The 72,089-nt window shown below is 43.5% G+C and overlaps 4 protein-coding genes across 5 annotated transcripts; 3 read left to right on the forward strand and 1 right to left on the reverse strand.

Annotated features, from left to right (window-relative positions):
• Positions 1-3,478: 3,478 nt before the first annotated feature.
• Positions 3,479-12,885, forward strand: rlim (ring finger protein, LIM domain interacting). Its single transcript, XM_084331698.1, has 4 exons — positions 3,479-3,618; positions 4,735-4,956; positions 8,768-8,881; positions 9,032-12,885. Exons 2-4 carry the CDS (start codon positions 4,788-4,790, stop codon positions 10,729-10,731), a joined length of 1,983 nt encoding a protein of 660 aa, XP_084187824.1. The 5' UTR covers positions 3,479-3,618; positions 4,735-4,787; the 3' UTR covers positions 10,732-12,885.
• A 346-nt stretch (positions 12,886-13,231) lies between these two features.
• Positions 13,232-18,036, forward strand: glod5 (glyoxalase domain containing 5). Its single transcript, XM_084331699.1, has 4 exons — positions 13,232-13,339; positions 13,822-13,977; positions 15,712-15,867; positions 17,758-18,036. The coding sequence occupies exons 1-4, from the start codon at positions 13,286-13,288 to the stop codon at positions 17,899-17,901; spliced, it is 510 nt and encodes a 169-aa protein (XP_084187825.1). The 5' UTR covers positions 13,232-13,285; the 3' UTR covers positions 17,902-18,036.
• A 12,355-nt stretch (positions 18,037-30,391) lies between these two features.
• On the reverse strand, positions 30,392-42,571 carry irg1l (immunoresponsive gene 1, like; the record flags this gene model as incomplete). The annotated part of the gene is made up of 6 exons (XM_084331789.1): positions 42,521-42,571; positions 40,468-40,522; positions 39,830-40,017; positions 35,576-35,668; positions 32,624-32,829; positions 30,392-31,319 (listed from the first exon to the last, which is right to left on the reverse strand). Exons 1-6 carry the CDS (start codon positions 42,536-42,538, stop codon positions 30,392-30,394), a joined length of 1,488 nt encoding a protein of 495 aa, XP_084187915.1. The 5' UTR covers positions 42,539-42,571.
• Positions 42,572-42,926: 355 nt separating this feature from the next.
• Positions 42,927-56,027, forward strand: LOC311243252 (uncharacterized protein). 2 transcript variants are annotated; one of them, XM_084332402.1, is made up of 11 exons: positions 42,927-43,047; positions 46,991-47,176; positions 47,488-48,990; positions 49,502-49,594; positions 49,690-49,794; positions 50,308-50,417; positions 50,582-50,773; positions 51,179-51,341; positions 52,407-52,572; positions 53,081-53,175; positions 54,077-56,027. In XM_084332402.1, the coding sequence occupies exons 2-11, from the start codon at positions 47,020-47,022 to the stop codon at positions 54,160-54,162; spliced, it is 2,670 nt and encodes an 889-aa protein (XP_084188528.1). In that variant the 5' UTR covers positions 42,927-43,047; positions 46,991-47,019; the 3' UTR covers positions 54,163-56,027. The 2 variants fall into 2 exon arrangements, with proteins under 2 accessions (XP_084188528.1, XP_084188529.1); XM_084332403.1 differs by lacking the exon at positions 46,991-47,176 and having other exon boundaries at positions 42,945-43,047.
• Positions 56,028-72,089: the final 16,062 nt, after the last annotated feature.

Here is a 72,089-nt window from a genome sequence, read left to right on the forward strand (position 1 = left end):
GGAATTCGATAGCGTACTCGCTCACACTACGGTGTCCTTGGTGGATGGTAAACAAGGCGGCCGTTCTATCCGAACCACCAGGAGGATGGTCGAAGACCTTTTGCATGTCGGCGATGTACCCGGAGTACGAATTGCAGAGGGGGGAATTACTGAAGTGGAGGGCTGTCGCCCATTCTAACGCGGGCCCCGTCAGCAAACCAGACAGGTAGGATATTTTGGATTTGTCGCTCTGGAATGTTAGAGGTTGTTGCCCAAACACCAAAGAGCATTGGAAGAGGAAGGCACGACATTTGGCAACGTTTCCGTCGTAACGCTCTGGCGAGGGTACGTGAGGTTCCCGGGACTGGGATACTACAGGTGGGGATACCACGAGTGGAGAGACAGTAGGCGGAATTGGCTGGGCTGTTAAATATGCTTCGAAACGCTCGAATCGTTTGTCTCGCTCCGCGGCGCTGAGAGTGAGAGCGCTGAGTTGGGCAATAGTCTCATCCAGTATCTGTGAGTGTTGATTTACCAGACTGGCGTGTCCGTTGACGGCGGCCTGGATGCTGGTGCTCCATTCACCGGCCTCCTGTGCTGCTGAGTCCGACATCATGGTTGCAGTGTTCTGTGAGGATGGGGGGGTTCTTGCGGAGCCCAATAGCAAAACACAGGAGGAGAGAATGGAGCGGTTTAGGGTTCTTTAATTATTCTTCCCAACCAAGCAGAGTATAACAGGAATGTGAAACAGGAATGTGAACAACACGGAGGTTATAATGTTCTTGGGGGGGAGAAGAATGAAAGCAGGTGCACTCCAGTGCAGCTGTCGGCAGCGAGAGAGAGGGGACACAGGTCTTGCGCTTGAGAGCGAGCAGGAGTCCTCTTAGCGGGGCTCGAGACGTCAGAGTGGAAGGACGCTGGAGCTCGAGACGTCAGGGTGGAAGGACGCTGGAGCTCGAGACGTCAGGGTGGAAGGACGCTGGAGCGAAGTCCTGGGGCACAAGAAACAGAAGGTTAGGGCAAGCATAAACAGGGGTAGTTACAGCTGGTCTTCAGGTAGCGTCGTCGAACCTCGGTAGGCAGTTTAACACTGCGACGTTGGATGACGGGTTTTGCCAGTTGAAGTAGGGAACGCTTGATGAGGTGATCTCTCGCAGCCGCGCTGATTGCTCCTCATCTGGCAGACACGAGCTCTGATCGTGACAGATTAACTTTACATTTGCTCTTCATTACTTTACAAAAGGTATACTGGCACATGGGTCTAATACAGCAATGGATTATGGGTAAATGCAACGTTAAAGCAGTGCCAATGTAAGACTGACTTTACATTAAACGAATGATATAGTATAAAGTAGGGTATTATTTGGACTAAAGAATTGTGTTGTATCACCCTACTCGCATGTTGAGGGAGAGCACCATACATTTACACTGAGAAACCACGGCCGAGAGTGAGCTCTCCGGGAACAACCCCACTTTGCCGGTATTGCTTCTCTGACTTTGGTAGGTAGTTATCTGGTTGCTTGTCTTCTTTTTTGCGTCGCAACCGTCTTCCGGTCTGACTTCCGGTGCTAACGGTCTAATCTACACTGCTGCCACCTGTCGTCACGAAGGGGAATTGCAGCCATTTTGTAAACATTTTATATAAAAAAAAAACTGGAAAAATACGGGAAAATATTTTAAAGGGATGACGGCACGAAGGAAGGTTGAAATACGGGATAATCCCGGGATGGTTGACAGCAGAGCCATATAATAATCTTTTAGAAGGCTATGGTTGACAGGTATGTTTGGAACACGTGACGATACTACAAAAACCTAGGGGTCCGCAAAGACGACTTCAAACTGGAAATGGTAACAACAGATGAGGTACTCAAAAAAACTGCACCCTCCAACCTAACAAGGCCACTGCCCATGACAACATCCCCTCCAAATTCCGTTGGTCATGCTGGACCTACAAAAGGCCTTCGACACTGTCAATCACTCCATTCTGATTGACATGCTAAAAGCAATTGGTTTTGATAGTTTTATCAGTGAGCTGGATGCAATCCTACCTTGAGGGGAGAGAACAGATGGTGGAGGTAAACGGTACTCTATCCCCCCCCCCTCACAGTGAGCTGTGGTGTTCCACAAGGAAGCATACTAGGACCGCTACTGTTCCTAATTTATGCAAATGACATGTCGTCAGCTTGTGACTGCAACTTGTTCTTGTTCGCGGACGACTCAGCCCTGCTGGTCTGACAAGAACAAGTTACAGGTTGAAAAAACCCTCAGCTCAGAACTCGGCAGAATCTGCAACTGGCTCGCTGATAACAAACTATCATTACACCTGGGGAAAACAGTCCATTCTCTTCTGATCAAATAACAAACTCAGCAAGACCGACGGCTTCTCAGTTACAGTGGGTGACAATATTGTCACAAGAAAAGACAAAATTACATACCTAGGTTCCATCCTAGAGGCAAATCTTTCCTGTGACAAAATGGCATCCAAGAATAGACAGTCTCCTCCCCACCGTATGTATATTCTCTCCCCACCCTATGTATATTTCTCTCCCACCCACCCACCCCCTCCTAATGTACACTCCTCCCCACCGTATGTAAATATTCTCTGCCCACCCTATGTATATTTCTCTCCCACCCACCCACCCCCTCCTAATGTACAGTCTCCCCATCATATGTATATACTCTGTCAGGATCTATGGGTAACAGTACTGTATATTTGCATATCATATATGTCACAAATGTAACAGTACTATATACCTGTATGTCATGTATGTCCCTATGCCATAAATGTCATGATGTATGTTGTGTATGTCATAAATGTCACTATGAATTGAAAATGGGGGACCCTGATGTAAACAAGACAAACGTTTTTCTCTGGTCTGCATCCCCTTAAAGATTGTGTATTGAGCCGTACTGTATTGTACCCATTCTGCAATCTGTTAAATAAAGTTTTCATTCATTCATTCATTCATTCATTCATTCATTCATTCTGAAGGACCTCTGAGGGTCCCCGGCCGGATCCCAAGTTGAGCACCACTGAGTTATTGGTTTTGCCTAGATCTATGCATTTTCACGGTTGGAAATGGATAAAGGTGTGAATGAATGAATGAATGAATGAATGAATGAATGAATGAATGAATGAATGAATGAATGAAAACTTTATTTAACAGATTGCAGAATGGGTACAATACAGTACGGCTTCAATACACACATGCAGACCAGAGAAAGACGTTTGTCTTGTTTACATCGGGGTCCCCCATTTTCAATTCATAGTGAAATTCGTACATCTAATGATGAAGGAATGAAGGAATGAAGCCCAAAGAAATGTCTTTTCTTTTTTTTGCCTTCAATGTTAAGGTTGCATCAGCGAGCTCTCTGGTAATTCCACACATCACCACATCGTGACGCTACAGCCCACACAGAAGCCAGAGAACAGAACGAACCACCCAAAACAAACATCCTCTCCCCCCCACGCATGCGCTCCCCCAGCTTCCGGGAAATTGTTGCTAAGCTAGCTAGCCTCGAAGATAATAAGGAAAATGGAATCCTGAGGTCGCACCAACTATTCAGTCGAATTTTGGAGGATTTTGCTAAAACAATTTGAGAGAGTACATACAGCTAAACACCCACAAACCCCGACAGGTAAAGCCACATGTTAAGTTGACTGTGTATTTGTGTATTTTTGTCGGCTTATTTGTGGCTAGCTACCTACTAGCGGTCATCAACGTCATTAGTTGACGTCGCTAGCTTTGGGCTAACGTTAGCTAACATTAATATCTCGACTTCAACGTTTAGTGTAAGAAGCCCGTGTGGGTGTATTTAGAAACATGTGTGTTATACTAATATTATGAAGGTGAATGTTATTATTTAAACGCTGGGTTACGATCTAACCTACCTACGGTAACTATCTTGAGGATGGCACTTGTCAAGTAACGTTAATAAACTTGGCGTTTAAAACCAACAACGTAAAGCTAGCTAGTTGTGTTGGCTAACATTATAGCTTTATTTAGCTGGTAAAACCCCAATAGAAGCTAATGGCTAATGTGCTTTACTTTAGCAACAAGCCGGTATCTACGCGACGTGTAGATTGTTTACGTTCCTCTTGTGGAGCTAATAACATCATTAAAGCTCAGCTAACTTTTAATAACCAAACGGTTGTTAAGGTTAGCTGTTACCTAGCATGCTAACGTGCAGCTAATACCTGGTCAGATGATGCCATTTTGTTTTTTTCTCGACTTTATGGCCAAGTCCATATTTTCATAACCGGACTAGGCGTTATCAAAATTCATAAAACGGGATATTCTTCGACGGATCGTGTAGGTTATTATTATGGCTGGGTGTAGAGATGGTAGGGTGAGTAGAATAGGATGTCTGAATGAAACGATCCATGTATCCTCCCCATTGTATGGCTCAAGGCCTAGTGTTACATTTACACTTGGGGCATATTAACGTTACTGGTATTCACACGTCTTAATGTATGATCATGTACGCACATCAGCCATCCTTAGCTAATTTAAAAATATATAATTTGTCATGGCTAGCTTTCTCGTGGGACTTTTCTTCGGAAAATCTCGAAACGTTGCGTTAGATCAGTCAACTTTTTCGTTTAATCTGACAATATTTGAAGTGTTGGATGCATGATTACAAACGAAAATCAGTCAGCAAATAACCTTAGTTAGTGACTGACAGGGGACTGTGATTCGTGAGTGATGCAGCAGCGTGGCTCGCCTCATCACATTGTTGATTTTGTATTTGCAGCAGCTGGATCCTGGTGGAGTTTAGACACTTGAACCTCTCTCCCTTCAACATCAATGGAGGGGTCTGACAGCTCAGAGCAGGGCAGCAGTGATCAGTCAGAGTCTCAGCGCAGGAGGCAGTTGGACCGGCTGGAGAGAGAGGAGGCCTTCTACCAGTTTGTCAACAATCTTAGCGATGAGGACTACCGTCTGATGAGAGACAACAACCTTCTGGGCACCCCAGGTAATAAAGACAACTATCTTATATTGGCTCCAGTCTGTGGCAGAAAACGTGTAGACGTGATTGCGATTTTACTCTAAAAGCTATAATTTTCATTTAAAAGGAGACTCATAGGGACATTTTAGAGAGCTGGCTGTTTTTTTTTTTTTTTTTAATTTTTTTAAATTTTTGTATCCATAATCCTGAGTTGTTGATGATGATTTGAGTTTGATAATGATTCGTTGATCATTTTTTGTCTATCCTTATGTGTGATATTGCTTATTCAATGATTTCTTTTTTTTCCTCTTTTATTACACCTGGATACGTTTCCTGCTTGGATATTTTTTACTGAGTGAGCAGTCTAACTTACACATTTAGTAAAGATAGTTACTTCTAGCCTCTGAGTTTTGTTACTGTGCCGGAAGACCGAAGCCCATGGACGACTGAAGACACGTAATCTGTTTCTGTCCCAGGACAGTGGGGGGTGATAGTAAGTTTGGAGCATCCTTTAACAGAGCACCCTGCCAGGACAGGGCATTGAATGGACAGTGGCATGTCCTGGCAAGTCTGGTGGTTTTCAGTACTGTCCTCTTGCTGTGTTCAAAAGAAGACCAACCAGCTCTATGAGCCAATACTGTACCAAAAACAAGACTGTCTTGTTTTCTTATTTGTGCATAATCACTTGTTTTCTTTGGTCAAAGGTACAGTATTTTGTTTTGGGGAAATTGTTGTTGTTGTTGTTGAGTATTTTTCACAAATTCCTTACCTCTCGGATGGCTACTGGAGGACATGTCACCCCCCCCCCCTCAATAAATCAAATCGACCATTGTCTTGACTCTTGACCTATCTCAAACCCACACTTTTTTTCTTGATTCTCCAATCACAATTGTTGCTTCCCTCGGACAGACTGAAAGCAAAACAGTTGATCAAGAAAAGAGGACGGGTTCGAGATGTGTCAATCACTAGGATTAGAAAGCAAGGAGAAGTCAAGGAATCATCCTAATAGAGATTGCACGTTGTTATAATTTTGCCAACTCCCCCCCCGCACTTATGGTGAAAATGAGCAGTGTTTTCCTTTCACGTCTCCCAGTAATTTTGTCTATTGAACTGCATGTGCGGCGAGCAGTAACATGACGCTTTACGTTTTAACTAACCTGATTTTAAACAGCCACATTGCTGACACTAAATTACTGGATGTCATTCACTCTATCTGCAATGCGTTTCCAGGCTATTTTTCGGTTAGCGAGAATGCACAGGAAACGCTTGAGAGGTCCATAGCAAAATCTTTCCAATGTAAATATTCATGGGACCAGCATGACTGCTAGTGGAGATTAATATTGGCAATGCATGCTAGCAGGTGGTGAATCAAGTGTTGTAGTGGCTGTAGGTGTTTTTGGACGACTAAAGTTAATCGAATTTAGCAAAGTAATTTCTTTGTCTACCAACCAGCTGATATCCATTACGGATGTTGTGATTTACATGTGTTTTCTGGGACAGGCTAATTTACTCTCATTCATTCCAGTTGTGACACTGGTCCAGTTGTGGTGAAATGATTAGGGCTGACCTTCAAATTTTTTTTGGAATTTGAAGCTTCTGGGCCGAGATTCTTTTTTAAATCTTAGACAAACAAAACACTGCTTTCATGAAATATTGTAAGACGTCATTTGAAGCTTTATAAAAGCAGCACAATGAACACAAATCTGTCAGTGCCGAGTCCAACCTCATCTTAACACTTTCAGAGCCGGCCGTGTTTTCCTTTTTACCCCCTTGAATGCCCATCAACCACTTCAATGTTAGCGTTAATATCGCCTAATCTATGTTTTAAATTATGGCTATGTGTCTAATCTGCCCGTCGCTTATCAATGACTCATTTTCCAGTCAACATTGTCGAAGCGGATTGTTTTTTTATCGGTTAATTTCCGTTTGATAGCATTTTGAAAAGCCCTCGTTTTCACGGAAAATAAAAAGATTCCGTGATAAACGCCATGTACTGGAATATTCTAGAACGTTGTCATTTTTCGGCCTATTTATGAATCGTTTTCAAATAAACGCTAGATTATCGATAGTATATGTGTACGTATGCACGCTGGTGCCGCAAGCTGAAAATCGATTCTCTTAGTTCCTGATCGCTCGCACAGCCAAACAGCCATATCACACATAGGGGAAAAGCTTATATCCGTGAAAACAGGTCTGATTATCCTAAGACTGGTAAAATAGATTCCTTGCCTGAGATCAGATGGTAGCCAAAAAGATTATTCCAATTCCTGATCGCCATTCCAAAAATCTATCCTTTTATTGATCCAATGCTACGTACTGTAAAGACATATTACACGCTGTTCTGATGGTCCACAATGACTCCGAGCGGCTCGGGGTACATGCGTGAGAAGTCAAATGTGGATTCCGGAGTTTTTTTTTCTCATCCATTTTCATTTAGTCCATTCCAAAAGGGTGCATTACCATCTGGGAGAGGATAGGGGGCGCCTTTTTCACATCTGAGCGCCTGGTGGGGCTGGTTTCCCAACGGTAGACTCGGTTGAAATATGAATTCAGATCGCTAATAAAAGAAAATTCATGCTAATTATCATGCTGGGCATTCAGGGGGTGGGCTGCTAACACGTGTTATGTCGTGGCTGGCATTCAAAGTGTTAAACAACAAACAGCATTGCTTGTTGTAGTTAACAAAGAGAGGCAGAGTTGATTTAGCAAAAAATATATTAAAAAAATAAAAAAATTTTAATCACTTTTTTTTTCATATTCGAATCCCATGCCCATCGAACGAAGCTTCGAAGTATTTAAGACAGCCCTAGAAATGATAGTATTGTATGGCCTAGTTGTGCACAATTCTGACATAATGAATGATGACCTCCACATATGAACTGAAATTTCTCTCAAAATGAGATCTTGAGGGCATGTTATTTGACAATTTGGTTTGATGTCGCTCTTTACATTGTCACACAGTTCAATGTGATGAACAGCTCTCTTAGCTTGACAAGGAAACGGCTGCCCAAGCTGCAATGCCGCAACTCATCATAATCTTCACCTAAAAGTTGCGTATATGAACCTTAACCTCAGTGGACACCTCACATCCATGACATTTTGTTTTAGTGTGATCATACATGTTCAGAGATATAGCGATTTTCTGCTTTGCAGCTTGGCCATTTAGTGACCACCCTGTGATGGGATGGTCAAGAAAAAAGGGCAGAGCTTGGTATTGGTCAATTGGATTATTTATCTTATGACTTTGCATACGTCAACGGATGTCGTTATATACCTGTATCTTGATATAGGAAAGAAATCCAGATAATTATTGTGATGTGATTTTCTTTCTTATCGCTCAGCCCTAGTTGACGATGCCTTCCTATTTAGATAAAAATGTGTTATTATACAGCACAAGTACAGTAGAACGGAAAGATGTTTGGCATCCAACCAGAGTGCCAATGCAGCAGCAAAGTGCAATAACAATATACACAGTGTACAGGTGATTAAACTGGTTAACTTATAACATATATAAATTAGTACTAATGAGTATGGTGCTAATCGGATGTATATACAGATTTGTAGTATTAATATGCACAGTAGGTATAAAGACACTGTGGTAGTAGTCATACTGGCCAGCAGTGTAACTAGTAATCGTTACCATAGTGACCGTACCTTAGTTACCTTATCTAATTGCAGGAAGTTCTATCTCGTCAGTTGCTCCTTGCTACCTCTCATTTCTTTGAGGAAGTGAATGAAGCCACTTGATCCTCAGGGAGGGAGAACGCAGGCCGCCAAAGACTACATTTCCTTTGTAATAACATTTCATTTTAGATTATTTTTTATTATCATCTCTTAGGTGAGATAACGGAAGAGGAGCTGTCAAGTCGGCTTCAACAAATCAAAGATGGTCCTCCGGAGCAGAGGAGTAACACCGTCAGTAATGTTTCTGAAAGTGCAGAAGGCACAGGTGGTAAGTTAGTCCGTCTACCGTTTTTAGTTTAATTGGATATTATTTAGTGATACGTTTTACAAGGAGATTGCTATTTTCTTCCAATGGCGTTTCTTGATTTAAATTCTTTGGTATCGGTCTCCTAAAATGCTGTGTCACTTCTCGACTTAGACCCACCGGAAGGCTCCGAGGATTCTTCCAACGGGGACACTCTCCTGGACTGGCTGAACACGGTGAGGCGCACAGGCAACACGACCAGGTCCGGTCACCGTGGCAACCAGTCATGGCGGGCGGTGAGCCAGACCAACCCGAACAGCGGCGACTTCCGCTTCAGCCTAGAGATCAACGTGAACCGCAACCTGGCTGAACAGCAGGCCATCGCCGAGGGGGAGCAGGAGACCCCGGAGGGACCAGCGGCGGCAGTGGTGACGACGGCGGCGGCGGCAGTGCCGCCAAATGCAGAGTCGCAGGCCCCCGTGGAGACGGGGGAGGTGGTGGAGGAGCCGGTCGTAGAGGAGTTGGCGGTAATAGTGGAACCGGAGCCCGAGTTGGAGGAGGCTGTTCCAATGGAGGTGGTATCGGAACCTCCCAGCCCACCCGCAGCCCTGGTGGTCCAAGCCCCGGTTTCCCCCTTTCCCCCCGAAGAACCCCCGCGTAGAGGCCAGAGGAGAGCCCGCAGTCGCAGTCCGGAACCCCGCAGGACCAGGGCCCGCACAGCCAGGAGTCGCTCCCCTCACGTTTTGGCTCGAATTCCCGCTCCCCACATACACGGCCCCAACTCTGCCCCCGTGGCTCCCGTGGAGGGCAGCTCCAGGACTCGACAACATGTACTTTCTAGGCAGAGCACTGCAGAGTTCGACGTACAGCCCGCTCAGGCCGTAGCGGGATCAGCCCCCGAGGCCCCCAACACGACACCCCAAGATGGAGAGGCTGCAGGTGGGGAAGGGGGAGCGGCCGGTCGGCGTGCCCCCACCATCATGCTTGATCTCCAGGTGCGGCGAGTGCGTCCCGGCGAGTATCGCCAAAGGGACAGCATCGCCAGTCGCACCCGCTCCCGCTCCCAGAACTCAAACAACACTTTACTTTACGAGACCGAGCGCGGCGGGCTGCGCAGGACCTTCTCGCGCTCCGAGCGTGCCGGAGTGAGGACCTACGTCAGCACCATCCGCATCCCCATCCGCAGGATCTCCGACGCGGCCCTCGGGGAGGCCACCTCCATGGCACTCCAGTCCATGATCCGACAGATCATGACGGGCTTCGGCGAGCTCAGCTACCTCATGGACTCCGACTCCGACTCCTCCGACTCGAACCGCGGAGCCAGCACACCCGCCGACCTGGCCGACGCCCTGAACAACCCGGACGCCGCCGTGGCGGCCGCCGCCGCGGCCGCCGCCGCCGTGGTGGCCGAGCCGTCCGCGGGCGACGGAGGCCGAGCCGAGGCCAGGACGGTAGAGAGGGAATCGGAGGAGGGCCTGGCCTCTGGTCCCTCCCCCAGGGAAGGCGGTGGCGGCGGCGGCGTCAGAGCTCGAGCTCGGCCCCGGGTCCCCATCAGCCTGGAGGAGCCCAGCTCGCTGCCGTTCCTCCGGCTCGCCCACTTCTTCCTCCTCAACGACGACGACGAGGACCAGCCCCAGGGGTTGACCAAAGAGCAGATTGACAACCTCGCCATGCGCAACTTTGGTGAGAATGACGCGTTGAAGACCTGCAGCGTCTGCATAACGGAGTACGCGGAGGGCAACAAGCTGCGGAAGCTGCCCTGTTCTCACGAGTACCACGTGCACTGCATCGACCGCTGGCTCTCCGAGAATTCCACCTGCCCCATCTGCCGCAGGGCTGTCCTGGTGTCTGCCAATCGGGAGAGTGTGGTGTAGCGCACAGAGGCGGGAGGGTTCTCTACACCCCCTGGCTACAGCACTCGAAGCATTTAGCAGGCCTTTCTGTTAGTTTAACTATGGTATCTGATACCTCAAGTCCTCGAGAGGTGGTTTGGACATCTATTTCTACTGTCGTTCCCCCCCCTCCCCTCATACTATCTTATGAGTTTTATCCATTAGTTAGTTATGGGTTTGATTAGGGATGCTCCAATTGATCACACACACACATTGGTAATAGTAGATATTCACTAAACCAGGAGATACTAGTCGCAGTACTATATTTCAATCCAGTTTTGTAGCATCAAAAAATGCTACTAATGCAAATCTTGGGTGATCGAGCAGATTGTTTCCTTGCATTCCATCTGTTACCGGTCACAAACACGGCATCCCGTCATCTGTCAATGAATCTCAATTGTCTGTTTGCAAGGAGGGATGCCACTGCGCTCTGACAACCTGTTGTGTTTATCCTAGATGCATGTCTCGATGCATCGTTATATGAAGGGAGGGTCGCGTTCCGTCTGAACTATTCATTCACTTGAATTAATTGACCTGTTGTCAAGCCCCGCCCTCTTTTCCTTGATGCTCCAATCACAAGCCGTTCCTTCCCTCTGACAAACTGGTTTGAGATGGGTCAATTGTTCATATGTCACAGAGTGTTGTCGGCCATCCGGCCTTCATCACTCGAGCAAGAGTAAATCTTTTCTAGTGCGACCCTCTCTTCATATAAAGAATGTCAATTGTCCACAACACATCGACGTATTCACTTGTTTTTATATTTAAACTTGTCTACAACTTGCCTAGAAAACACATTTGCCAAAGGTTTCTAAAAAAAATAATAATAATACGATTTATGACCTGTATGTTAATAAATGGGTATGGCTGACCTTTAGTAGAAAATCTTTGATTGTACTGGTTTAAAAAGAAAGAAGAAATCCAATTGGAGCATCCCTAGGTTTGGTATTAGAACAGGCCTGAAGGACGTAGGGAGGTTTATTTGGAGACGGTGGTGCTAAACAGGACTTTAAGACTTGAGTTGGATGCCATAATACCACCATACCTTCTTCACAGCAAAGAAATGAACTATCAACATTTTTGCGTGGCGCCGCGGACACGGACTGTCAAAAATGTCGCCGCTTGTTGAATTGTTTAAAGTAATAAAAAAAAAATGTAGAATGTTGTACAGACTTTTAGGGAAAACATGAGGCGCAACTAGGATTGCTTTTTGGAATGCTTAAGTTTATTTTGAAATCATAATTGCATCTTTGTTTTTCATTGGGATCATTCGATGGGATGATTGAATTGTGTTCATACCTGGGAGCGCCGACGTGGGGAACGGAATCCACCCCCCGAGTGTTGGATTTCAGGCCCCGACCGGAGCGTGCCAGCCGCTGTTCCATTATTACCCCTCAAGATAATGACTACACGGGTGCATCTCAACACGGCCCTGACGAAGAATATTTGGGCTTTCGGAGGTTGAAGATGAACAAAAAAGTTGTACGGTTTACAGGTTTATGTTTTATCAGGCGTTTACTTTTATCTGAAAGAAATGTCTTTTTGTCACCATGTCTCAAGTGAGCGAGTCACCAGTCGACGGGCGTAATAATCCACTGCCCCCCCCCCCCCCCCCCAGAACGCTTCATATCTGGAATATCCGTGTGCAATACATGACAAAGTGAAACCTGAAAGAGAAATACAAACCATGATATAAATGTGTATATTATACCTGAACTATTGTAGACTGTTAAAGATTTCTCTTAAATGAAGACTTACTCCCTATTAAAATGTGTTTAAGCTTTTCCTCCCCCCCCCCATTTATTCAGAAGTACTGTGCATTTTAATAGCACTTGTTAAAAGAGAACAAGGGCATTGGTTATATGCCCTCTTGTCACATTGTTGCTTTCATTGTTTGCCACAGTCCTTCACTTTGTGGAATATAACGGTTTGGGTGGTTCAAGATGTTTTGTTTTGTTGGATACCATACCAGTTGTAAGCAACAACAAAAAAAAAAGCATTTTTATCATTTTGGCCGTGCTTCCCCCCCCTCACCCTGGTCTTGTCCCATGCAGTATGTTCACTTGAGTATTATTTCCATTTCAAACTAACCGCTTTTCTGAATTAAACAGGTTATTATACTACAAAATGCATGCATCATATAGTCTCACTGTGTGTTATTTCTTGACCCAGAGGACTGTTATATTCACACAGTTTAAGTCCCACCCTCTTATTTTTATTTTTTTTAACCAGCCTAGTTTAAAAGAACTCGTCACCATCCAGTATTACTTCACGTATGCTTCATATTGTTTCTGTTTATATCGGCACAGCTTCTGATGCATTTATTATGTTAAAATTGATCATTGGTTTGGTTTAGGCCATTCACTCCCCTGCGTCCAAATTAAATGTTAACATTACAAAATCGACAATGGGTGATCTGGCTGTTTTAAGACAATGGACGTGGCGTCTAGTCTGTGTATTACGGTAAGGTTCTTGTCCACACGGGGGGGGGGGATAAGGAAGTCGTACTGTCTGTAGGTTTAATTACATTTCTGCACTCATGGCATTACGGACGTTTGGGAGTCGTTTGTTGCACTTGGAACAGATTTTCAAGGTAGGCTACTTCATCTCGGCTCATGTTCCATGGAAAGGGTTCCGTTGTTAGTCTCCAAGGCTGGTCTTGCGGATGTGAATAAATTATTCAAGGGAAGAATGCAATGGCAATCATTGGGAGTGTAGCCTACTACTAGTACTACGAATATTATCTGCAACCACACGGATTTATAAGCTCGAGACGATGCGCCTAGCTATATATATTCGAACCTCTTTCGCTATGTGCCCAAAAAGTGCAGTCATAGGAAACTTTTCTTTTATGACGTCGGGACGGACTCGAATGCTGAATAGTGAATACCGTAATTACCAGAGAACGAGATGTTTCCAGGCATTCGAGGATATAGAACTGTCCACGTGGTGTCGCTGTTTACTCGAAAATCATGCTGCAAAGTAATAAAACACCTTGTAATGTTTTCTTCCACCGAGAGTGGGGTTGGTATCTGTTGTACCCCGTGACTTTTCTGCATCCCTTACCACCTGTAGACGCTGCCCAGTCAAACGCTGTGGGTGTTCAGAACCAAATGCTCATGTCCAGTTCAAGTGAGCCGCCTGGACCATTTGGTCCTAACAGTGAACAGTGTGTCCAACACCATCAACTTCTACTCGTCAGTACTTGGCATGGAGACGATCACTTTCAAGGTAGTATGGTATATGTATACACAGGTAGTTCTGTTTTTAGGTTACCAGAGGCTCTAGTCTAGAGTTACTCTAGAGTAGAGTCCCTCCCAGTGAGCTGTGGTGTTCCACAAGGAAGCATACTAGGACCTCTACTGTTCCTAATTTATGCAAATTACATGTCGTCAGCTTGTGACTGCAACTTGTTCCTGTTTGCGGACGACTCAGCCCTGCTGGTCTCTGACAAGAACAAGTTACATGTTGAAAAAACCCTCAGCTCGGAACTAGGCAAAATCTGCATATGGCTCGCCGACAACAAACTATCATTACACAGAGTCCATTCTCTTCGGTTCAAATAACAAACTCAGCAAGACAGACGGCTTCTCAGTTAAAGTGGGTGACAATATTGTCACAAGGAAAGATGAAATTACCTACCTGGGTTCCATCCTAGAGGCTAATCTTTCCTGTGACAAAATGGCATCCAATGTAATAAAAAAAGTCAACCAACAAACTCGATTCTTGTACCGGATCTCCTCTCTGGTAAACAAGAATACCCTGAAGACTGGCAGGAGCACTCATTCAAGGGTACTACGACTATGCTTGCACCTCATGGTACCAAAGCACCTCAAAGGCACTAAAAACCAAATTACAAACATCTCAAAACAAACTAGTCAGACTACTGCTTGACCTGACTCCGAGAACCCACCTCACCCCTGCCCACCTTGACAACCTAGGATGGCTTAGAGTAGACAACAGAGTACAGCAACTTGCAATGGGCCTGGTCTACAAGATACACTACACGACCAAGGTACCCATGTACATGTCAAAATACTTCCCAAAGGTCAGTGAATACCACGATCACAATACCAGAGGGAGCTCCACAAATCATGTTAAACCCAGATTCGGCTCAAACAAGGGACTAAACACGTTTCGCAATTATGCCACATCAATGTCGAACGCCCTACCCAAAGCTGTAAAGGAATGTGAATCACTACCCACTTTCAAAAACACTCTCAAAGAACACCTACGGGAGACTGCAATTCGAAACTGGCCCCTACAAATGTCCTAACCCAGTTGTACAGTAAATTACCAAGTATGGCTTTGTCAGTATTCCTATGTACAGTGTACTGTCCCCCTACCCAACCGCCCCCCCCCCCCCCCCCCCCCCACCTCCAATGTACAGCCCCCCCCACCCCACCCAACCCCACCCCACCTACCCAACCTCCTCCAATGTACAGTTTCTATGTCAAATGTATATACACTCTTTTTCTGGACACTTTTTGTATCACAAACAGTACTGTATTTGCAAATCTGGTATGTCATAAATGTATAGATGTAGCAGTACTGTCTATCTGTATGTCGTGTGTGTCGTATATGTTATGATGAATTGAAAATGGGGGACCCTGATGTAAACAAGATGAACGTCTCTCTGGTCTGCATCCCCCTAACAATTGTATGTATTGAGCTGTACTGTACTGTACCCATTCTGCAATCTGTTAATAAACTTTTCAATCAATCAATCAATCAATCAATCAATCAATCAATCAATCAATCAATCTCTAGACCATTTGACTGCATATCTTACCAGTTTTCACAATGGCCACTAGATGGCAGGCTTTGATCATTAACGAATCACAATGTCTGTCACAGAAATGGCACTTGTGTGATACGTGTCGTGAAGCCTCCTTTAAACCACCACTAAACAACCCTTACTGCACACACGTAGCAATGTTGTTTACACAGCCTCTCTGCCCTCAGGGGGATCGTAAGGCACTGGGCTTTGGCCAACAGAAGATCAACCTTCACCAGGTGGGCCGGGAGTTTGAGCCCAAAGCCAGGCGTCCAACCCCAGGCTCTGCAGACCTTTGTCTCATCACCACGACCCCCCTGGCTACAGTTGCTGCCCACCTGCAGGTGTTTCCCATAGATGTATAGCACACTAGTGATGGGAATTACGGCTCTTTGAAGGGAGCCGGATCTTTTGGCTCCGTTCCTTTCCAAGAGCTGTTCAAAAGAACAGCTCATCGTTCTTTTTTTGGGGGGGGGGGGGGGGGGGGGGGTTACTTGGTCTTACAGTAAATCAAAACCTTTGGTTTACCGCAGAATAATCACTAGGATAACGATGGGATAAGATTTGGATCAGATTCGAAGTTAGATACTTAAAGCCCCTGGAAACAAAGCCTCAAATTGTTCAAATGTATGTACGATATCTAACATGAGTGGGATATTAAGCCTCCACCAAAGTTTGACAGAATGAATATAGGCCTATATTAAGGTGACAAGACACCCCCGGTTTTCGGGGCTAGTCCCTGAATGAAGTCACCTTTTTTTCGACCATATCCCGTCCCTGAAACCGTCCCTGATTCGTTCTTACAGGAAAAAGAAACACTTTGCTTATATCCTTATCGTGTTATAGAAGGCAGAAGGGGTCCCACGTGACATGATATTGTACCGGTTATGAATTTACTAGATTTATAACAACTTTTGAGTGTGAACAATAAAGTGCACGCAGCATTTAGATTCACAACAACAACATCCACGCGTGTTCACGTAAAGGGGAATGGATTCAGGGCAGGCGGTGAAATCGGCACAGCGACCGATAAAAACAACGGCCCCCACCAAGTATGACTCGGTTCCCTTCGTTCGTACCAAAGAGCCGCTCAAAAGAATCGGATAGTTCACGAACGTCACATCACTATATAGCACAAACCTGGTTTTGTCTATGGTTTCTCCCACTGCATAGAATATGATATCCATAGGCTACACAACGGAGACTGTACATATACCGGTAGGCGATGGGAGATTGAGATTGAGTCTGGCAGACAATTATTTTACCCAAGCCCAGAAATGCTAGGCCTATATAATATAAGGAGATTATTCAACGCTGGGAAATCCGATAGGAGATGGTGTAATGTCTAGGTTTCCCCACAGTGAAACTGAAAAGTAGATTCTAAACTCAAGACTAGACCTTAAAATAGCAAGTTATATCATAGTTGCAATATCTGCCAGAATAATTGCAATATAATATTTAGTCTTACCATTGGAATGTCTGATCACTAAGTGTGCCTGACCCTTACCACCTAAACTGCATGGACTACGACGTATATCATGCCAGTTAGGGTGCCTTGTGTAATACTGCACCTGTGTATATTGTATACTTTACTTAATCATAGTATATATTCCGATTCTAAGTGTTCTATTATATTTATATATAATATAAATGTATCTATATATATTCATCAGTTATCGTATAATAATAATAAAATCTAACCCTAACTAACCATACTGTCATGCACTTGTCCTAATAAACTAACCTACACTGTAGCACTCAACACTTTGATGAACATAGTTACTCAGCTGATAGAGTTGTGCCCTTCCTGATGGCTTGTCGTACAGAACTTGTAAGTCGCTTTGGATAAAAGCGTCAGCTAAATGACTAAATGTAAATGTTAATGTAAAATAACTGATAGGGCATACGGACCCTCATCTGCACCTTTGATTACACTGCTTACTTGCTTATATTCTGAGTTAATTATATTGTTTACACTGCTTATTATTTATCTTTACTATAATCAATAAAGGGATATCTTATCTTAATCAGACCTACTGCATAACCGGCTTTTATTCTATCAATCCTATATACCTGTGCATGAATGAATTGGAAAGTGTTTGGAATCCAATTGGCATCGAATTAGTGCAAATATTCATCTAAGACTATTTCCCCGTTTGATTATTGCTATTCAAATACAAAATTGTGGCAATAGAATGATGAACAGCAGTCCACTGGTTTCTCCTCCCCTGCAGGCGTGTGGGGTAGAGATAGAGGAGGGACCGGTGGAGCGAAGTGGAGCCCTGGGGGCCATCACCTCTCTGTACCTTCGGGATCCAGACGGCAACCTCATCGAAGTCTCGAACTACAACCAGGCAGCATCAGAAGGGACCTCGTAGGGATTCTCTGTTGTTCTACAGGCCCCCGGAAATGGACCCCCCCCCCCTTGGCCAATGTTTATTCAAAGAGCCTGAATTATTCATGGTATTTTCATGACATGTTTTACCAACCAGAAAAGCTCATGGGCCGGCCAACCAAACCAAAAAGGCTCATGATGGGCCACAGTTGTCATTTAATGATAACCATCTGTCAATTGATTACACCTGTTTGCTGAGCAAGACGTCTGCGCACGAGTACAACGAATACTCAGATGGCCTGGCTGACTCAGTCCACAAGGGGCAGACTTTGTACAATTCTTTGTACAATACTTTGAATTGCCCTCATTCCACATAGGCACTAGTTGTAGACTGAGGCCGATAACATCAGCACGCCATGCAAAAGGCCCCATTACTGTGTAACCTGCTATTTTAAGTATAGAGTGATTTCTATGACTCCTTATTCAGCCTCTATACTGATGGAACAGCCCGGGCCAGATGGGGAATGCAAATATGGCTTACAAAATACAAGCACTTCAAAGGTATATTTCATAATGTAAAGATGTGACGTTGTTAATAATTCAGCTGAATATCCACAACGTTCTTTCCCGTGTTTTACCAAATTAAAAGCTCTTTGCATCGACCTCTTTGTTTCCCGACTATGATATCACTTCAACACATTTTAATAGATTTTTTACTCACTTTTAAACGCAACGGTGAATTTGTGTGTCCACATCTCGAGTGGATAAAAGATTTTGAGAAAGGGCTCAGGATCGTTCTCACCAAGGTCGCCTGAAAACATGCTTTTGATTTGATTTGATCTTTATTTGGAAATTACAAACACATCATAGAAACAATGTTATCATGACCAATTTGTATTCCTGAGGATATCACCTAAAAGCATGAATTAAAACACTTATTTCCAAGGTGGTCCTCGATGGAAGACATAAAAACATAAAACCATAAAAACACAGCACATAGCCTACTAGGAAGAACTAGAGTTTCAGTACTCCCTGTCTACTCTAGGCCTGGAATCTGATTTCCTGCCCTATGGCTGCTGAGCCATTTGCTTTTCCCATAGTTGAGTCTTTACCTTTGTTAAGTGTAAACATCTGAATAGTTCCAACGTTCCAGCTGTGTGTCTCAGCCGCAGGGAACGTGACGGACAGCTTGGGGGCGGAAAGTCACGAAGAACGTGATGCTTCACACATCAGCCATGGGTCTTGATGGATGGGCATGTGTGAGTGCGTGCTTACGTGTGTGAAAAAGAAAGAAAGAGATTCAAATCAATCAGTACCACATTGTTAGAGTTTGTCGTTCGTGCTGTCGTGCTTCATGAAAGCGAATATGTACTGCTGCTGCTGCCTGGAAACACTCCCTGTGCCATGCTATAATGAGGGGTGAAGGGAAGATAGGCCACGCTCACATGTACAGGAATGTATCAGTGTTTGGGTATATTGACATTGTGAATAGGGGGACATAAGAAAAGTGAGCTGGTTTGAAATTTGTGTTCTAGTTACTGGTCCTGCTACATAATGAGATGACCTGCCGTCTGCGTTACTCCTAGAACCCACCTCACCCCTGCCCACTTCGACAACCTAGGATGGCTTAGAGTAGACGACAGAGTACAACAACTTGCAATGGGCCTGGTCTACAAGATACACTACACGACCAAGGTACCCATGTACATGTCAAAATACTTCCCAAAGGTCAGTGAATACCACGATCACAACACCAGAGGGAGCTCCACAAATCATGTTAAACCCAGATTCGGCTCAAATAAGGGACTAAACACGTTTCGCAATTATGCCACATCAATGTGGAACGCCCTACCCAAAGCTGTAAAGGAATGTGGATCACTACCCACTTTCAAAACCTCTCTCAAGGGACACCTACGGGAGACTGCAATTCAACACTGGCCCCTGTAAATATCCTAACCCAACCCCCTCCAATGTACAGTCATTTACCTAGTATGGTTTTGTCAATAGTTCAATGTACAATTGTGTTTGTTTGTACAGTGTCTCCCCCCCCCCCCCCCTCAATGTACAGTGTTACTTGTTTATACAGTGTGCCCCCCGCCCCGCCCCCCCCCCCCCCCCCCAACCACCTCCAATGTAAATTACCCAGTATGGTTGTCAATATCCCAATGTACCCAACCCCCCCCACCCAACCTCCTCCAATGTACAGTTTCTACGTCAAATGTATATACTCCCTTTTCTTGACTCCTTCTGTATCACAAACAGTACTGTATTTGCAAATCTGGTATGTCATAAATGTATAGATGTAGCAGTACTGACTATCTGTATGTCATGTATGTCATATATGTCTATATGAATTGAAAATGGGGGACCCTGATGGAAACAAGACAAACGTCTTTCTCAGGTCTGCATCCCCTTAACAATTGTATGTATTGAGCCGTACTGTATTGTACCCATTCTGCAATCTGTTAAATAAAGTTTTCATTCATTCATTCATGCCCATGTAGACTAAACACATTTAGTAAATAGTAAATACAGATTACATAATACAAATTAACCCTTTCAGATGTAGGTTTTATTTTTTGAACGTTTTCTCTGAATTCTACAGATGCGTAAAGTTTCAATGACCAGTAGCCATTTTGACGTCATCATTAGAACTTTCGGTTCGTTAGTGAATTACATTTCATTGTAAACCGGAGAGGGTTGAAGGAACACGGCAACATTATGGGAAATGCGCTTACCGTCTTCTCCAGAGTCAGATAGATACCAATTCCCTCGCTGTGTGTTCAGTAGAAAGCTGCAAGCTAGCCTAGCTTAGCACAAATGGATGGAAGCGGATACGGACCAGCTAGCCTAGCTGTTGGCCAAGCTAACTAGTGGCCCGTAAGGCTAGACGTCCGTATCCGCACAGAGAAGAAATTGGTATCTATCTTCTTGTCTTAACTGGAGAAGATGGGTAAGCCTTCTCATAATGTTGGCGTGTTCCTTTAAATCCTTAGGGCTGGGATTAAGAGAAGGTGGCATTTGTTAATTTGTTTTAATGAGTTAATGATCATGTTGCCCTAGTTTGCACTAATTTTGTCTTCGGTTGTGGCTTGCTATTATCGGGAGAAGCAATAACGCTCTTTTGTCTTTGCATAAAGCTACTTTCTTTTACAATACAGTGTTTATTAATTTAGTAAAATGCCCAGGTTCTTTAGAATGTTTTAGATAACTCGTAAACACTGCAAGATTTCCCAGAAAGCGGCCACACAACAGGCGTGGGTATTTCCAACCATTATATTGCTTTGTCCAAAAGGTATTGATGGAGTGTTCAAGAAATACGTGGGTGTGTGAGATACAGTCACTCTTGACCCTGGCCACTTCCTGGTTTTTTTTGTTCTACTCATGGGCATGTCTCGTTTACTTGAATTTCTATGTTACTCCCGTAAATAACTTTTTACTTCCTGCCAATATTGTCAAGTCATGCCGAGCCCCAGGGATTAGTCATATGTGCGTTGGTTAACACGAGGTCAACAATATGTTGCACGAGAGAAACAGGTCAGCGTTAGACGCATTAGAGCACTAGTCATATAAAGGTAGAACAAAGTAAGATAAAAGTAGATAAAAATGGAATAATATAAGTAAAGGATATCCCCTTTGTAAACTATAGTTTACTCATAGTATATATTCAGATTCAAATTCTTTATTGCCTATATTTATTGTAACCTATAATATAACTGATACAGACCCTCATGCACCTTTGATTACACTGTGTACTTTCTCATATTCTTCTATTCAGAGTTGATTAAATAGTTTACAGTTTATTATAATTGTATTGCCTATATTTATGTCTTTCTACTATTACCATGCCCATACGTGTACTGTACCTCCCCTCCCCCATGCTGGTATGATGCCAGAATTTCCCCAATGGGATCAATAAAGGAATATCATATCTTATCTTATTATATATATATATATGATATGAGATATGAGAGAGTGGAATGAGACATTTTAAAATAGCACTATATACATAATAAGACTGAGGATTTTGTGTGTACAAGTAAAAAGTGTATACAACAGTATAGCACGTTGGGTATACAGTCCGGGTTCAACAGCAGCAATCTGCAGAAGCTGCATTTCTATGTTAACAGCGCAGACAGCAGGTAAGTGCAGAGTATTATTGAATGTTGTATGGAATATGTCATTATTCCTTTCAGACAGATAAAAAGAGCACAAATGGCATTTCCAGGTGTGACTTTCCTCCAGACACAAAGCGTAGCCTGTTCGACAGCAGACATGATTCTACGCCTGTTGTTCTCCAGGTGCTAGTGGTCCTGGCCAATCGAAATCTGGCCAAGCAATGTCCTCACTTTTTGCACTTTAGAATACCCCTGGTCAGTGTTGGTCATGCTAAAAACAGCTGTGTGGAAAGGACACGCCGTGTTGTGTCCCACAAATGAAAAGGTGACACTTTAAACCCCTGGGAATCGGGGGTTGTTAATCGCTTTCCACTTTGAAGCCTATAAGTAAGAATTGTACTTATGAGTCATGATGCGTTAACCACATTTTCTGTCTGCGGTGACATCATCATCATCATCGTCGTCGTGGAAGAGAGAGGAGAGATAGACGTCGTATCGGAGGGGAATGCCATGAGTATCCATTTCACAACACAGCGCTATCCCGTTGCCTGCCACACCCGCCACACACGATCACGGGACCGCGTCACGGCTGTGGTGTACGGAGATCGAATAGCAGGGTGGACAATACCATGGAGACTTCTGTTTTTCCCTTTGTTTGTCCCACAACAAAAGCGCATCCGGTTGTATTACACTTGAACCTGGAGTTCACGTCTACATCCTTTTAGTTGGCCAGTAACATTATGGTTGTAGAGATAATACCTGGTTTCACCGTTTGTTCTTTCAACATGAATACAAATTCCCTGGTTGATTAACACGAAGCGGAGACTTTGCAGGGTACCTTGTTTGTTGATTGACCTGTACCAACATTGAGAGGCCAAGCCCAAGCTGAGTTTGGACCTTGCCTGTAACACGTCTTGGGTTTCCCCCCTCATGCCAGGCCGGGGCGCGTGTATCACTTCCGCAAAGGATTTAGTCGGATTTCGGTTTCCGGGTTCGCCTGATTGGCCACGACGGCCACGTGACACGCGTGGCACCGCCCCGCGGCAGCGGATGCGAATCAGAGCAATATTGTCACGCCATCTTCTGAGTGCAGACACGCTGCTGTTTAATGCTCACTTTTCCCACTTCAATGACAGAGCTGCTGTTTAATAATATTGTCGCGTTGTGGAAAGCAGGATGAGAGAGTGTAGATTTCAGTGTGTATCATTTAATCATTTATCATTTAACATTTGAAAGACAGAGCTGCTGTTTAATAATATTGTCGCGTTGTGGAAAGCAGGATGAGAGAGCATAGATTTCAGTGTGTATCATTTAATCATTTATCATTTAACATTTGAAAGGCATACATTGTTGTCATACAGAAGTACAGAATACTTTTATCCAAAATGCTTAAAGGAAAACTCCAATATTTTGGGAAATTAGCTTATTTAACATCTTCCCTGGAGTTAGACAAGAAGATACATAACTTTTTTGTCTCTGTGCGTGCATTTAGCTTTGGGAACAGTCGCTCCGTTAGCATAGCTTAGCTTCATCACTGGAAGTGAGGGAGGACAGTAGCCTGACGTTCCCTACAGGTTTGTTGATATTCTCATTCCTTCAAAGGATCCGAACCGATTGAAGTTTATGGATACCATGACTTAAAATCCTCTTACCTTGACGATTAAAAGCCTCCCCAATTTAGAAAACAGTAATCCAATGGCTGGGCCCTATTCCCCGTACCTGGTTCAACTAAGTCGATCAAGATGTCATTATCCAGATTCAGTTAACCCGATGTTTGAAGCCGGGATTTTCCTGTTCCTCGAAGGTGGATTCAGTCTCGTTAACTCGATTCAGACTTAAGACCCAGGATTAGTGCGCGCGGCCGCTTCATTTGAAAAGCCAGCACGTATCGATGGCAGAGATCCTGATTCTCTAGCGGCATTGATTGATTAATTGATTTAAAACTTTATTAACATATTGCAGTACGGCTCAATCGCCTCGCCGACAAGTTAAATGCGTTATCTATAGGCTAATTTTAAGTCCCTCATTACCTCAATCAATCAGATTATATTTCTTTAAACTTGCCTGCTGGATTGAATAATCAAATGAGATCTTGCTAGCGAAAATAATTAGTAAAACTGTTATACAGAATAACGATACGGCTCCCTTACCCATTGATTGATGTATGGTCGATCATTTACTTATCTTCTCTGTGGTGTAACGGGTTCTTCTTTTGACTTTCACGCGGACGACCGGGGTTCGAAACCCTAGTCTTTTCCTTCTTTTTGCAATATAGGAATAATTCAATTTGGTGCACGTCGAGAGCTATATAAAGAATGACATCCTCAATGCATGTAGATTTATAATATTTTAACGTAAAACTAGGCTACTTTGGCGTATAATCATTAATATTATATTCAAAAAAATTATATTGGAAACACGGGGTTTCGAACACCGGTTGCTGGGTTGGCAGGAATGAGCAATACCGCTGCGCCACTGTGCCAGATGGGAAGAATTCATTGTTTATACATTAATGAACGAGAGACCCGTGTTTAGAATATTCTTTATTTTGAATGACGTTTTATCTCTTTATCCTCATTCATTAATGTGACGTCAACGGCTCATTCAATTTCTCAAATCCGTCAAACAGCGCATCTCATCAGACATCTTAATCCCAGTTACAATTAAAATAACCACATAATGTGTACATCGCACCGAGCGAGCGCCACGGTATATATAACGTGCATTATTTAGGACAAAGTGAATTTAGTATCAGCATTTTGGGTCTATTTTACATTTCAAAAGACCCCTCTGGAAGAATGGAGCACAAAAACGTAATTCAGAATGGTATAACGCAGATCCTAGACTGTGGGAATAATTTCAGGAAACGCGCTGTCACTCCTTTGCGGGGGCGTGGCGATGGTTGATCCGGCTAACTTGAACTTAAACCCTGCTTTCGACCAGGCTCAAACTTTTGGATCTGTTGTCATGGTGATTTGGAAAATCCAGGTACGGGGAGCCGGAAAGTCCGGCTTAAGTCAGACTTAACCGAAAGTTATCCGGCTAACTGTATTGATAATATACTACTAACTACTGGACGCTCGGAGCTAACCGGAGCTAACACAGAACAGGATGGTAAAGCAAATATAATGACTTCCTTTCTGGGGTTTTCAAAATAAAAGTGCGATGTTTATAGCAGCGGAAAATGTTTATTTTGTACATTATCTAACATTAACACAAACCTAAACTAACGTTACAACTAACCTAAAGTTAGTTTAGGTTCGTGTTAACGTTAGATAATGTACAAAATAAACATTTTCCGCTGCTATAAACATCGCACTTTTATTTTGAAAACCCCAGAAAGGAAGTCATTATATTTGCTTTACCATCCTGTTCTGTGTTAGCTCCGGTTAGCTCCGAGCGTGCAGCAGTTAGTATTATATTATCAATACCAGCCATTGGATTACTGTTTTCTAAATTGGGGAGGCTTTTAATCGTCAAGGTAAGAGGATTTTAAGTCATGGTATCCATAAACTTCAATCGGTTCGGATCCTTTGAAGGAATGAGAATATCAACAAACCTGTAGGGAACGTCAGGCTACTGTCCTGCTTCACCTCCAGTGATGAAGCTAAGCTACGCTAACGGAGCGACTGTTCCCAAAGCTAAATGCACGCACAGAGACAAAAAAGGTATCTTCTTGTCTAACTCCAGGGAAGATGTTAAATAAGCTAATTTCCCAAAATGTTGGAGTTTTCCTTTAACAGTCTCTGGAGCGAGCCAGTAAGAAGCATTTGCACTGCAACTCGTACACCTTACATTTCTGCTTTGCACTATAGCGTATTGTATATTAGTACATTGCATAGTATATTGTATATTGTATGGTACAGTAACAGTCTCTGGAGCGCAACAGTAAGAAGCATTTGCACTGCAACTCGTGCACCTTACTGTAAATTGTACCTCATCCCATTTCTGCTTTGCACTATAGCGTATTGTATATTAGTACATTGCATAGTATATTGTATATTGTATGGTAACTCAGTTACTTCTATTCTGCATCGAACATTGTACATATGTCTATACTGAACAGCGTGACCTCTATTTTTACTTCTATTTTACATGCTATACTATTTTATTTCATACTTATCTTGTCTAGCACAGTCTCTAACAGTAACAGTAAGAAGCATTTTGGATAAAAGTATTCTGTACTTCTGTATGACAACAATGTATGCCTGTCAAATGTTAAATGATAAATGATTAAATGATACACACTGAAATCTACGCTCTCTCATCCTGCTTTCCACAACGCGACAATATTATTAAACAGCAGCTCTGTCATTGAAGTGGGAAAAGTGAGCATTAAACAGCAGCTCTGTCATTGAAGTGGGAAAAGTGATTAAACAGCAGCGCGTCTGCACTCAGAAGATGGCGTGACAATATTGCTCTGATTCGCAGCGGCAACGCTGCCGCTGCCGCGGGGGCGTGTCACGTGGCCGTTGCGGCCAATCAGGCGAACCCGGAAACCTAAATCCGACTAAATCCGTTGCGGAAGTGATACACGCGGCCGGGGCCGAGCTGGACAGACCACAGTCCTCACGCCGCCTGGATGAGCCCCCATTTCCTCCTGTCCCGATTTACATGTGGGGCGGCTTTGGCTCAGGGGTAGAGCCGGTCGTCCAATGATCGAAGGGTTGGTGGTTCCAATCCCGCTCAAGCCCATGTCCATCCCATTGCCGTTGTGTCCTTGGGCAAGACAGTTAACCTACTTGCCTCGTATGAATGTGTATGCATGTGAATGAATGTTGGTGGTGGTCGGAGGGGCCGTAGGCGATTATTATTCGCCACGCTTCCGTGAGTCTGCCTCAGGGCAGCTCTGGCTGCAATTGTAGCTTACCACCACCGGTATGACTGTGTATGAACGAATAATGGACTCTGAGTGTCGTGTCATGAAGAGCGCTATATAAATCCAAGTCATTATTATTATTATCTGCATTGTCAATACCTGAAGCTCACATCAAAAGGGCATGGGTCTGTTGAAGTTAGCAATGTGGTTTGGGGCCATTATGAGCCATGGAATACATTCATATAGTGTGTAGTTCCATAGTATAATTATGTATAGGCGTGTTCCATTTTAGACTTGGCAATGGGAGTGAATTTCTTCATTGAGCACTCATTAGGGCACAAGTATCCTGTGTCTTATTATAAATTGGACTTTGCTATGTGCTTTCATGCTTTGAATTTGACCATCTACACAAAATTGAATCCCATTGTTTCATAGGTGATTTAAATATATGTTAGGTATATTAATCCCAATAATGGTTTATTTGTTTTTGGTAATTATTGGGCGGTATTTTCAAGTACGAGATAAATACATGCAACACATAAATAATAATCAAAGTGTGTGTGTGTGGTTATGCAATGCTGTTGTGTCCACCTAGTTTTCATCATGGTGCCTTTAACGTTACCCCTGATGCTGTAAGGCTTGTATGATTACATTCTGGTGCATTCAGGCAAATATAGTTATAAGGGCCTGTTTTGGCTAATGTACAGTATGCATTTCAGAACATATTCATTAATTAATTCAAACTTGTTTATTTTTATTTTTTAAATCTCGGGAAATCATTGAGGGTGTCCCCCATTTACAATGATGCCGAGCTTAAAAAGACATAGAAAAGCTTTACCAAAGGGCGGTTAGGTGGCGTAGCGGAGATTGCGTTCGTCACCAACCCCGAAGCTGTGAGCTGGATTCAGCTCCGGGGTTGTCACCAGCTTGGCTGGCCGTTCACACTAATACAATTGGCTGTATTAGAGGGTGGGAGAAGCTGGCGGGGTGGGTCCGGGTCGTTGTAAACAGCGACTCCTACAGTTTGGTCGGGGCGCCTGCTAAGCGCGGATAGGACCTGAGTGGGATAGTGTGATCCTTCCACACGCTACGCCCTCTCAGGGAGGATCCGCGCTGCCAGGTGAAAAGAAGCGGTTGATTGGCTGGACGTGTGTCGGAGGAAGCACGTGATAGCCTCCACTCTCCCAGATGATCTGACTGTGGGGGGTAAGTGCGCAGCGACCAGGAAGGGATTGGGAATTGGCATACGACTAACATTGGGATGGGAGAAAAATCGGAGGAAAATGGAGGGGAAAAAAAGATCAATAATAATAATAAAAAAAAAGAAAAGCTTTACCAAAAACTACTTCAACTCTTTCTGCTAATCATTGGGACAATTATTCTGTTCCTGTGGTAGTTGAATGTACACATTTCTCATCAAGTCAGATGCCAAGATATTTGTATTCTGTAACTCTTTCGATATCAGACATATTCACAGTCGATATATTCAGTGGCTAGTTGTACAGAGTCAGCAATACAATAGACAATAGTGTCACCTGTATAAAGATGAACTTGACATCCACTCAAATGAGACAATATCATTCATATGAAAAGTAAATAAGACAGGACCCAGGATTGATCCCTGTGGGACACCATTTGTAATGGGTAAGAACTCTGACTGGGCTTTCCCAGTTTTCACACACTGAAGTCTCTCAGACAAATAGCTCCAACTGCATTAAAACCAACGCTGTGTATTTAAAAGTGTCACAATCCCCACTCCTGTCTAGCCCTCATCGTCATTTTCTCCCTCCTATCTATATAAATGCAGTCCTATCTAGCCAAGCTCTCAGTTCCCCTCCCTCGATTGTTCTCTCTCTAGCTCTCTCTCTCTCTGCTCTTGCTCTATTATTTTCTCTCTAGTTTCAGCAGTGACCTATATGGGCATCTTCCTGTTCCTCTCCTCATCATTGTTCATCCCATTCACCTGCTCAGTATTCACACCTGCTTGCCATAAGTTCATCAACCCAAGAGTATACTGTATCAACTCTGGTTTTCCATCCACTCATTGCTGGACCGTAGTCTCTGTTTGTACAATCTCCAGGCTGTCTCCTGCTTTCCATTCTGGAGCCCTGCCCCTGCCTGCTCTACTTCTTCTCACCCTGGACCCAGCTCAACTCCCATCCTGTCCAGCTCCCCTGTTCTCTCCAGCCTGACTCTTGCCTTCCACTCTGGACCCCTTCTCCAGCCTGCGCTTGGGTTCTAGCACTAGTCCTGACAAAAAGTAGAGAATGGTCAATTGTATCGAATGCTTTTGACAGAGCTGCAAATAGGGCAACACAATGTTTTCTTTTATCTAGGGCGGATACTCTATCATTCACAAGTAAAGTAGTGGCTGAGCTCGTCCTATGTTTTGCTCTAAAACCAGATTGGTTTGGGCTTAATACAGAGTGATTTGAGATAAATGCTTTGAGTTGGTTATCTACAAATGATTTCAGGATTTCTGCTAGACAGGACAGTTTGGAGATTGGTTGATAATTATTCAGGTCACTTCTACACCTTTATGTAATGGAGATCCATGAGCCATTTTCCAGGTACTAGGAACAGAAAGATTAGATGGGCTTGATTGGATGGGCTAGGCCCACCTGATCTTCTCAGTAATCACTATACAGTACTTAGGGTCTGTTCAGTTTTAGATACTATTTATAATTCATGGACCAGCAATACATCATCATCATCAGGTGCCTATCACTCTCCAACCCATTCTGTCCCCACTTCTTCTCTCCAACTCCGTAATTCCGCCTCTCACTCCGCTCCAATCACAGATGTCGTCTACCCAGCCTCTTCTTGGTCTTCCACTATACCCTAGCAGCACTATAGTACAAATACATGCAATACCTTTTATTTAAATATGATTTTATTGTTTATAGACCAGCAATACCCAGGAGTAATAGTCTTACAGTACCTTAGCAGCAGGAAAAATATGTACAAATATGTTCATGTAATAGTACATTGGCTCATTGAGAATATCTGCTTTTTCCAGAATGGCTGCACTCTGTGTATTGTTGACAGTGACGTCTACCATAAAAGCCATGGTATGTGATCAAATCGTGTCTCGGCTGACCTATCTCATAACCCACCCTCTCTTCTTGATCCTCCAATCACAACGGTTGCTTTTCCTTGGACAAACAAAGTCGTGGTGATTGGAGGATCAAGAAGAAAGGGCGTGGTTTGAGATAAATTCTGTGCAACTTCTCAATTCATTTTGTTTGTGGTCTGGCTGTACCTCAAGCAACATTTCTTCATACTGTAAAGTATACTTTACAAATCTGGATATATCAGGCATCAGATATATGGCAAGTGATGTGGATGTAAGATAAGACAAGATAAGATATTCCTTTATTGATCCCCTTGGGGAAATTCAGGGATATTGTAATGTAAAATAAAATATAAAAATGTAAAATATGTAATATTTTATACTAAATACTAAATTACTATCTGTATGTAAAATCGGTCTCTTCCAACCAACTAAATTCCTGATATATACAAGGCAATTTCTTTCAGATTCTCCTGTTATGTACATTGACAACTGTATTGTTGCTGTATGTGTCCATGTTGATTCACTGCAGCTGTGAGAGAAGGGGCATGCAGTCTGCCAGACTGTCCAGGCCCTCCACAGCCTCCATCAGCCTCTCAATGTTCCCCGGAGGAAGCACCGCCCCTGCGTTGTACCGGAACTTCTTCCTCAGGCTGTCATTGGTCAGGGGGTTGCGCCAATGACCGTAGAAGGTATCACAGCGCCCCTTCAGGACATCTCCTCCGCTCAGGGTCACCTGCACCTCGGCGTACATGCGGTCGAAGTTGGCCGGGTTGTCGCGGGGGTGCTCCACGCGAACGCGGCTCAACAGGGTCAGCAGGTCGGGGCGCCTCAAGGCTGCGGGGGAGAAGGACTGCACTGTGACCTCCCCGTCCAAAAGGGCGCTGCAGGCGTTGAACTGGAAGGAGTGGCGCGCCTGGTGCTCAGACTCGGGGAAGGGCCTGTTGATGTACTTGGAGGGGGGCACTCGGAGCAAGATGTCCCTGACCTGGGCGGGGGAGACGGTGCCAGACTCTACCCTGACCAGTAGCTTATGGATGGAGGCCGCCGCGTCCGCCACCCAGTGCATCCCCAGATGAGCGGGGAAGCGCTTGAAGCCCATGTCCTGCTCCTCCAGCAGGAAGGTGTGGTCCTCGTCCTCCGGAGAGCTCAGGGACCGCGGGGCGTAGTCCTCGTAGAAGGCGCTGAAGCCGGCCACGCCCGGGACGGCGTCCAGGATCAAAGGACTGGCCTCCAAGCCTCGAGAGGCCAGCAGAGCGGCCTCCAGCCCCAGGCGCGTGGCGTTGCCAATGTGGAGAGGTTTGGACTGGGTGGCGGCGTTCGCCATCGGGGCTCCAGCGAGGGAGGCGGCAATGGCCAAGGCGTGGCCACACCGGGAGCGATCCAGAGACAGGAGACGGGCACAAGCTGCTGCACTCCCCATGGTACCCACCACGCTGGGAGGGTGAAACCTGGTGAAAAGAGAGGGACACAGAGACCTTGGTCAGATAATAATAATAATAATAATAATAATAATAATAATAATAATAATAATAATAATAATAATAATAATAATAATAATAATAATAATAAATTGGATTTGTGGTGCACTTTTCGTTCAATAGGATCCCAAAGTGCTACAGGGTTAAAACATAGTTAAATATTTTTTTTTTATTAATAATACTAATAATAATAAAATACAGAATAAAAATGAAATAAAAATAAAACATAGTTAAAGACATAGTATAAACCGAAAATAAGAAATAACGGCACAAGAAACAATTTTATCACAAGAAATAGCTAGCAATCAAAGGCCTTTTGAAATACCGGTAGATAGGTTTTCAGGCCTGCTTTAAAAGAGGCCAGGCTCTGTGGTGCCCTCAGCTGCATGGGGACGCTGTTCCACAGGCGTGGTGCAGGCAGCCGAGCATAAGGCTCGGTCCACCATGGTGCAGAGCCGGGTACTGGGGACCCCGAAGAAGCAGGCTACCTGCAGATCTGAGGGTACGGGTGGAGGATTGTGGAGTGATGAGTGATGATGTTTTGGTACCATTTAGCCTGATGACTAAGGGTCATCAACTCTGTCATTGCGGTGTCCCAGCCGTGAGCACAGGCGTCTATAGCTTCTATTCGGAGACGGCACTGTGTGCACGCTGTTGTGCACAGAAACTAGTCTATTTCAGGCCCGTTGGAGGAAATAATATTTCTGTATTTTCCTCACTAAGCAAATAAAGTGCAGTGGGTTGTTACGAATGTCACGGGCATCCGACTGTGTGTAAACACCTGTCAAAAGAAGGAGCTTTATTAAGTCAACATTTTCTCCACTCCACAGCTAATTGTGATAACCCTACCCTTGGAGCCTCGGCTAGCCCTGGAGAGAACACTTGCAGGCCTTTTACACCTCATTTACAACACTTATAGAGACCATTTTGCACTGCCCAGGCCTTTCTGAAACACACCGTAGCGATCAGCACAGTCAAATATGGATCTCAAATTAGCCTTAAAGGTATAAGTGTGTTGAGTGTTGTCTAAAAACAGAGATTTCTTAGTCTACCACATAGCTTTTATATTTATAGCTTTTCTTTTTTATCTCCATTTGAGACATTGATTGCATTTTCAAGCCCACTGCACGTCACCAGGCAACCGGACTTAAACGCCTGCTAACGGCAGGCCTATACGTCTGTAATACAGCTAAACTTGATTATATATTTTGTAAAATTGGTCTCTGAACAGATGAGCTGTCTCACGATTCCCACCACGCTCTGGGGGCGCTCACCTCTTGGGGATGTTATGCGCATCATTGGAGAACCTCATCAGTCGGCCCTGGATCTCGATGCCGATGTTGAAGGCCAACAGGAGGTCCCGCCCACTAGGTTTGCTACTGGTGGGCAGCATGTCACTCATGGCCAACAGAGCAGGAAGTACCGCCCCTGAGGGATGAGTGGCAGGGTGCCAGGTGTCGTCAAAGTCCATTGAGTGAGCCTGGAGAAAACAGACGACTTCCTTATTAACAATAGCGAGATTACTGATATTAACAATACTAATTGAACCCTTGCACTGAAAAAAAACATAATTTATTTGGACAGGCATTTGTCAATTCAAGACTTTGAGTGTGAATGTGAATGTGATCACCAGAAAGTACTCAACCTCTACTGTCATTACCTATGAATTAACACTAGTTACTATATGAATGAATAGTTGAATAAATTTTTTATTTCGATTATAGTAATATAAAAGAATCAAAGCATAACAAGGAAAAATACAAAGATAATTAGCTGTGAAAGAAAATAGATAAAATAATAAACAAAACAGTCTCAGTGTCTGAAAATGAATAGGACGAAGCAAGATGCTTATCAGGTCAGACTCCTGCCCCTTATTACAATAAACCCTTAACAAATTTCAATATATCAACCACAAGACTAATGTACGTGCACCTTCAAACACAGTTAATATACAATCATTACTGTTAATGAATAATAAGATATTGTACAAGCAATATGCTACTGTCCATCTAGGGCTGGACGCCAAAAATGGTATACAAAAAAATAAATTCATATCGTTCGATATCGATAATTATCGATATTCTTATTAGTATTACATTTTTTATTGTTATTATTTAACACTAGCACAGCCATGGAGAAAATGCCACTAATTCCCGCCAGGAACGGGTCAGATGACCCGACCGTTTATATGAGAAATATGAGAAAAATAAACAGTGTAAACTATATAATTACCTCTGAATATACAAATATGAGGTTTACCACAATGAAATGTAGGTTTAAGTGACATAAAAAATTTGTATAATAATAATATTATAATCTTTTTTAATAATTTTTTTGGATGGAAGAGCCACACATTGATGGGCAAAGAGCCACATGCGGCTCGCGAGCCACGGGTTGGCCACCCCTGTGCTAGACGCTCGCAAAGTGCTGTGACTTTCATCTGTTCCAACGGCCCATATGTGGAATAACGTTCTAATTACATTTTCCTGAAGTCATTTAGAAATTTCAGAAACCGTGCCAGATAAAACGGGTACTTTTAGGAAAAGTCATTGAGTGACAGAGCTGGAGCTCGACCGAGTGACGAGGATACATTTATTGAAAAGGCCTAGGGGTCATTTGACCCCTTGTCGGCTGTGTGTTAAACAACAAATGTATGTTAATTTTGCAGCAATTCTTTGTCGTTGCCGCCATCTTTAGTGTTACAGCCCCTCACACTCCAGTTCTCAGGCTGCAGCTGGTTTGAAACCGAAAGTATCAACAAAAAAAAGTGGCTGTGGCTCCGGGGGAGTTGACAAATCTCAATTTGGTCAGTATTGTCATTTGGACAAGCAAAGCCATTACTTTAAGATGCAGGCAAGAAAGACAAGTCTGTCCACTGTCTCTGGTTTTAAAGCTGCCCTGTTGCAGGTCACAATACAAATGTAAAAAGATAAAACATATATATGTATTATCGATTTATTATCGACCACGTTTCATATCGACGAGGAAAAATATATCGCGATAATTATCGTTATCGTTTTATCGCCCAGCCCTATGTCCATCCAGTATCTTTAGAAAAGAAAAGGTATATGCTGACTAGATCAGACTAAAAAGGAAAGAAACAAATACAAGTCATTCATTTCAACATCTCCATTGTTGAAATGAGAGTTAGAACCTCCCTCCTCTTTACTGTACCTTTCAAGATTCACTCTTTTGTATTTCATTTCACTAGTTACTATATTTAGATAATGAAGTTTGAAAACGTTCCTCTGAAAACTTTAAATGGAGTTATATAGTTTCTCAATTAATTACTTATTCTCAGAACGCAAATTCCAATTTTGCCAATACTTACTAAAAGAGAGCAGGTTAGTAACTATTATAACAATAAGAGAATTGGACAACCATACCACAGTGACCGATGGATTTTGACAGGAAGATCTAAACTACTTTAATGACTGTACCAGGTTTTACCCCCCCCCCCCCCACACACACACACAAGTCCCTCGTTGCACACCACACCCATAATATGTGTCAATACAGTGTTGATTTACGAATGATTTGAACGTGAGTAGTTTCCTCAACTCCCTTGTGGCTTGTTGTAGGCTACATTGGCTGGCTGCCCAGGCTGTATCACAGTTTACAAGGCTGGAGGAGCTGTGTTTCTCACTATGTGGTGGTGGTGGTGGTGGTGGTGGTGGTGGGGTTAAGGAGTCAGTGTTTCCCCCACAGCGGTTACTGCATAGACATATATAAAGGCTAGATGACTCACCCGCACTGCTGGCCAATGGAGACTGACGTTGCCACATGGCGGCCATCTTGTCACAGGCAGCACGCCCACTCATCATAACATGAATGTCTATGGCGCATGTACTATTGAAATAACCATAGCTTGCTAAATTCTCAACCCATTTTCAAACGGTTTGGTTTGTTATAAAGGTCAGAGATGTAGTTATCATACTGCATACTTATAATGGACTTTCATATGAAAATAATTTCAACATGTTGTCCAAGCATCCTGAATCATAGCCAACGTTTGTAATAAACCAAACCGTTTGTAAATCCATCAAGATTTCAACGAGTTAAGAGTATTTTTGTTTGTGCAGATCATACTCACCTTACAACAGCTACCATAGAACGTACCAGAATAATTGACTGTGACAAGATGGCCGCCGGGGAACTATGCTGGAGACTCCGCCTTGTGCCATCTAGTTATATATATCAGATCTGTTCCACCTGTTTCTACTCACCGCCACTCCGTTGACGAAGGCTGCCAGCGTGGGGGACAGCCTGGTGCCGCGGCGTCCGTACACACAGCTGATGGGGTCAGGAGCGTACATGTACTGAGGGCAGAGGAGGAGGGAGAGGACGGTCAGGAGCGTACATGTACTGAGGGCGGAGGAGGGAGAGGACGGTCAGGAGCGTACATGTACTGAGGGCGGAGGAGGGAGAGGACGGTCATAACCACGTTACTTCACATCTGATCAGTTAAAGGAACACGTCAACATTTTGGGGAAATTATCTTATCGTCTTATATAGGGACCGTAGGGACATGTCCCTACAAAAGCCATGGGAACACAAATTGTCCCTACTCCAAAAATAGCATTTGTATTATTATTCACAAGATTGCGGTCTTGCAAAATAGAGCCTTTTGATCTGTTTTGCGATTGCGAACGTGTAGGTTGACACAGCTGCATGAAGAACCTATCAGCAAGAAAATCAGGATCATCTGATGCTCTTTGTAACAAAAAAAAACAGTATTTACACTCAAAATAGTGCAAAGAAAGTGTTCTTTGATTTTCCTATCAAAGCTCAAATCAAACCTACGCCCCTGCACACACACACACACAACACAACATTCTGCACTCGCACACACACAAACGCACCACAGGTCACTTTAAACACACAAGAAAAGGACACTTTAAAGGAAGGAAAAGGACACTAAATAACTTGTTGTGATTGTTGTACAGTATAGTTAGTAACAGCAAGTATAGCATAGGGACATAGAAGAAAAACTGCACATTGTATAGGAATGTATCCAGTGCCTTTAAGCGATTTATTAACATGTCTATTTTACCATGTCTATTCTAGTTATCTTTTTATTATTATTACTATTACTATTGTTTTATTGCATAATCGAAGCGGGCATGGCCAACCGCATTTCACTGTATGCCCTGGTATGTATGTGATGAATAAAACTCTTGAATCTTGACACACACACACACACACACACACACACACACACACACACACACACACACACACACACACACACACACACACACACACACACACACGCGCGTGCGCGCGCACACACACACACGCACACACACACACGCACACGCGCGCGCACCCGCACACGCACATGCACCAGTACTCTTAATGAAATTGGGTAGACCACTCTTAGGCGAGTGGAGGGTGAATATGTTTCTTGTCACTGAGGTCATCAGGCAGTGGAGGAAAACAAGTTATATTACAGTATAATGGCTCCAGTAATTTTCCTCTCTCCATGCCCTCCGGCATTCAGTAGCCTTATAAAATTATAAATGGAAGTTATACTTTATTGCTTCCCGTGGGGGGAATTATTCCTCTGCATTTGACCCATCCCAACCACATAGGAGCAGTGGGCAGCCGTAGCCAGGCCCCTGGGGGGACCGACTCCGGTTGTAATGCCAGGACCGCGACGGCGGGAGTACTAGCGTGCATGTGTTTTTTCGGGGTGGGAGGAGACCGGGAGTACCCCCTAGCTACTGTATGTTTCACCCGTTTCCACTGAAACGGGCCCCACTCGCTAGCAGGGCCCCCTGATTGACAAAACAAACACACCCTGATTGACAAAACAAACACACCCTGATTGACAAAGCAAACACACCCTGGATTGACAAAGCCAATGTGGCACATTGTGCCAATGTGGATAACAGATGTGCGGGGGAAACGCTTGAAAAGGCACATCACCAACACAGTAAACGAAGTTTACTGACACAAGGTGTAGAAGAAACCTTGCTCCTGACGTAAACCAAGTGATCTCCAGAGTCTAGTTGAGCTGCGTCGTGGGCTGCATAATGGCTACAGTGCGGGGGTTGTTAATATAAGATATGGGCCCCATGTTTGATCTTGAAATGGGCCCCCTAAACCTTAAGGTCCTGTTACAATCAAGGGAACATTTGAAATACTTGAAATGACAACATCTCATTTTGGCTGTTTTCAGGAAAACCTTGAAACAAGCTAATTTGAACTACAGCGTAGTTATTTCAAGTATGATAGATCTATCAGGTATTTGCCCTCATTCTATAACCCGTCAACCGAGAACAGAGGAAAGTGAGTCATTCTGTTTATTTCTCTTTCACTTTCTATCCCCCCCCCCCCCCCCCCCCTCACCTGGCAGTGCTGCAGGGCCGTGTCTATACTTCCCACAAGCAAGTTGTCCTTCCGCGTTGCTCTGATTGGCCACTGACGTTTCTGGTCATGTGACATGTGCGCCAATCGCATGACGAGCAGTGTCTTAGCCCATTTCCGCGTCGAACAGCCTGCAAACGACCTAACGCCTAGTTTATCACTGGTTAAGCTTAGGCGACTCTTTCGCAGTTGGTTAAGGTTAGAGTTTGGAATCAGGGCTGGCGTTCTATCGCCCTGCTCTAAGACAAACTCTAACCTTAACCAACTTCGAAAGAGCGCCTAAGCTTAACCGTCCAAAGAACTTGCCGTCACACGATTGGGCGCACATGTCACATGACCAGAAACGTCAGTGGCCAATCAGATCGCGCAAAAGGACAACTTGCTTGCGGGAAGTATAGACGCTGCAGGGCCAGGTCGAACACCCCCCCCCTCCCCTCACCTGGCAGTGCTGCAGAGCCAGGTCGAACCCCCCCCCCCCCCCCCCCCCCCCTGGCAGTGCTGCAGAGCCAGGTCGAACCCCCCCCCCCCCCCTCACCTGGCAGTGCTGCAGAGCCAGGTCGAACACCCCCCCCCCCCCTCCCCTCACCTGGCAGTGCTGCAGAGCCAGGTCGAACACCCCCCCCCCCCTCACCTGGCAGGTCGAACACCCCCCCCCCCCTCACCTGGCAGGTCGAACACCCCCCCCCCCCTCACCTGGCAGGTCGAACACCCCCCCCCCCTCACCTGGCAGGTCGAACACCCCCCCCCCCCCCTCACCTGGCAGTGCTGCAGAGCCAGGTCGAACACCCCCCCCCCCCCCCCCCCCCCCCCTCACCTGGCAGTGCTGCAGAGCCAGGTCGAACACCCCCCCCCCCCCCCTCACCTGGGCAGTGCTGCAGAGCCAGGTCGAACACCCCCCCCTCACCTGGCAGGTTGAACACCCCCCCCTCACCTGGCAGGTCGAACCCCCCCCCCCCCCCCCCCCCCCCTGGCAGTGCTGCAGAGCCAGGTCGAACCCCCCCCCCCCCCCGAACCCCCCCCCCCCCCCCTCACCTGGCAGTGCTGCAGAGCCAGGTCGAACACCCCCCCCCCCTCCCCTCACCTGGCAGTGCTGCAGAGCCAGGTCGAACCCCCCCCCCCCTCACCTGGGCAGTGCTGCAGAGCCAGGTCGAACACCCCCCCCTCACCTGGCAGGTTGAACACCCCCCCCCCCCTCACCTGGCAGGTCGAACACCCCCCCCCCCCTCACCTGGCAGTGCTGCAGGGCCAGGTCGAACACCCCCCCCCTCACCTGGGCAGTGCTGCAGGGCCAGGTCGAACACCCCCCCCCCCCCACCCCCCCCCCCCCCCCCCCTCACCTGGCAGTGCTGCAGGGCCAGGTCGAACACCCCCCCCCCCCTCACCTGGCAGTGCTGCAGGGCCAGGTCGAACACCCCCCCCTCACCTGGCAGGTTGAACACCTCCCCCCCCCCTCACCTGGCAGGTTGAACCCCCCCCCCCCTCACCTGGCAGGTTGAACACCCCCCCCCCCCCTCACCTGGCAGTGCTGCAGGGCCAGGTCGAACACCCCCCCCCCCCTCACCTGGCAGTGCTGCAGAGCCAGGTCGAACACCCCCCCCCCCCCTCACCTGGCAGTGCTGCAGAGCCAGGTCGAACACCCCCCCCTCACCTGGCAGGTTGAACACCCCCCCCCCTCACCTGGCAGTGCTGCAGAGCCAGGTCGAACACCCCCCCCCCCTCACCTGGCAGTGCTGCAGGGCCAGGTCGAACACCCCCCCCCCCTCACCTGGCAGTGCTGCAGAGCCAGGTCGAACACCCCCCCCCCCTCACCTGGCAGTGCTGCAGGGCCAGGTCGAACACCCCCCCCCCCCTCACCTGGCAGTGCTGCAGAGCCAGGTCGAACACCCCCCCCCCCCTCACCTGGCAGTGCTGCAGAGCCAGGTCGAACACCCCCCCCCTCACCTGGCAGTGCTGCAGAGCCAGGTCGAACACCCCCCCCCCCCTCACCTGGCAGTGCTGCAGGGCCAGGTCGAACACCCCCCCCTCACCTGGCAGGTCGAACACCCCCCCCCCCCCCCCCCTCACCTGGCAGTGCTGCAGGGCCAGGTCGAACACCCCCCCCCCCTCACCTGGCAGTGCTGCAGGGCCAGGTCGAACACCTCTGTGGTGCTGCCCAGGAGACCCACTCCGATGCTGTCCAGCACCATCCGCTTGCTGCGGTGGAGCACGGTGGGGGACAGGTGCCGGGGCTGCACCCCACAGATGAACCTCCCGAAGCTGGCCGTGACCGTGTCCTCGTGGGCCGGGTGCTCCGCAACTGCAGGGGGGAAAGGGTTCAGTCTTGGTCAGACATATTAGTAGTGCCCCCCACATTTAAAAAAACCGCAAACACTTAAAAGCAACTCATGATAAAAAGAGATAAAAAAACGAATTAAGACCAATTTGAGTTGCTGCTGAGCCATGATTTTATGGCGGATTTAAATCCGAGAGGAGAGTTCAGGAGTTTTAGGAATGTTGGCAGGGCATTCCACATCACAGTAGCAGAGTACAAACATTGTAATAATAATAATAATAATAATAATAATAATAATAATTAATTTAATTTATATAGCGCTTCTCAAGTCGCTGAACCTTGTAGCACGGCCTAAAGAAGATAAATATGTGTCCCTTATTCTTTACAGTCTGTGTGATGCCAGAAAGTGCTGTGGTGACAGAACGTGTTGTGACGATGGAGCAGATTGAAGTGCAGCAAAAGCATTGGACTCACCCTCCACTGCAGACTTGTGCATTCCTCTCACCGCACACACCGGTCTGATAGTTCTCTGTGAGAGACAGATTAGCAGATAGTTTGCGTTTTGTTTTGAGTTTCAATTTGATTTCAATTTGGACCTTTGCTATGTATCACCTTCACATTCACATTCAGAATGAACTGCAGATAATTCAAACTCAAACCTTTAATACATTTTTTATTAATTAATAATAAACATTGATATAATCAAATATTTATAATCAGTTTTACGCGGTGAACATAAGACACAATAAAACATAAAGACATAGATAAAGTGCAGAATAATGGGGGATAAATACTAAAAACAATTGCAAACTGTTGCAGGCGGATCAGCGATTATATTTCTAAATCTCCCATGGGATATAACATGGTTAACAAGGTGATTAGATGAGATGAACACGGGTGGATGAGTGCAGCCAGTGACCTTCTGTCACTCTTCACAATGTGATGTTAAGGAAGCAAAATATAAAAGAATCTCAAAATCAACCAAAAAAAAGGAAATTAAGATGTTTGTTTGATGTGAAGTTCACATCAAACAAACATCTTAATTTTATTTTTTTTTATTAATTTTGAGATTATTTTATATTTTGCTTCCTTTAACATGATTTATTTCAAACTAGTGGCAATAAAATATCGAAAACACACAATGAGTGGTTTATTTTACTTAATTTTGTCTGATTGTGTTCACAAATCACAATTACAATACAGAACTTGAGTTTTTATGCGTTTTTCTTACACCTAAGAGATGAAATATCCATTTACCTAGCACCTACACACCATACTGTCCACATGTCTTCATATCTATACCCTGCTTCTTTTTACAGAGGGGTTTGTTGATATATCATTCATAGCCTGATTTATAGTACATGTATACCAAAAAACCTGGCAAAGATTTATTGTTTATGACTGTCGAGTCGACAGTATTTCCTGATTTATGGGATGATAAAAAGACAATCCCTTCTGTAAAAAGTTCATTGTGTTATGTGTCAACATAATGAAACAAAAATGTTGGTGATTTTGTTCGCATATTTAATTAGGTAATGCCCATTTTGCATAATAAACATAAAATCTCAGAAAACTTGCAGTACACTTTTTCTTAGTTGTTATGTACATAACAAACTGGGAAAGTTTCATAGTGATATCTATTCAAATATTTGTTTTGCCTATTCACCTGTCGGCTGTCTCGCCTTAAACCTTGCCACTGTAATGAGTATCGGTCTGCCTGTGTACCTTGTAACAGAGAGCTGTCTTATAGGCCATGCGGTGCTAGCAGGTGTGGTATTTACAACGTGAGCAACATTTAGACCAACAAAAGAAACAAAGCATATACGGTCACAACCAGCATGACAAAATAAATAAAAAAGAAAAGCAACATCTCATTAGAAAAAAAGGTCAAAATGTGCCTGTTGCTGTCATTTCATTTCAAACCATTATTTAAACTCAAAAGGCAACTGAGGTTTCCCTCATTTACAGTCACGTCGAGTCTACATACAGACTTAAGCAAAGAAAAAGGCATATAAAATCGTAACAATAAGACGACAAGGCGAGGCAAAAGTAAGGATAACAAATCAATTAAAACATGTACAACTTTGATTGACAAAGGTTGGAGATCAAGGTTTTAAACTCTGCAACAGAGGGAAGAATCCCAAGCTTTAAGGACTGTTGGAGTTCATCCCATGAGCTAGAGGGGCATCATAACAAAATGTAGATTCACCCTGTTCAGAGCAAACTCTTAAGGACCAGCCAGTCACAGTTTGAGGTTTTATGTTCTCGTTTTGAATCTTTTACAGGAGTGATGGGGAATGCCATGTTCGAGAGCTGCCGGCGGAGGCAGGAGTCGCCAGGTATGCCTCCACCACCGGCCAATGGTTACCAAGGGAACAGGAAAATCACTAAAACGAGTGCCAGGGGGGTGTGAGTAAAACAGTTATAGCCTTCCCAAATAGTCTGAGTAACATGATGATCTGTCCTAACTGCACTGGCCTAAAGCGTAGTGTAGAGACACAGCAGGTCCTCAAGTGGAAACGCTTACCTGTAGTTTGGAGAGCATGGTGATTTCTTGGCGATTCTTGATTGTCACGTCGTTTAATGTCTACTTTTGGTTTCGGGCTTCCTCTCCTCCTCTTTGGTGTAGTAATTTGCGGTCAGGTAGAGGTGAGGAAGGCTGCTGATATCCTCCTCAGGTGAGATCCTGTCTGCCTTATATAGTCTGAGACTAACAAAGGCCACTTATAGTGCTGCTCAAAGAGGAACAGGGAAGGACTATTCCAATTAGATCATCATCATCATCATCATCATCACCATTACCATCATCATCATCATCATCAGCATCATCATCACTATCATCATCAGAGGAGGAGGAGGAGGAGGAAGAGGAGGAAGTGGATTGTCCGGGAGGTGAGAGGTGGTTATGTCATTTCTCCAGGCGGGCCCATTGGGTTGGTCTCTGGGAATCTTTGGAACTCCTCCTACACTCAGGAAAGGCATATTTATGATAAACCTATCACTTCAGAGCAACTCAAATCTTCATCTCTCCGAGCGTCAGAGCATCTTCACCAGGTAAATCCCTTGTTGCTTTACTATTTCCAGTCATGACGCTTACCTGTAGTTTGGAGAGCATGGCAGTGATTCTTGTTGTCACGATGTCTAATTTATATGAATATTATATATATATTCTTTCACATTCAAATGTTATGTAATGCTTCTTCAAATTGTATGTCATGTAGTGTCAATTTAAATCTGGTGTGCACTGGAATATTGTTTTTTGGTTTACATATATATATATATATATATATATATATATATATATATATATATATATATATATATATATATATATATATATATATATATATATATATATATATATATATATATATATAATGTATATATATATGTAAACCAAAAAACAATATTCCAGTGCACACCAGATACTTAAATTGACACTACATGACATACAATTTGAAGAAGCATTACATAACATTTGAATGTGAAAGAATGTTGTTCACTCCTTTTGTTTTCATGTAACCCACTAACAAAATAGTGTCAATCCAAGTATCCTGGGATATTGTTTTTTTTTTGGGTTTACATTGTTGGTTTGCCCTGCATCAGCAAGCATCCAGGAAAGATATGTTCAGTTTTATTTAGCTGTTTGTCTAATAAAAAAATCTATCAAAGATGGTGTAAATGACAACGGTTGCTATGAAACAGAAGAAACCCGAGGCACTCTTGGCATGTCATGACAGCTCTATCCATAACCCGTAGAAATAGAATAGTCTATACCTATGACAGCAGCTAACTGTGAGGAGGGCAAGCACATATACAGTAGCTAACTATCCTTCAGTCAGCACTATGACCAGCAGAGTGTGTACACACACCTCATATGCATCTGTCAGCACAGAGTCTACTCACTGATCTAGAGTCTGATTCAGAGCTCCGTTGAGCAGAAACGGCAGTCAGAAACAAGGAGCTCCTGACCTACAACCTCCTAATGCATTCATCCATTAAGCTTGAGTTAGAGACGGATCCATAGACATTACCTCAGTCCACACCGTGCTTCTCGTTCAGCTTTCTTCTCGTTAGTCCGGGTGAATTACTTGTCCCTGGCGGGGAGGCTTGAACAGGAGTCGACACTACTTCCCCGTCCGTTAGAGCAGTGAAATGTAACACCTCGTCCCTGCCTCCTGTTTGCTCCACGGGGGCCTCAACCAAGAGGCCTGTGGCCCGGGCAGGTGTAGGAGCTGGACTGGAGTGTTCAGGGTGTAAAGGAAAGAGAGAGAAAAAGAAGGAGAGAGAATAATAATTTATCCTTTTTATTTCCAGATGAACAAAAATTATTACCTGTAATTATGGTGTAAATAAAAGTGTGTGTGTGCGCCTGATCATAAAAAAAGAAGACAAAAATAAAAGGTCATTGCTGTTTTATTTACATATTTGCATACATTCTGTTTTGAAGCACTTTGAGCTGCAGTTTCTGTATGAAAGGTGGTATACAAATACAGTTTATTATTATTATTACTACATGTTCTGTTAAGATACTATCAGTGTTAATTCTCCATTCACTCTGACCTTGTTCCCTGTATAAATTGTTTTTAATTTCTTTGTGTATAGAGGGCGCTCAGGTCAAGTGTTTTGCCTGCCACTGGAGTAATCCTTTTGAAAGAGAGATGATGCTGTGTCCCAGTGCTTATAGTCTTGCCTAGGCTCCTTTTCTACCTACTGTAAACATATGTTGTGCTGATGATTTCACTCCACAGATACCCCCGGTTGATTGTAGAGCATATGTAAAACCTAAAACATAGCCATACTTACTGCAGTATTCAGTTCAGAGATTTTTTTTTTTTATTTGCCACATGGAATAATACAATCATAGTTTCTTCATTAAAAAATCATAAATAGCCATTCCATGGACAAAAGGAGCAGGAAGAAGAATAAATCTTATAATTACCTGCCCCTTATTCCTAAACTAACATGTATTTTCTTAATGGTCGGCGTATAACCTTATTTACACAAATAATCATTTATACCATTATAAAAGAAACACAATCCACAGTTAAACAAGAACAATTTAAATAATAATAATAATAATAATGATAAAGAATAAAAAAGAAAAGAAAGAGAAGAGAAAAAAAAGATCTCACTATTCAGATCACATTTTGATTTTCATACTGACTAAATATTTTTTTTTTATACATTTTTTTGAATTGATAAACACTGTTACATCCCTTAAGCTCGCTATGGAGAGAATTCCATAACTTTACACCAATAACTGAAGGACACATCTGTTTAAGTGTGGTACGTGCAAACTGATGTTTAAAATTTTATTTTCTCCTACTAAACTCACTTTCTAAATGAAAAAGATTTTGTAGTTTTTCTGGCAGTGTATTATTTCTTGCCCTAAACATAATTAACATTGTTTGAAACTTAACCATGTCTTCAAGTTTAATTATTCTAGATTTAATAAATAATATATTTGTGTGTTCTCGATAACTCACTTTATGTGTGATTCGCCCTCTTCTGTAGTATATATAATGGTTTTATATTTGTCCCATAAGTATTCCCCCATACTTCAACACAATAACTGATATAAGGTGAGATGAGTGAGCAGTAGAGTGTTCTCATTGCCTCATACTCTAACACATCCTTTACTTTATTCATAACAAAAATACTCTTGGACATCTTTTTTTTAACGTGTGCTATGTGCGATTTCCATGTTAATTTATCATCCATAATCACACCAAGAAAACGAAATTCATTAACTCTCTCTATATCAGCTCCATCTATGGTCAGTACTATATTTTCATCTAGTTTTCGATTGCCAAAAATCATAAATTTAGTTTTTTTCAGATTCAGTGATAGCTTATTTACATCAAACCATTTCTTTAGCTTTGTCATTTCATACACAATATATTCAGCTAGTTCCTTTAAATTATTTCCAGAACAAAAAAAATGTGTATCATCAGCAAACAAGACAAACTGTAATAGTTTTGAAACATCACAAATATCATTAATATATAAAAGAAAGAGTTTGGGCCCCAAAACCGAACCTTGCGGTACCCCACATTCAATCTTCATGAGCTCAGATTTGACATCTGCCAACTGCACATATTGTTGCCTATTGTGGAGATAACTACTCAACCATTCAAGAACCATTCCTCTCACACCATATGAACGTAATTTGGAAATTAGAATATTATGATCTAAGGTATCAAATGCCTTTTTTAAATCAATAAACACCCCTATTGTTAATTTCCTTTTTCAAGCACTTTCGAGAACTGTGAGAGCAATGACACTGGTCTGTAGTTAGTGAAGCTGTGCTTATCTCCTACTTTGTAAAGTGGGATCACTTTTGCTACCTTCATCCTGTAGATGAATGCCATTTCGTTTACCATATAGACAGTAGGGCTGTCCCCGACTAAGGATTTGGATGGTCGACTAGGATTGGCCAAAATTTGCCGTTAGTCGACTATTGGTCGACTTAAAAAAAAAAAAAAAAAGTATAATATTTTTAAACTTTTTTTTTTGTTTTTATTTTTTATTTTATTTGTTATCATTCCATTTGGGTTGTGGGGGGTGCTTAATGTCTGAAGAAGTCGACTGAAGGCTTCTTGTCCTCTGCAAAAGCATGCAATTGGTCCACTGATGGATACATCTTGATATTTGTCTAGTCTAGTGTGTTCATTAGATGGGTGAAATCCTTCTATGCCTCTTTTCTTTTGGAAAGAATGATACAAAAATATATATATTAATATACATATATATATTCTTTTTATTATTATATTCGACTAAGAGGTTGGCCAGTCGACTACGGCTCCTTTCGACCTAATAGACAGCTATAAATTAGCCAATACTAGATCAAGACAGTAAACTACTTGGTCTTATGGATAATTCCTATAAATTCTATTCCTTCATGGAGTCATTAAAAAGACAGACTATGTAAACATTTCATTCTTTCTTAACCCCCCCCCATCTCTTACATTATCTTATTGCATCTATTTTGCAGCTGCATCAAAAGTAAAACTTAAAGACATAATGGCAACATCAGATGGTTTTCCAGCCAGTTTCTATGGTGAACCAGGAGTGCTGGGCATGTTGGCCAATGGGATCAGTGCGTTCCTCGTTCTTCTACAGAACTTCAACATAGCACGCACTGGCATCTTGCCAGTAGGGGTGGAGAACATTCTTGCAGGTATGACTTCAGCTATATTAGCTATTTACATTTTACATTGAGTCATTTAGCTGACGCTTTTATCCAAAGCGACTTACAAGTTCTGTTCGACAAGTTAGCAGGAAGAGTACAACTCTTTCAGCTGAATAATAATGTTCATCAAACAGCTATATATATATATATATATATATATATATATATATTTATTTTTTTACAAAAGTCCAATTTAGCATGATAATAACTTATATATTCTCTCTCTCTCTCTCTCTCTCTCTCTCTCTCTCTCTCTCTCTCTCTCTCTCTCTCTCTCTCTCTCTCTCTCTCTTCAACAGGTGTTCACCTCATCCTAATTGGTGGAGTATGCCAACTGGTGGCTGGCCTGCTCTCCTTTAGAAAATATGACCACCTGAGTGGCACTGCCTTCATTGGCTATGCCGCTCTCTGGGGCAGTTACGGTGCCACCCGGATCTACTACGGCGCCGTAAGTGAAAGTCCCACGAACGAAACGCTCTCGTCCTACGAAATGGGGAACAATATGTCCCTGATGGCCAACCTCTCTTCCACGAATCTCACTTCAGGGGTCCCCGCTTGGCTTTCACACCTGTCTCTAAACGAGTCAGCCGTCTCTGGCTTAGTACCCTATATCCTCCTCTCGTTTCTCCTTGCCTTCTGCTCAGCGACTGTCAACTACATTATGCCCTTTGTGTTTGGGGCCATCACGGCTACCCTGATATTCGAAGCTGTGGGTTTGGTGGCCGACTCGTGGGCTCTCGTGGTCTCTGGGGTCCTGGAGCTCCTCATCCTGATGTTCGCCATCTATGGCTCCGCTGCACTGCTTGTTAAAGGCCTGGCTCAACGTCTAGTCCTCAAGGGCTTCGGGACCCCCCTCTTCAATGTCCTCCTGCTGGGAACCGCCAACTCAGGAAGCGCCCAGAGCATTGGACAAGAGAAGAAAAAGGACACAAAATACGCTGAGCCAATGGCCCTGGGTTTCTTCTGTGACACTGTCTCGTCTTTCATCTTCGCTTTCTACAGCTTTGGGTACTTCAAGTCCTTCGGCCTGGGTGTCGCATGGGTCTCCATCATCTCAGTTGCTCAGCTCCTCTCAAGCTACTATGCCTGCCTGCGCAACGATTGCTACCACACCACTAAGTTTGGGCTCCATGTTACATATTGGCTGATCAAAGCTTGGGACGAGTTTGTAGCATCTGCTCTGATTGTGGTGGACAGCGAAAGGGCCTCTGGCAGGGAAGCGATGGTCGGCGACTGGTTCTTTATCGCGGCGGCCTTGGTGCTCTGCGTGGTCAGCCTGAACACGGACACGATGGAGGTGATCCACAACGCGCTGTTCCTCCTGCTCACCGTCTCGACCGTCCCTCAGATCCCTCTCCGGGGCTACTACGTCTTCTTCGGCGTGGCGTCTTCCCTGTTCACGGCGGCGTCCCTCTACGGGACCTTCTCCCGTCTCATCAATAGCATCGCGGAGAAGTCCCTGATCCCCACGGGCCCGCAGCCCGTCTCTACGGACCGACTGAAGAAGGCGCTGGGCTGCTGCAGATTGAAGGACCGGAGGACACCGTCCCATATCGATCAGACGCCAGACGCCCTGTTCTATCTTTGCAACGGAGTGGCGGCTCTCTCGGCCCTCCACGCCAGCGTGTCCAGTGGGAACGCACCCTTCCTCCATTTAACCGTCCCGTGGGTTCTCATCTCCGGAGCCGTCATCCAGGCCTACGTGAGCCGCCTGCAAGTCAGAGGAGGCAGGCGATTTGGGTCCGTCATCCCGTCCTTCTACGTAGCAGTGTGGGCAACCTGGGCCTGGTTTAGGTTTGCAGGTATGAAGTTGAAATGTATTTGCCTTCATAATTGAGTACAAAGAACCATATAACTCAGTTTTATGTTTTCATAGGAACGATTTTCTTTTTTCAAAGTGTTGCATTCATTAATGACAGTGGAGGTTGAATACCTTCTTGTGATGTATCGATGGCCGAAGAACAAAACCTCCTGTCTGCATAAAAGATTGGGGAAAAACCTCCTACCAGCACTTTAGCGAGGCACTAATACCTGGTTGGTATTGTTAACACATAATATAGTAATATAGTCTAAAAACAGTGTATTGTATTGGGTATCCTTAAAAAATTGCATTCTGCAAGAAAACAACACTTTCTCAAAAGTGAGACATTTTCAGATAGGAGGTTTTGCTCTTTGGCTATCTATATCACTCCAACACATTTCAAAACAGAGTTACAGTATCCAGTTCTTCGGTGCAAGGGTTCAATTATTGAATAGATTGTGATTTACTGTGTAGTAATATTATACTGTAACAAAGCACTCTATTCATTCCAGGTAAACTGCTCCAGCTTTCTACAGGGGCAGCCCATGCCTTTACAGTTGGAGCCATTGCTTTCCTGGTCATTAATGCTTTCCTCATGCTGATTGGTAAGCCTCAACTGGTCTCTAGAGTTTATTTCATAGAAGAACTAAATAGATCGACGTGATTCTGAATTAACGGTGCTCTCCATGGTTTGTGACAGCTGCATACAGGAACCTGGTTTTGCTGTGTCTGACGACAGTCATGGAGGTGGTACTGGTCTGCTTTCTGCTCTCCACACTGCAGCGTCTACCATACCAACTAGAGAGTAAGGAGCCAGACTCTTATTTTACCAGCAATACCACACGTCATCATGGTCACCAGGGGTGCTTTAGTGCATAGGCTTAAGCCCCGGGACCTCACAAGACATGTATATTTAATATAATTGAATAGTATATATACAGTATATAAAACAAATTATAATACAAAAAAAAAGAAATACAAAAAATACCCCAATGTTGATGGTAACCACTGGTCAATGCACAAGTTCGGGGCAACATTTAGGTGAAGTTATGCTTTACCTTTCCAGGTGTACAATCTCTCATGTGAGATTGGAGTTGTAATGAAATTATGTCACAATGGCTACTGATTGCTGAACGCCATAGAGTAAGACTAAAATATAATTCAGAAAACAAACAAAAAAGACCTAAAATATACACCCTGAATAAAGATCTCCATTGAAAGGAACTTTTCAGTCTTGAATCTTGGCCTTTAGGATCAGCCTATGCCTGTGAAACTGGCCTTCATGTTTAACGACGTTGTTTCAACATTTTCTGTACAGTTGCCATGCTGGCTGTGTTCTCAATAATCTGCATATATGGAACCCTGGCGTCGTTGACGAACTGCATCTTCTCGCTGAGACTGCTGCCTATGGGCCCACCCTTGTTAAAGGTGACCACTTAAACGATCCATGTTCTATTCTATTCTATTCTATTCTATTCTATTCTATTCTATTCTATTCTATTCTATTCTATTCTATTCTATTCTATTCTATTCTATTCTATTCTATTCTATTCACTTAATTAAATCCTCCCTCCATCTGTGGTCTGTCTCAGGGTGAGAAGAGACAGGAGAAAGCTGTGGAGCCACCCTGTCCTGTGGCTGACTCCCGACTGACGAGTGGTCTTCTGAAGATCGCCAGCCTGCTGGAGGAAGGCGGCGTCTGCGGCATCCCCACCGATACAGTGTACGCCCTGGCCGCCTCCTGCAAGAACCCCCAGGCCATAGAGCAGATCTACAGCATCAAAGTGAGCATGATTAGCTGCCAAGTGGTGTCGTAATGAAGTGGCAGAAACGCGTAGATGCATCTATCAATCCCACTATTAGCCTAGCTTAGCACAATGAATGGAAGCGGACATGGCCGGTTAGCCTTTCGGGAGAGGTGTTAGTTGGACAATGCTTAGGCTAGCCGGCCATGTCCGCTTCCATTCATTATCACTAACGTGCAGCCAGATAGCTTTCTACTGAACGCAAAGAGAGGAAATTCGTGTCTATGGTCCTGTCTCTCTGGAGAAGACGGTAAGGTATAATTTCCCAAAATGTTGGCGTGTACTTTTAAGTCTACCATTAGCATCGGTGATTCATTCCTAAGTTCAGGCCCTTGTCGTGCTTGACCTCTAACCCCTGAACCTGCTGTCTGTGACCACTCCCAGGACCGACCGGCGGAGAAGCCCATCTGTATTTGCATCTCCAGCGTGGAGCAGCTGGTGGTAGCCAAGCCTCCCTTCAGCCCCCTGCTCTGGGAGTTCATGAGGAACGTCTACCCCGGAGGCATCAGCTGTATTGTCACCAAGGGAGACTGGCTCTACAGACTGGGTAAAAAGAACACCACATACTGGCTCTTCAGACTGGGTAAACACCACAGACTGGCTCTTCAGACTGGCTAAACACCACAGACTAGCTCTTCAGACTGGCTAAACACCACCGACTGGCTCTACAGACTGGCTAAACACCACCGACTGGCTCTAGAGACTGGCTAAACACCACAGACTGGCTCTAGAGACTGGCTAAACACCACAGACTGGCTCTACAGACTGGCTAAACACCACAGACTGGCTCTAGAGACTGGATAAACACCACAGACTGGCTCTTCAGACTGGCTAAACACCACAGACTGGCTCTAGAGACTGGCTAAACACCACAAACTGGCTAAACACCACAGACTGGCTCTTCAGACTGGCTAAACACCACAGACTGGCTCTTCAGACTGGCTAAACACCACAGACTGGCTCTTCAGACTGGGTAAACACCACAGACTGGCTCTTCAGACTGGCTAAACACCACAGACTAGCTCTTCAGACTGGCTAAACACCACAGACTGGCTCATCAGACTGGCTAAACACCACAGACTGGCTCTTCAGACTGGCTAAACAGAACAGGCCACAATGGCTAGAGTGGACTGCCCATGCTTAAAAGGGGACACAGCAACAGTATGGGAAATGTGCTTACCATCTTCTCCAGAGTCAGACAAGAAGGCAGATACCAATTTCCTCTCTGTGCGTTCAGTAGAAAGCTATCCGACTGCAAGCTAGTCTAGCTTAGCACAAATGAATGGAAGTGGAGACGGACCAGCTAGGCTAGTGGTCCATAACCGCTTCCATTCATTTGTGCTAAGCTTGGCTAGCTTGCAGCCGGATAGCTTTCTACTGAACGCACAGAGAGGAAATTGGTATCAGTCTCTGGAGAAGACAGTAAGCGCATTTGCCATAATGTTCCCTTAAGGGTTCTATTTATATGATGTTTATATGTGTATATGTGTGTCCTTTACTTGGTCTGTAAACTAACTGTATACTATATATACAATTGGTCTTGTATATATTTATATATAGTATTAATTGGTCTTGTATATATAGTATTAATTGGTCTTGTATATTTATATAGGTGTAGGGGCAGCTTATGACCGAGTTGGGACCATGGACAGCATTATGATCCGCGTCCCTAACCACACTGTGACCGCGCACCTGTGTGACATCACTGGACCCCTAGCCATCACCTCAGCCAATCCCAGTGGAGAGCCAGACAGCACACACCACGACATGGTCCTCAGGTGAGCTGCTCCCCAAAGAACTCTACTGCATCCCGTCAGCTGTTATTAAGTTCAGCAAACTGTTTTCAAAAACAAAAACATTATGTTACATATTACATACTTAAGACAATGAAAGAAAAAAATATTTAATCACAGAGGGAAGGGACAGAAATACTACTATGTTTTCTATCTATGTTCGACCTTGGTCAATTATGAACACACAGAGACTAAATTTGTAAACAAGAAAGTGTTATTGCATTATTTTGATAGTTATTGCCCATGTAAACAGACACACAGAGCAACAGTTGTGATTGGAGGATCAAGAAAAGAGGGCAGGGCTTGAGATAAGTCAATTGAGATACTCTCACGGGAGTTGCACTGAAGGAGATTCATCTGAACTGTGACAAATGTTTTGTATGCACTGGCATTACGTGTAATTCCAGTGTCCTGTGTACATTATCAAAGTGTCAAGGGTGTAGTGTGTATCAGCATGGTGTATTATATCTGTGATCCTCTGTGTTTGCTGCAGCCGGCTGGGACACAAGATCCAGGGCGTCCTGTGTGACGGGGAATCCAACGAGGTGGTGGCCTCCACCGTCATCAACTGTGTGAAGATCGATGAAGGTGCGATAGAATCAAAGAGAAGCCGCCTATTCTCGATCCTTGCTCCACAATGATGGACTGAACTTCCCACCACATTTAGGACAGCTTAGGGCCCGTGTCGACCGGGGACGTTTTATGAGTTGTCAGCTCATTTCTGTCATTCATTTCTATGCTACAGACGCGACAGGCGCGCTCCTTTTCCCAGCGCCGCGCGTCGCGTTTTAGCGCTCTCGGCGGCTAGCGTTTTTGGGCGGAGCGCTCCCAGCGCCTAAAGTTGAAACTAGTTAAACTTTTGGAGAGGAGCGCCGCTCATCAAGGTAACTTTTTTCGACCGACCAATCAACATCGAGCAAGTGGAGTCGCGAGACGCTCTGGAAACGCTCTGGGCATGCATATTTTTGCCTTTCAAAGCGGTCCGCCTTGAAAAAAACGTCCCCGGTGGACACAAAGCCTAACAGCAATTTTTTCGCCGTCGACTAAAAACACACTTCTTTACTCAATATCTGAAATGAAAGAAGAAAAAATATATACTAACCTTACTGTCTTCTACTATCATGCACTCTTCCACTAATTCATCTTCCTTGTCTATATTACTACCTACTATACTAATATGTCTCTACTCTCTACTATATGCACTCAACACTGCAGCACCCAAGTTTCAGCATTGTTTGATGAACATTGTTACTCAGCTGTAAGAGTTGTACCTTTCCTGCTGACCTGTTGTACAGAACTTGTAAGTCACTTTGAATAAAAGCGTTCAGCTAAATGACAAAATGTAAATCTAAGTGTAAATGTAGAATCTCTCCTACGGTGACATTCCTAACAAATCAAATGACAAATTCCAGAAATAAAGAAAAGGTGCAACAAACAAACAAACCCTGATTTCTTCCCACCGTCTCACTCATATGACCTACTTCCACAGGGACCATAACCGTCGTGAGGGAAGGATGTGTCCCCTCGGCCAAAGTGCGACAGATCTTCGACCGAGTGAAGAACAGCATGCTGTGAGGCGACAGTGGCTCGGGAGGTAGAGCAGTCGTCTGGTAATCCGGAGGTTCCCGGTTCGATTCCCGCTCCTCCTGGGCAGCGTGTCGGAGTGTCCTTGGAGACAGCCTTGTGTCCTTCCTTACGCAAGACACGTAACCCCTAACTGCTCCCGATGAGCAGGTTGGCACCTTGCATGGTTGCCTCTGCCATCGGTGTGTGAATGAATGTGTGAGTGAATGGGTCAAATGTGAGGCACAAATTGTAAAGCGCTTTGGATAAAAGCGCTATATAAATGCACCATTTACCATTTACTTTCCTCCCCCATCCAAACCCTATACTGTTTCTGCTCCTCAGACGTATAAAACACTGACAACCTCTCCTCATTTCCTCACTCAGGGCAACATATTATGAAGAATATCACTTAAGAAATAATTAAGTAAAAAGTGAAACATTGTATGAAAATGTTCTCACATCTTTGCATTACACCCAGCAAGTGTGGTATTAGTTTCAGGGAATATGAAGTGAAGGGTAAGCTCTTTTGTATGTACACTGTGCTGCTCTTTTATGTTGTTTTCCAAAGCCAAAAATATTGTTTATAGTGACTTGCATATATCTACTCTGAACAGTTCTGATGTCGAGAGAGTTTCAGAATACAAATACCTTGGTATTTGGATTGATGAAGGACTTACATTTAAATATCATGTGGGCGTTCTCGCCAGTAAATTACGGAAAAAGATTGGCTTTTTGTATAGAAATAGAGCCAACTTCCCTATGATTAGTAGAACGAGAGTTGTTGAAGCAGTGTTCCTATCTGTTTTGGATTACGGAGATGTGATTTATAGACATGCAGCGGCTTCCACTCTTAAGCCCTTAGACTCTGTTTATCATTCAGCCATTAGATTTATCACCGGTGATAGTTATGGTACTCACCATTGTATATAATAAGGTCGGGTGGGCCTCTCTGGCAGAGAGACATAAGTTGCATTGCAATCTTTTTATTTATAAAGCCATAATTAGAGATTGTCCAAATTATATTAGTTCTTTATTGGAATGGACCACTGGACCCTGTCGTACACGATCCAGTTTTTGGCTTACAGAGTGCCTAGAGTTTGTACTGAACTTGGTAGATCTGCTTTTGGCTTTTTTGCCCCTACATCATGGAATACCCTGCAGGAAACACTGAAACTAGACACTCTAGTGTCTATGGGTCGGTTTAGAACCTTAATGACCAATCAGGTCACCACAATATGTAATTGTTTTTAAATTATTACCTCTGTTTAAATTTTTAGCTATTTTATTCTTTTTAAAAGATTTTTTATTATTCTTTTTAATGTATTTTAAAATGTGCTCTTAATTATTCTGATTGTCTGATGTCTTTATATTTATGAACACACTGTGACACTTGTGTATGTAACATATCGACGGCACTGTAAATGAGTTTAATTACTCAGTGTATTATCGAGTATAAATAAAGATTGAATGAATGTAATACAGTATATATTTGAATGTAAATTGTACTGTACAATGAAGTGGTACATTGCAAATAAACAATGATTTAGTTCTAATGTTTTGTAATTTGAAGTGAAGTCTTCAAGCATGTTAAACATTTACAGTGAAATGCAGTAGCTAATGAAGAATGATGATAGTTAAAATTATTAATATATGAAGGAGCTACAGTCATTCACTTGACATGCATCTTTGAAGAAGAAAAATTGTTTGTACATTTAGATTTTTCTATTCATTTTGTTCAGTGTTTGATCAAATTGTGCAATAAACTATCCTATAAACCTTTCATGGTATAACTGTCCACTATATTCATCATTAAGGTGAGACAGCACCCCCTAATAGGCAAAAACAATATTTGAATATATATCACTATGAGACATTCCCAGTTTGTTATGTACATATAAACTAAGAAAAAATATATTGCAAGTTTTCTGAATTTTATGTTTATATATGCAAATGAGGCACTTCCCCATTAAATATGTGCACATTTATGGATGCAATCAGGCAAGATTAAGTCAATTAAACAACTAAATGTGTGTTATTGACATTTTATTGTCTAGTTTCATAGAAGACATGTTTAGGAAGCAAAATATAACAAAATCTCAATTTCGTCGAAAAAAAGCAAAAAGGCAATTTTGGGGGTGCTGTCTCGCCTTAAATGAATGTAAAACACATGTATTACTGCAGGTTAGTGACCAGCGCCAGACAATGTATCATAGACCCGACAGAACCAGATGCATTTTGACAGGCTGACAGCACCTTAGTTTCTATGATAGGCGTGGGGGTGGGGGTCACAGTCGTTCAAATCAAAAGTATTAGACCTTTTCATTCCGATACCACCATTACAGGTCAATGGGAGACAGAGCTGGGTTAACCCTTTCACTACCACCCAAATTAACAATTCCAATATGTTATTGCATGGCTTAGGAAATGTCAATCAATATAACATGAGCCACTCTATCCTAAAGCGATAAACCAGAGAATCAATATTCAAATTTGTGATGTCATCAAGTATAAAGTCTGAAAGTGCTCCATTGACAAGGAATGGGAGATGATTGGCGATGATTTTTATGGAAGCCGAGAACGGCCACGTCTTTATTTATTGTCACTTTCTTGTGATAACGACTTATTATTTAGTTATCTCAATATAACAAAGTCTATTTTCTCGTGATAACAGATTCATTTATTTCATTATCTCGATATAACAGAAGCAGAAGACTTTTGTTTTGGTGGGATAATGATCCAGAACCATGTGCAGAACTCGGAGATGATTGCGAGCTGGTTCATGTGATCACGCCGTCCTGATTTCAGCCGTAGTTGCTGTACTCAACATCACAAGAAAACAACCTTTGTTATATTGAGATAACTAAATAAATTAATCTTTGTTATCACGAGAACATTTACTTTGTTATATCGGGATAACTAAATAATAAGTTATCACGAGAAAACTGACTTTGTTATCTCGAGATAACTAAATAATAAGCCGCTATCACAAGAAAACGGCAATAAAATAATAAATAAAGACATGGCTGTTTTTGGCTGCCATAGATTTTGCGGACACACAGAACGTTTATTTATTTATTATTATACCGAATGAGCTTTATTCTAATAGTGTCCTCAGTTCTGAAACAGAACATGTACAATTATAATCAGAGTGAATTTGCAGTGTCACCTTTACGATCTTTCCCAATTCACGTAGCCTTATGGGGCAGCTACACACTGGACCTTGATATTTGACAAATTTTTTAGAAGAACTGAAGCCCGACCATCTGGTGGCAATAATGGAGTAATTGTGAGGTTCTCAGCACACAACAACAAGTTGGCAAGAAGTTGATACTGTTGTTGTACAGCCCTGGCCTATTCTTATATTTTAATCTTTTACTTATAATTGTACTATATTCTATTGTGCTATATTTTATTTAGTTTATATTCCATTTTATTTTATTCAACCTCTTTATTTACAGTTGTACAGCCCTGCTGGACTATATTTGATTTCATAATTCTATTATATTCTATTGTGCTTCTATCTTAACTTAGTTCATATTCCATTTTATTTGACTCCACCTTTTTATTTTATTATCTGTCCGTTATTATCTGTCCGTTAATGTCGCATCGAAAAACGACCAAAGCAAATTCCTTGTATGTGGAAAAACTACTTATAATAAATAAAGACCTTTCTGATTCAGATTTCTTTTTGTCCACTTTTTCTCCTTATTTTTCTCCCATCCCAATTTCGTATTGCCAATTCTCCCCTCCACTGTCTTGAACGTTGCTAGACTATGCCTCCCACTGGTCGGCTGTAGTGAGGATAGAAGCCTTGCATCACGTGTCCCCTCCCGTACACGAGGAGGCAGCCTGTCGCATCTTTTCACCAGACAGCGCGGACTCTCAGTGGCGAGGAGTAACGCATGGGAGGCTCACGCTGCCCCCGATACTTCCTGTCTCTGCTGTGCAGGCGTCACCCAACCGACCTGTAGGAGTCGCTGTCCACAACGTCCAATCCCCACCCATCGATTTCCCACCCGCTACCTCTGTCAATTGAGATAGTATGATGACTGGCCCAAGCCGCAGGCAATGCTGACACCGGGATTCGAGACGGGAGTCTCTTGCATTGGTGACGAGCGCAATCTCCGCTACGCCACCCAGCCGCCCTTCTGATTCAGATTCTAAAGATGGACATTCGATTGTGTGCCTGGCCTTTACGTGGGTTTGAGAGCTTTGTGACGTCCTTTGTCTGGAACCATTTAGATTCAAAATGGCTTTGATGAATCCTGGATATCAGCGTTGGTTGGTTTCTTTGGAAGAACTAAGAGTCATGATGTGCATTGGGTCTCTTCCTGCTGCCACTGTATACAGTGTAAAACGAGTCTTTCGCTCCTCCTTCTCAAGACATGGACGTAATACTTGCCTTTGTGTTGTTTCTAAGCCATCCTGGTTGTTCTCTGTTACATGTGGAACAGGGAAAGCAGAGACACACAGTATTACTTCCTTGTATGACGGCATAGCAGGGGCGTATCTAGACCCAGCACTTCAGTAGGGCACAGAAGGGCACCAACAACTACGAAGCGGGAGCGCGTAGCGCGACGGCGGGAAAAATTTGGCCGGTTTTGGCCGGTTTGTGGGCGAAAATGGGTGGATTTTGTAACTATTTTTTTTTAACTTTATTTCGGTTTTATGGTTAGGTTAGGGTTATGTTATTTAATTATTTTGGGGAGCCAGCCCCCCAAACTCCTGAAATGCATAGAAATCTATGAAATAAATAAAACAATCTGACATTTATATTAATTAAAAAGAGCTAGCCACCCAAACCCCTAAAATACATAGAAATCTATGCATTTTGGAACAGTTACTATATATATAGTCAATAAAGCATTTAGTCATACTTAAAGTTTAAAGTGCTTTACTTGCATTGAACATTGCATTGAACATTGAACATTGAGGAGACATCATTAGAAAGCACAATGTATGTTTCCATAGTTACGCAGATGACACACAATTGTACATCTCCGCTGAACCAAATGATCACACAGCTATAAACTCCATTTCCGCCTGTCTCTTAGCAATAAACAAATGGATGACGAACAACTTCCTAAAATTAAATGAGGGCAAAACTGAAATCCTACTAGTCGGTCCTATAACAAAAAGAGAAATGTTACAGAGCAATATGGGGCAACTTACTCCTTGGATCAAACCCGAAGTTACAAGTAAGTAACCTACACTGGCTTCTGGTAACATTTAGAATTGATTTCAAGGTCCTCCTCCTTATATACAAAGTATAAACATTGTGATCATCTACTACTGGTCTATTGAAGGTTCCAAGCCACAGTCTAAAGAAAATCAGGGATGCAGCCTTTGCTAACTATGCACCAAAGTTATGGAACACACTACCTTGTCGCTCCCCTTAAACCTAAAATTAAACGTGCTCCGCAAAAACTAACTCCCTGGTTTACGGAGGAAACGCGCTCCTTTAAAAAGGCTTGTCGCAAACTTGAACATAAATGGCGTTCGACCAAACTCGAAGTATTCCGCCTCGCCTGGAATGATAGTTTACGTAACTACAAAAAGGCACTCTCACTTGCCAAAACCTCTTATTTTTCCAGGCTCATAAATGAAAACAAAAACAACTCAAAGTTTCTGTTTGACACAGTTGCAAAACTTACGCAGAAACAACCAAGTGCCCTAAACCATGCGTTCTCGGCTAACGAATTCATGACATTTTTTACCAAGAAAATTGACCTCATTAGAGATGAAATTGTTGCTTTACTCAACAATCAGAGTCCCTCCCAACCTTTGACGGGCATTCCCCCTGACTTTGATTCCAGTCATACGCTATGCTGCCTTGAAAACGTCTCACTTAGTGCCCTCTCTAAACTGGTTGGCGCGGCTAAACCTTCAACCTGTCTGTTTGACCCTCTCCCAGCAACTCTCATCAAAAAACTCTTCCCAACTCTAGGCCCTGCCCTACTCAATATCTTCAACACCTCTTTGTCTACTGGCGTGGTGCCCCTGGCCTTTAAATCAGCCGTCATTAAACCATTACTTAAAAAACCGAACCTTGACCCTCTAATCTTGAAAAATTACAGACCTATCTCCAATCTCCCATTCCTATCCAAAGTGTTAGAACGGATCGTCGCAACGCAACTTACTGACCATTTATCAAACAATAATCTTAATGAATCATTTCAATCTGGCTTTAGAGCCTTACACTCCACCGAAACGGCGGTTACCAAAGTCACAAATGACTTACTGCTCTCTCTTGACTCAAACCTCACCTCTGTGCTCTTATTGCTTGATCTCAGTGCAGCCTTTGACACTATCGATCACTCGATTCTTCTAGGTCGGCTTGAGAACCATGTTGGCATTCGGGGTCTTGCACTAGCTTGGTTTAAATCCTATTTAACTGATAGAACACACTGCGTGGTCTATAATGATTTAACATCTGAGACCCTCCCAGTGCAATGTGGTGTCCCACAAGGCTCTGTCCTGGGCCCTTTGCTATTTTCGATTTACATGCTACCCCTCGGCGATATCATACGCAAATTTGGCATAAACTTTCATTTTTACGCTGATGACACCCAATTATATATACCTATTAAGCCAAATGATTCCTCCCAACTACAAAACCTTGAGGCCTGCTTGCTTGCCGTCAAAAAATGGATGTCGCAAAACTTTCTACTCCTTAATGCAGATAAAACTGAGATGTTAATTGTTGGCCCCCCAAACCACAGAGGCCTGTTTCAGGACATCTCCCTCAACTTTGATACCTGTCATGTATCCCAGAGCTCCACCATAAAAAACCTCAGAGTCATTTTTGATTCCTCCCTCTCATTTAATGCACATATAAAAAATGTCACCAAAATTGCATTCTTCCATCTTCGTAATATCGCAAAAATACGCCCCATTTTAACTCTGGCTGATGCTGAAACCCTGATTCATGCTTTTGTCTCATCACGTCTGGACTACTGTAATGCACTTTTTTCAGGCTTACCTAATTCAAGCATCAAAAATCTTCAACTCGTGCAAAATGCGGCTGCACGGATACTAACTAGAACTAGAAAATTTGATCACATCACACCAGTTTTGTCCGCCCTACATTGGCTTCCTATCCAAGCCCGCTCTGACTTTAAAGTGCTACTCCTCACCTACAAAATTTTAAATGGGCTTGCACCGCTCTATCTATCTGATCTCATCTCCCGATACTCGCCCGCTCGTGCTCTGCGCTCACAAAATGCGGGGCTTCTATCGACCCCTAGGGTTAAAAAGAAATCCGCCGGCCACAGAGCCTTTGTCTACCGCGCTCCCTACCTGTGGAACAAATTACCTGCCGTCATCAGGGGCGCCTGCTCTGTCGAAGCTTTTAAATCCCTGCTTAAGACTCATCTTTTCTCTCTCTCCTTCAACCTACCTTGATCTCACCTGGTCGGGGACTGACCTTTAGATTAATCTGTGTAGTTTAGTTATGGTACAGGGTACTACATGGTACCACTGGGTAGTTTACTATAGGGTAGTTTAGTTAGGGTACAGGGTACTACATGGTACCACAGAGTACTACTTGGTACTGCATGGCATTACATGGTACTACATGGCTTACATAGCTCTACATGGCACCACAGGGTACTACACGATACTACGGGGTACTACATGGCACTATGGGGTACTATAGGGTACTACATGGCACTACGGGGTACTACATGGCACTACAGGGTACTACATGTCTGCTCCTTTGCAGCACCACAAACATGGGAACTCTCTAACTCTCCCCCCCCCCCCTCTCCCCCCCCCCCTCTCCCCCCCCCCCCCCCCCTCCCTCCCCCTTCTCTCTGAGTACCCGTCTCCTGGCGCTGACCAAGGTGATGGATGCCTCGGGGTCTTGGCCAAGCTTGTAGTGACTGCTCTACATGCACCTCCGAGGCATTGGATCAGTTATTCACCGCCGTCTGTCCGTGGTCCTGTCAACTGATTAACAGACTGTTAACAGATTAACAGTCAACGCGGTTTCATTGCTGGGTTAAGTACTTCTATTCTATTCACATAATACGCTTACTTCATATATCTACTCCATTCACATATATGCCTACCACTTGTATCTATTGCTATGTCCGCCTACTACAATCTCATGAGCTGTCTAACGCCTGTCCCGTCTCCCTGTCTTCCTATGACTTGCTGTCCTGGAGTGTTGACCGGAGTGTTGGACGTCCCGTGACGAAGGCCGGGAGATTGCGACCCCCTCTGCGTGCCCCCCTGTCTTCGGAGGTCTCGTAGTGGTGACCGGAGTGCCGGATGTCCCGCGATGATGTCGGGGAGTTCGCGACCCTCTCTGCGCCACCCCCCTTCCCCCTGTCTCCGGCTGTCCCTGAGCAACGACCGGAGTGTTGAATGTCCCGTGACTAAGACGGGGAGGACGTGACCCTCTTGCGCCGCCCCTGTGCCTCAAATAGATCCGCTATCAACTCTATCTTTAATCTTTCAAAATGTTCAGTTGCTATCGCTATTAGCTCTATCTTTAATTTTTCAAAATGTACAGTTGCTATTGCATGCACTCATCTGTGTTTCACCACACACATGAGTGCATGCTTACCAACTGTCCGTCTGCAACACTACTATCACCGACATCTAAGAAGGGAGATCCCCCCTTGAACGGCCCTTCTAAGGTTTCTCTCCTCCACATTGCCTGTGGAGCTTTTTTTCCCTATTGTTAGGTTTTAGTGAGTTTTTCCTTACCTTCGCGTGGGGTATGTCTGGGAGTGCTTGCATTCTTTCATTTATTTGCATTCATCTAAAAAAAATTTGGACCCTATGGTGTTCTTGTTCTGTTCTTGACTTATTGTTATGTTGTCTTCTTGACTTGTTTAAAGAAGACCTGTACGGCCCATGGGGACATTAACGTGTGTTGTCGGGCCCTATAAATAAATTTGATTTGATTTGATACCTATGGACATTAGGGAAGCTAGATCTCTTAATATTTTCAGAAATAAGCTAAAAACGTACCTCTTCACCATAGCCTTCTAATACACCCCGCTGTTGATTGTACTGTAGCACTATTTTACTCTGGCCATTCTATTGCATAATTTTACTATCTATTCTACTATTCTATTATTGCACTGTATTATTGGTGTGCAAACCAGTCAACTTACAAAAAAGAGCCTGTTGGAGGATTTCAACAAGATAAATGCAGTGCAAAATATTTCACTATAATATTTCAAAGCGAAGTAAAAAATATTATAATAATTATTTGATCATGTTAAATGATCATTTGATCATGTTAAAAAAGGGAAAATAAAAAACATTTGTTAATTTTTTTTTTTTTTTTATCACTGGGGCACAGATGATCATCACTAGGGCACGTGCCCTAGTGATAGTGGTCTAAATACGCCTCTGCGGCATAGTGTATTTTAATTTGCAATGAAAATATTTGGAAATCATTGCCTGATTTAGTTGTGGCCTCCTGGAGGATGTGCAACAGAGACTTGCTGAAAGTGGCTTATTGACCATGACTACATAGTATAGGTTCCTCTCCAGTATGGCTGCCTGTAACCATTGGTAACCATTTTCAAAAGAAATTACCTAATTTTGTGTAGCGAGTAGGTTTGTGAAATCACAATATCACTGTTCCACTGAGACTCGTTTACAAGATCCAGTAATAAAACACAGATTAATTACATTTTTGTTGATATATATGTATGCTAACCCATAACCATTCTACATTATACATTCACACATCCACATGCTCACTTTAAACACTCACCTTTAAAACAATTCACTTTAGACACTTTAACACACTTTTTAACACTACACCATATTTGGTCTACTTATTACTAAAAGATTTGCAGTACATCTCTACCTAATTTTTGCATTTTGTTTTGCATTTTGTACTTTAGTTTTGTATATTGTATCTTTTGTATAGTGTTTGGTCTTTATTATTTTACTTTTGTACTGTATGAAGCACAATTTCAGGAGGGTCACACAGAACGAAGCATTTCACCGTAATGTACGTCTACCTTATTTGTGACAAATAAAACAAAACGTGAAACTTGAAACATTCTGTGAATGGCCTCTTCCACATAAATGGAAGGAGGACAATCTGTAAACCACCATTGTTATTCTTGAGCTGGGATTCTGTAAATGACCAGGAATTCTATAAATAGAAACGTCTTTGACCCAAGAAGTCCATGGTGAGGTAATCCAATTACAGGTGCAGTGTTCAAACAAGCCAAACCTTCCTCCTCTACAGGCTGCACTGTGAAAACATTCACAGTGTATATTGTGTGCAAACAAAGCCAGGTAACTGTATCCCACTGTCTTGTAGGTTCTGTCACAAGCTACAAGTTACACCTCTCAGCAAGACAGAACGATGGTTACCGTATTTGGCCTGTGGAAAACCCCATCGGCCTCTTTACCTCTAGAGCAGTGGTCCCCAAACTACGGCCCGCGGGCCGGATTCGGCCCGCCTCCACATTTGGCCCGGCCCCCTAGAGCCCCGGAGCTTAAAAAAATAAATAAAATAAAATTAGATGGCAGCATCCCCATTGTCTATGCTGAATGTCTCCCGTCCCCGAAGGATCCGATATTCATTGCGCGTTCGTATCGAGCATAATTATGCTGGACGTTACCCATAATTGTGTGTGTAAGCCTTGGGTGCAGAGTTGACCATTTAAGCATGGCGCGATTAATCACTGTTAATTGGATGCCAGGGTTCAATGTACATGATTGCTGTTCAAGTGCACCTGCAAGGTCAGGTTTATTTGTCACACGCAACATCGTACCGGTAAGATGAGCAGTGGAATGTTTATCCACTGGCTCTTATAATGTATACAATAAGCAAATGTCCCAAACTATAAATGAGAACAACAATAAAATTATAACAGAATTATGTGGCTGATGTATTTATTTATTCCGAGTCATTTGCAGTGTGTGTAGTGCTATTATTTATTTTTCCGGCATCAAATAACGTAATTTCTTATCATACAAATATTGTCATATTTATTTTAATTATGATTAAGTAATTAATTCCAAGGAGGCCTGTAGCGTTGACGTGAAGGAATCACTATGAGAACACAGTCTGTCAAGTTATAATAAAATTATGCAAATTAATGGCGGAAGTGCTTTGCGAGTCTTGCGAGCCGCGTGATTACGAAACCTAGTGTCAGTCAGTGCCAATCAGAGAGCGTCTCCGAGAAATGCGGCTAGGTTTCGTAATCACGCTTGCGCGCCATCAAAACTAGATTAGATTAATGTATTGGCATCATATACAGCTCGCGGTACACCTGCCGCAGCGCACGCACACACACACGCGCGCACAGTACTGTATATGAATGAATGAATGAATGAATGAAATATAATATATATAGCCTACGGCGGGCGTAATGAATGAACGCAGTATGGCTTATTATTCCATAATTAAGCCTATAGGCTACTGTTCATTCGTAGGCGCACACAAGATATTGTTATGGAATATTAATGTAGTCTATTTCCACAGATTAGCTTTAGTTCTTATTTATTTATCCACTGTCATTTCAGTGTTGGTGTATAGGGCTATATAGTGTATTTCAATATAAGTTTAATTGATTAATGATATATTCGAAGGAATGCAGGTGTATAGCTATATCAACCCCCTCCAATGTACAGTAAATGACCAAGTATGGTTTTGTCAATATTCCAATGTACAGTTTTGCTTGTACAGTGTAAGTCTATCCCCCACCCACCCCTCCTACCCAACCTCCTCCAACAGTTTCTACGTCAAATGTACTCTCTTTTCTGGACTCTTTTTGTATCACAAACAGTACTGTATTTGCAAATCTGGTATGTCATAAATGTATAGATGTAGCAGTACTGTCTATCTGTGTCGTGTGTGTCATATATGTTATGATGAATTGAAAATGGGGGACCCTGATGTAAACAAGACAAAATTCTTTCTCTGGTCTGCATCCCCTTATGTACCCATTCTGCAATCTGTTAATAAAGTTATCAATCAATCAATCAATCAATCAATCAATCAATCAATCAATCAATCAATCAATCAATCAATCAATCAATCAATCAATCAAACTAAGGTCTGTCCCATTGTATACCAATCAATGGGATACATTGCATGTTGACCTGCATTCTTTCAAATGTATATAATTAATCATTAAAACAGATGTGTAACAAATAAGAAATACAAATTCCACAGAAGGCATTAAATAATTATTATTGTCCTGTCATACATGTCCACTGCCATCTCTGAGGTGTGATAACCTTCGAGTGTGTCCTGCACTGTGCTTTTAAATAGTACAGAGCTAGGTGGTCTGTAGGTACTGTATATTTATTTCATAAATAGTGTTATTTATTTCATTAACACTTTAACTGCCGAGGTTAAATTCATGATATACCATCCGTTGCCAGCTCTATTTAACATGGAGAAGTTCCCCTTCTTTGCAGGGCTATAACTTTTTAAATTCTATTGCTAGATTGCCATTATTTTTATTTTTTTAACTTTGGCCATTCCGCTGGCTCTTTTTTGCGTTTATCGCATTTACTCTGGTCAAGAATGACCGACAGAAACAGGCTGAAGGGGTACAGATGGGGGGGAAGACACTCTGGGAAAGGCACGGCTGCAGTCCGGGATTCGAACTCGCTAAACCCCAGATCCGTGACGAGCACGGTTGTCCCCGGCGCCGAAATAGCGCTCGAGGTACGCGGTGAGCTACTGGAGCTCCCTAGATTGCCATTATTAGGGCCCATTCAATGTCCTATATGTATTGTTCAGGGTGTAGCAACGTTAAACTTTTTCATCCACATATTCATACTAAAATATGGTCTAAAGTATAAGTATGTTTTCATCTCTTTCTGCAGCTTTCTCCAGAACGTGATTTATAGCCCCAAATGCATTATATTGATGATGAAATACAGTTTGATAGCGATCTGTGCGAGATCAAAAATTTCAATTGGACGTACTTCTAGAATTGACTAGAATTACTAGATGTTGACCGGATGGGCGAGGGGGCGTTTATAATTCCGTGGGCAACGTTATACCATTCATCTAATGTGGGTCATATGTTCATCATAGCAGTTAGTAAAGAACACGTTAGAATATAACGCTAAAACTCACCCTAGTCTCCTCGGGCCGTTGGGCGATCAGCGTGGAGTAAACAGTTTTTCCATTATGGGATGTCGAAATACCCGATCTATTTCCAGGTTGTATAATAGTATATACGTCCAAATCATGTTGTTTTTTTGAGTTATTTCCACCGATCGATGTTCACTGTGTGAAGACTGAGTCTCTCTAACATTAGCGAGTGCCCGGACCACATATGGAGTGAGTCCTGCCGGGTTAAAGGTTGACATCCGGTTTTTCGATCTGCCGATCGGCCACCAGATGGCGCTCTTGAACCGCTAGAGGATTGAGAGGAGATCAGAACTGTGTGTCAAGGCTGCAGAGGGGAAATATGATTCCGATCACAGATTTTTGAAATATTGATATCAAAGACGAGTTCCGGCGTCCGCGGCAACTTGAGCATGGCGGGGAATGACGAGTTCCGGCGTTTTCGGCAGTTAAAGTGTTAATAGTGTTATTATTTATTTCCTGACTCTTTTTTTCTGTGAAGATCCCGGAAAGCGTAATTAATATTTGGTTATGTGTGGCTTTCTGGAAAAACAATAAATGTTTACGTTTAGGCACCCCTGCGATCGTCACACTTTTTCTGTTACAAACTGACCCCGGCCCCCACCAGAGAAGGGAAAAGTTATGTGGCCCTCAGAGGAAAAGGTTTGGGGACCCCTGCTCCCAAACTTTTCAGGCCGGGACCCAGAAAATAAGGCGTCAGAGAGCCGCGGCCCAATGCACATCGTCAGGCTTTTTTTTTTTTTTTTTTTTTTTTTTTTTTTTTCAGGTGACCGATTTTTTAAGCCAAATATCACTTCAATCCTATTAAGTTAGTTCAAGTTAGTTATTCATTTATATGTGCTATTTATGAGAGGGCTAACTTGTTGCAAAATAATAATGATAATAATAATAGCCTCATTAAAATACTATTGTTGCTTCGGTTGTTTTCAGCGTTTTATGTGCATAATCTGTTATTTAGTTTGAAATGTTCGTTGAAATAAGTAGATTTTTCATTTTTTGTTTATTTATTAAGTTAATATAAAACCATATAGTCACATTTTAGAATACAATAGAATAGAATTTTAGAATACAACTAGAAACACTGTCCTGGCCTGCTTCTAAGTTCAGTGGCCCGACAATTAAAAATCTCGCGGCCCTCCCGTGGCTGCTCGCGGCCCACCTTTGGGTCGCGCCCCCGACTTTGGGAACCACTGCTCTAGAGAGTCTATGGTACATTTGCTGCAATTGAGGGTTGTGCAACGAAGCCACACCCCCTCTGAAATTTTTTAAACCACACGTCCCATTCCGCGGTTACGTTAGAAACACTTCCATCAATGACCGGCCGACTGGACCACTCTTCCCTTCACGGCGAGGCATGCAGTTGTAATGAAAGAGTGAGAAGCATGAACGCTCAGCGCTTTGCAGTCGACATGTCGCTGTTCATCGTTCATCGGCTTGTGCGCGGTGCGGCCCGTGCGTCGCAGAAACCATACACCGGCCTTTAGACAGTGTGTGCAAACATGAACCGAAAGCAATGTCTTCATGGTCCATTTGGATCCTGTGACCCAGTGGACATGATGTTCAGATGCTCTGGCAGCGTGGCAAGACATCATCACACAGTCTGAGAATGTGAAGGCTGGTGGGCCTGATCCTGGCAGTGACACACACGCACACACACACGCACACACACACGCACACACACGCGCACACGCACGCACACACACACACACACACACGCACACACACACACACACACACACGCACACACGCACGCACGCACACACACACACACCCACACGCACGCACGCACACGCACACGCACACACACGCACACAAACCATGGTCTAGCTAGCACAAACATTACTGTGACAGGCTAGTCTGAGATTCTGAGTGAGGACATCCTCTCCCCAGTATATTTCATTCCCATTCTTGTTCTAACGGCTGTCACCCGACCAGCAGTCTAGGTAGTGTATACTGTAGTCTATACTGTAGTCTATACTGTAGTCTATACTGTAGTCTATACTGTAGTCTATACTGTAGTCTAGATACTGTAGTGTAGTGTATACTATAGTCTTCACTCAGCCCAGCCTGAGCACCACCAGAACTTCAATTGATGTTGTCATTCACGTTTAAATCAATATTCATGAATGGTAATTTGACTGGTGTACAATCATAAAATGTCAGCCGTAGAATTACGACCATGTTGTCGTGGAAACTAGTGTTTGGTGGAGGAGAAAGCTGATGTTTTTTAAAGTTTCCAGTGGCTGTTTAAACATTACATCTGTCTGAATTTAGGCTAAGAGTGCTACCTAACCGCTACCTTTCTTCTAACATGGTTGCCTGTAACCATTGCTAACCACTTTCAAAAGAAAATGCCAAATATCTGCAGTCGTAGAGAGGTGAAACACTGGAAAAGCATGCTATTACTATTCTACTGTGACCATTGTTTCTTCCAACATGGAGGACAAATGGGCATTCTAAACATTCAGTGCAATGCCTCTATTGGCTTTGATACAAATGCTTGTATTTGTACACGAATACTTGTTTCAGAGCTATTCTGAGACTTCAGTGTGTGAAAATGGGGAGTGCCCAGTCTGAGCTTTGAGTTCTTGCCAATTACAAAAGGCATTCCTCAGAGATCAGTCTTGGGTCCTATCTTATTTACCATAATATTAATAATGGACAATCTTGTTATCTTTAAGTGGTTGTCAAGTTCATCTTTATGTCAATGATGTATTGTATTGCTACTACTAGCCATTGAGAACCGGCAACTCTCCTTTAAAATGCATTTTTTATATGTAATATATGTACTTATGTACACATTGTAATTTTTTTTTAATAAAATACGTACATACAGTATACTACTTATGGCATCGCTGGTTTTTCCTCCCAAGTGAGTGTCCAGCTGTCAAGCCCCACCTTATATGTGCCAATTGTCTCCCTACCTGCACCAGAACAGCATCCTGGAGACCTTTTTCAGTCAGGGTTCAGGACTGGCCATAGCACAGAATCAGCCCTCCTTAAAGTGTCAAATGACCTACTCCTCGCCGCTGACAACCGTGACTGCTCTGTTTTAATGCTGCTTGACCACAGCGCAGTTTTCGACACTGTTGATCACACCATTCTATTAGATCGTCTCCAACATGGGGTTGGTGTCAGTGGCACTGCACTAGCATGGTTCTCCTCCTATCTCACAAATAGAAGCTTTGCTGTCAACATCGCCAACTGCTCCTCCCCCCCAACCTCCCTCTCCTGTGGGGTCCCGCAAGGGTCCATCCTTGGCCCGATCCTGTTCTCTCTTTACATGCTACCCCTTGGTCCAATCATTCAGAAGCACAGCATCTCTTTTCACTGTTATGCTGACGACACACAGCTTTACGTTTCCCTGAAACCTAACAACCAGTCTCTACTTAACAGGCTCATGTCCTGTCTGGATGACGTTAAATGTTGGATGGCACAAAACATTCTACAACTAAATCAAAACAAATGTGACGCTGTCACCACCCTTACCAACAGCCTTGGCAACCTGTCCTCCCTGGTCAAGCCTTATGTCAAGAACCTAGGTGTCATTTTTGATCCACAATTTAAATTCGACAGACAAGTGAACTCAGTGGTAACGGCATGTTTTTTCCAACTACGCACCATTGCCAAACTCAAAGCCCTTCTCTCCCCTGCAGACCTTCAGAGAGTCATCCACGCCTTCATTTCATCTAGATTAGACTACTGCAACTCCCTCTATATAGGCATTAACCAGTCTTCCCTGTCCCGCTTCCAACTGGTACAAAACGCCGCTGCCAGACTGTTGACCGGAACCCGCAAGAGAGACCACATCACCCCTGTCCTTGCCTCCCTTCATTGGCTTCCAGTACGCTACAGGATAGATTTTAAGGTTCTCCTATTTGTTTTTAAAGCCCTTAATGGTCACCCCCCCTCCTACATCTCAGACCTCCTATCCCCCTATTCCAACACCAGGTCCCTCAGGTCAGCTGATCAGAGGCTCCTGACAGTCCGGAGGTCTAACCTCAAGCTCAGGGGGGGCCGTGCCTTTGCTGTCGCAGCCCCTGAACTGTGGAACAGAATCCCCACCTCCATTAGGCTTGCCCCCTCGATAGATGCCTTCAAATCGAGGCTCAAAACCCACTTCTACCTACTAGCCTTTCCCGTTCATTGACTCATGCCCTGTTTTCCTATGTGTTTGCCTGTGTGCCCTCCCATAAAACGGAGTGTGATTGTTGTAAATATGTATCTATGTGTATCTACCCTCTGTACAGCACTTTGGTTGACACGTGTCATGTTAAATGTCCTATATAAATAAATCTGATTGATTGATTGATTATATGAAACACTGTGCAGGGAAGAGGAGCTGTTCACCAATGTGGTGCTGAACTTATTTTATCTTATCTAAACATTCCTACTACTACCCAAAGACCAAGTGACAATTTGGCATTTAACAATGTTGTTAGGTCTCATCTTACTGTGCACTACAATAGGAGCATAACAAAATTATCAATCAATATTTATTGGTCAGCCTAATCATCCCGCAAGTTACACCAAGTTATACAGCCCTTTCCTCCTGTCATGATCAGCACTGATCCACTCAGGTATTGCATGTAATTATAAACATGTAAATAATACATGTAATTTATAGGCATGCTGCGGCCTCAATCCCTGGACTCTGTATATCACTCTTCCCTCAGATTCATCACTAATGATAGATATGACACTCATCAGTGTGTCCTTGAGAAGGTTGGTTGGTCCTCTCTGATGGAGAGGTGCAACAAACACTGATATTTCTTCATTTTTAAGGGCCTTATTGGTAAGCTACCTCGTAAAACGACATCATTATTGGAATGGTATTTTG

Source organism: Notolepis coatsorum (assembly GCF_963971535.1).
Source record: "Notolepis coatsorum genome assembly, chromosome: 16".
NCBI classification, from domain to species: Eukaryota; Metazoa; Chordata; class Actinopteri; order Aulopiformes; family Paralepididae; genus Notolepis; species Notolepis coatsorum.

Coding starts and splice junctions, on each gene's coding strand:
- LOC311243252 (XM_084332402.1), top strand. CDS start 47,020: ATGGCAACATCAGATGGTTTTCCAGCCAGTTTCTATGGTGAACCAGGA. Junction 50,418..50,581: donor TGGGCCCACCCTTGTTAAAG/GTGACCACTTAA, acceptor GGTCTGTCTCAG/GGTGAGAAGAGACAGGAGAA. Junction 53,176..54,076: donor CTGTGTGAAGATCGATGAAG/GTGCGATAGAAT, acceptor CTACTTCCACAG/GGACCATAACCGTCGTGAGG.
- glod5 (XM_084331699.1), top strand. CDS start 13,286: ATGGCATTACGGACGTTTGGGAGTCGTTTGTTGCACTTGGAACAGATT. Junction 13,340..13,821: donor ACTTGGAACAGATTTTCAAG/GTAGGCTACTTC, acceptor TACCACCTGTAG/ACGCTGCCCAGTCAAACGCT. Junction 15,868..17,757: donor CAGTTGCTGCCCACCTGCAG/GTGTTTCCCATA, acceptor CCTCCCCTGCAG/GCGTGTGGGGTAGAGATAGA.
- rlim (XM_084331698.1), top strand. CDS start 4,788: ATGGAGGGGTCTGACAGCTCAGAGCAGGGCAGCAGTGATCAGTCAGAG. Junction 4,957..8,767: donor CAACCTTCTGGGCACCCCAG/GTAATAAAGACA, acceptor ATCATCTCTTAG/GTGAGATAACGGAAGAGGAG. Junction 8,882..9,031: donor AAGTGCAGAAGGCACAGGTG/GTAAGTTAGTCC, acceptor TTCTCGACTTAG/ACCCACCGGAAGGCTCCGAG.